The sequence below is a fragment of the Pseudoliparis swirei genome, chromosome 9 (assembly GCF_029220125.1).
Source record: "Pseudoliparis swirei isolate HS2019 ecotype Mariana Trench chromosome 9, NWPU_hadal_v1, whole genome shotgun sequence".
In the NCBI taxonomy this organism is placed as follows: domain Eukaryota; kingdom Metazoa; phylum Chordata; class Actinopteri; order Perciformes; family Liparidae; genus Pseudoliparis; species Pseudoliparis swirei.
This window is the reverse complement of record NC_079396.1, coordinates 16,647,701-16,719,789: the sequence shown is the minus strand read 5'-3', so window position 1 is coordinate 16,719,789 and position 72,089 is coordinate 16,647,701. Positions and strand designations below refer to the sequence as shown.

Sequence of the window (72,089 nt, the reverse complement as noted above, 5' to 3'; positions counted from 1 at the left end):
GCTGAAGGTTGAACCAGGAGTTATCGGAGTGCCTGCTTGTTGCTTGGGACCCGTGACAATACCACTTGGATAGCACCATGAACTACACATCACTTGCAACCGCCATCTGCTCTGTCTCAAGGCTGGAATCAAAATGGATTTCGCAGCACTCATATTCCAGCACAAACAGTCACAACGTTTTGCAGGAGTGCAATTTGCTATTTTTTAGCATGGGATTGCAATTATCCATGTGGCAAAATATGTTGCCTTTGCGCCAAGAATGGTAGAACAATGGAGAGAAAAAGAAATGTGCAGACGGGTCCTGAACGACGAGGAGCAGTGGCATTCCTCAACATCTTCAGGCAAGGAATTTAAATGTGACAGGGAGAATCATATTTGGGATTTAATTTCCCAGTCTGCCAGTGCTCCAGTTACCATGAACTCTGTGAAGATGCTAATAATTTCACTGGAACTGGATGTAGCTTAAACTTTTGTGAATTGGATGGATTTTGCAATGAGGCTCATTGGCAGAGAAAGAGGCAATTTTTTGCACTCTGAATACTAGTTCATTTAAATATGTGTAAATAGCACAGGAGCACCGTAATACTATTTACCTGGCAGAGCAGTACAATGTCACATTACTTTGAGGAATTACATGATTTTGTTTATTTGAGCAGGACTTCGATCTGTGGTGGATTTGCCCCTGAAAGTGGTATCACTACTCTCATCGAGTATTTCCCAAAATGCTGATCCTCTTTTTTTTATAAATAAAACAAACAAACAAACAGAGACAGACTGACTGAGTGGTGGACAGATGTGCAGACATTTTAAACTCCCATGAGTCCTATTGAGAGGAAATGAGGTGGATGTGTGAGGGACACAGGGACAGGAAGAAGAAGCAGGGAGCAAACACTTTCTCAGCTTCACACCACTGTGGAGCTTCTGCTATTCTTCTGTCTTTAGTCCCAGAGGAACACACACACACACACACACACACACACACACACACACACACACACACACACACACACACACACACACACACACACACACACACACGCTCACAGTAAAACAATACTTTATTCTATGCAGTTTTATTCAAATTAGTTTATTTTTAATAACATTAACATCACCAGTGCATCTCAATTCAACCCGGTCTCCTTAGAATAACGTCGAAATTAGAATATTTTTCAATGTCGTTTTTCAAAGATGAATTATTTTTAAAAGCAGGAGGTATTGTGATGTTCAAACCGAGCAGTGAAGGAACCTGAAACCGGGGGAGGCCTCATTCACCAATAGTTAGTGAGGTTTTGAATTTAAAAAATCATTCATGTTAGACATTACGATACATGTGCACAAATAAGACTAAAAACGTATCTGGATGCAGTATATTGTCATGAGTGTGTGTGAGGGTTGTGTGTGTGAGGTGTGTGTGTGTGTGTGTGTGTGTGTGCACTACGTATATGAGAGGTAGGTGGTATGAGAGGGAAGTCTGTGGGAGTTGGTCTGCGAATGCCTTCTCACACACACCATAAAACCCTCATAAAACATACACACACATAGCCTCACACACCCATCAGGCAAGACACACACCAAAGGCCCAGCAGCAGACCGGCAGACTTCAGTCCTGCTGTGACCTGGCCAAGAGGAAATCACACACACTCAGGCAGACACTGGACACAGCTCTGTCTTCATTTATGAGGACAAATCGATTCACAATAAAAGAGTGCAAGAGAAGGGGGAGTTATTCATTATTTGAACGTTAGTCGTGGCGAGTATTTGAGACACATGTCATGTTCTGTCCACTCGAATGGACATACGTTTTACAAAGTAACATTAAAGCCTTCATAGTGACACAACATAGGAAACCATTTCTATCTGACAACATATGCATTCTGATTGTAAAGGTCTCTACACACCGGGAGGGTGACAAGGAAACGATGCAGAAATGCTAAATATTCACTTAAAAATATAGGGCTAGGGCTTTTACTGTTCCAGAACTGGAGGAGTGGATCTGGTGTGCGTTGCCGTTGTCAAAGTTGAAACTAGTAATACAGTTTGCTTTCTAGCATAAGACGGTGCAGCCTGCATTTTTTTGTTTTATATTCTTTGTAAATATTCATATGCTTTTATTCGTGGTGCGAAAGCTCAGAATTATTAGCAGTTTCAAGAAATATATGACGAGGCAAATGTTTCCCTTTAAGTACATTTTGCTGGTACTCATACTTAATTATTTCAGTATAATTTTTAATGACGGACCTCTACTGGTCATGAAGGATGTTTACTTTTTGGTATTGGAACTATTGCTCAAATCAAGGATCAGAATATTTCTTCTACCACCGAAGAGAAGAAAATGCAAATGTACTTTTGAGTATTTGAAAGAGAGGTTGACATGTATTGAAGATCAAGTATACGAGTAGTAGTCTTTAGGCCTTATTGTCTTTATTGGATGGACTAACATGGATTGTTAATCCCTCACCTCGTCTTCAGCTGTATCTGGTTCTCTGGCTCGCCACATGTTGGCGCCTCTGCAGGGAGGAGAATGATTGGACGTGTGCCCAACCTGTGCAACACTGGACCGACGGCCTCATTCTCCATCCGGGGATGATGACTTCATCACCTTGTTCCCGGCTTCCTGTCTCCTGGTGTGGACGCCGGGCTGGAATGTTGGAAGCTGGCCGGGAAACAAACACATGCACACGTTTGCACACATGCACAAATACGAACATTCACACAGAGAAGGTGAGATGTTGACATTAGATGCATTAAGGGATGAATCTGCAACACGGGATAGCTGCATGGGTTTTAACAATTTAACTACAGGGAAGTCTTTTTTGGCACAAAACGAGTGGAAGAATAGAGACAATTAAAAACGACGAATACTGAACGAAGCCGAAGAAGAACTCCAAACAATCCCACATTACAGAATACTCTCAATAAACTTTTGTCATTTCCGATTTCAACAATGAGTACTGTTTTCTTCCTATTCTATTGCTCATCAGACTGTGAACCCATTATTGATAGTCATGTTTCAAGTAAGCAGGAACTATCATCATGAAATGATGCTGATGCTACTGGCAGTGTCTAAACCTGCAGTTATTCTAATAGTCAAGAGAAAGCAGACTGCATTGGAGTAAATGAAACATTAAGTCATTATTTTATTTAAGCTCTTACAGTTCACATACGTGTCCGATGTCCAACAGTCTTTCATTGATATTTTATTGATTAGCCCATTCTGTGTTTCCTCTCCCTGTTTCTTTAAAGCTTTAATAAATATGAGTGTATTGAAGTGGGAACTTCAAAACCACTTTTAAACATGTTTTTCACTGAAGCCAAAGATTTCATGTAGTTTGATTTCAATTTCATTTTATTGAGGACAATGTTTCAGCAATAAAACATCCAAGATAGAATCACTGAGTCATAAAAAGCAACAACTCTTCACTCTCAATTGACCAGAATGCAATGCAGTATTTTAGCACTGTGTTTTAGAATATACACTTTTATTAATCCCCAAGGGGAAATTAGTTCTCTGCATTTAACCCATCCTTAGTTATTAGGGAGCAGTGGGCTGCGGTGAAGCGCCCGGGAAGCAACTGGGGGTTCAGTGCCTTGCTCAAGGACACTTCGACTTGCAACTAATGGGGAGAGCGGGGATCAAACCCACACCCTGCGGTTGCAGGACGGCCCTCTTACCCCACTGAGCTAAAGCCGCCCCAGTGAGTAGGTGTTGAGCCGTTGCAAGTTGTTTGGGGGAGTCAGCGATGCTCGAGGGACCATATTTGTGAAGCAGGGCTCCCTCAGACGCTTTTCGTATTTCTTGTATTATGTAGATGTGTACAGGTTAGCATAGCATCAGTCAAGTTTTAAAAAACTAAAATGTTCTAAATATACATGAACTAGATGATTTTTATCATGTGTGAATTGAGGTTTGAGCTGTAGCTAAAGAGAAGTGTGTACTCGGTATTGTCCTGATGTACAAACCATAACGTAAGCCGTTGATTTGTAGACTAAAATTTGAAGCCTTAAGTTTGGCATTTTGACAGTCGCCATCAGTGACGGCTGGCCACAAAATATATATATATATATATATAAAAATATTATAATTATATTAATTATATTTATAAATTATACAAATTGTCAATATTCGTGTTTTTCGAGATATGGAATATACCCAGTAATATTTGTAAAATAGTATATCTGCGCAGCAAAATATATGCTTTTCCTGCACGTCCTCTCCGCCTGTCTGCATAGCTCAGCTGCTCTGGGGTCGAATCGTTCTGGCCCAGAAGAGACGGGTCTAAGAAGCACTTTAGACTATTACTGATTCAAGATATAAATGAGTGATATATAATTTAGCCAATCAGCGTCCTAAAATAAATTCAGCTTTGGGCCCAAATGCTGCGTGTTCTTGTCAGGCGCTTTTTCCTTTCTTCTTATTTTTCCCACGACATGACGGTCAGCGAGAGCGCTTCTCTTCCAAGAAGACTCAACTCTGTAAAATCAACGGGTCAGACCCAGAATGGACAGTGAGGGAGTAAGGAACATGAAGACTTAAGGCACACTCTGATTTATTGTCTATTTAACACTAAATGGGACTATAATTTACTAAATGAACATCTTCCTGAATTGAATAGTGTGTGATGCAAGTGATTGAGACCATAATCTCATGCTTTACAATGTTTATGATCAAATCAAGTGAGAAGTAATTTCCTCAAAGACTTTTACATAATCAACATTGGCTTTACTTTTCAGACCTGGAGGATGTCGTCTGGAACTGTTGGTGACATTGGAAATGAACATAACAATGTTTTTATGTAGAATAAACTGCTCTTGTAAGTGTTTGAATAGTACAAAATGTTTCTCCCTCTCTCTCTAATGTGAACCATATTTGATCAGACTTCTAGACCCCAAAGCAACATTCACTGTGCTGCATCTGCAGTTTGAATAGTCCCAGATTGTTACCATGGAAGAGCTAAGTGAAGCATCTGGCCGCCACTGGATATGATGAAGTTACCAGTTGTACATTTACCAACCAGTTCATCTTTGTCCTTCACGTACTTTCTCATAACTGAAAAAAAACTCTTACAAAATAAATGTCTCATTGATGTTGCTTGTCAAAGTCTGATTTGTTAGCAGGTCAATAAAACGCCACAATCAAAAACGGTTTATGATTTATTGAAATAGTTTCCCAAAAAACATTTATAAACATGGAACTTTTTTATAATTGGTTGATTTGGCAAATATACGTCTGTTTAACTGCCCCACGTCTCTGTGTGCAGTGTTCAGCCACATCAGAGCAATTTATGTTTTCAATCGAAGTTCAGCTACAGAGACACAGATCACCAATAATGAGCCGGCCCCTAGTTCTCATTCACTTTCCCTCCATCGCATCCAGTCGGCAGAGAAGACTCTACTCTCCGCATGGCAGACCAGTCAGTGTTACAGTCATGATGATGATGGTAAACTTCTCAAATGCGGTACCATTTTGTCCTGATTAAACCATTTGACTTTCTGATGGCAGCTTCATTAAAAAATAAAAACTGATATCCAACTTCCCAGCACTGGATATATAGATACGCCTAGTATCAATTACCAAATTGTAATGGGCACGTTACTCACAGCCTTAGTTCTGCCGACCATTCCGTAGACTCATTGACCATCACAGAGGAAGAAGGAGCAAACTCCACACAATACTTGGCCTGGTCTCTGAAGGAAATGAGGAAAAGCTCCATCCATCCAACAGAGAGGACACTTCCTGCCTGAGGTCATAGTTAGCAGTGACTCCATAGATCCAGTGCAAGTAGAACGCACACTTCCTGGTGCCGAGGGTCAGAATGAACAGCTACAGATAAAGGAGAGTGGGAACTTCCTGCTTTAGATGGTCAATAACTGAGACTCCAAAGTCCCACACTTCCTGGCGTCAGAGGTGACTTTGAATGAGTCCATAGATCACTGGAAGAGGACACTTCCTGAATTCAGCCGCTGATAGCCGGTTTCATTGATCTAATAAACACAGCACATGTATCTACTCCATGTAGAACGAAGAGTTGCAGCTGTCAAAGTTCATCAAAAGAACCATAGACCAAATTCAGAAGGCACGTTCTCGATGTGCTCATCTTAAGGAAGTTAACCAAGAATACTGTCGTTATTTTTACAACAACCAAAAAGCTGAGCAATTTTATAACAGTTTACTGGTTCAACTTTGAGTTCAGCCTCCGAGTTAGTGACGATGTTGAATTGGTGTCACGCAGGTGAAAGCAAGGCAACGAAGGAAGGAGATGCTGTAAATGCAGGCCGACAGCAACCATCCAGGATTGTATTGTGAAGGTGGACATCGATCCGCTGACCGGCGTCCAAACAGCGCAGTAACGAGTCCAGGGGACAGCAGCAGTGGGGCAGGAACAGACTTGCCCACGCATAGTTTTGCGGCATGTTAGGCATAACAGTAAGAGTGTCAGTGAGTCTGTCAAAAACTAATTAAATAAAACAAAAATGAATACATATTTAATAAAATATATGGAAAGAAACTGCCTGGAAATGTATTTTTAATTAGTGAAAACGAATCAAAAGAAGTGCATTTCCAAGATCAAGCAGACTTTGAAATGACACTACACCTCCTTGGAGTGCTCATATTAGTAGAATGATCATGTAGGTATGATCATATGCATTAATAAAGAGTTAAATCAAACTTTCATTTTCAAGAGAGTTTGTGTACTGCGGCATTGCCTTAAAATATTATGATATTTTATGAGCCATGTTGCCCCGCTCTATTTGAAATCATTCAATTATACGTTTTCTTATACCCTGCCTGGGAAAAAACAGCATATTGTATTTTTTGTAATGCTTTGTGAGATAAAACAATTTGAATATAATAAATGTAACTAATTTATGAAAATAAAAGTGACCTATGTCAGGAGGAGATGACAAAAACAAATTGAAAAAAGATAATAAAAAACTAAGACGGAGAGCGGGATATAAGAAGGAGACAATATAACATGTGAGGAGAGGAGGTGAATTTGAGGCATCGACATAAGAAGGCATGAGATGAAAAATGAGAAAAGGGGTGCTAAGAAAGAGCAGAGAAGAACAACTGAGGAAGACAGAGGAAAAGAAGATCGAAACAGAGAATGGATGAGGAAGAAATGAGAAAATAAGAGATGAGGGAGAAGAATGATGTCAAGAGCAAGAAGGAGATAAGGAAAAGACCAATGTAAAAATAGTAAAGGAAAGGAAAGGACAGAAGAAAAGGAGGGAGAGAGAGAAGATGAGAAAAGACCTAATTGAAGACGGTCAGAGGATTGGTGGAAGGAGAAAAGAGGAGGATGAAGCCGCTTTAGTTTCCCTTCGATCAGCTCTTGGATGAGATTTGCTCCTCTGCATCTTGTTCTGCCTCTCTGCAGACCTCCGAGCTCTTCAGGTCCTCTGTAGTAAACACACACACACACACACACACACACACACACACACACACACACACTTACTCAGCTATCTCACCCAGCAGCTGTTGATGTCACTGCGCTGCAGCTCCATGCTGGAGGAGGTTCTTGGCTGCACACATCAAGCAGCAGGAATTTATATGAAGAAAAAAATCAAAAGAAGTTTCTCCGAGAATAATTTATTCATCTGGAATGCAGAGTGAGACGGTTTTAATTTAAAGGATGAGAGAGAATGGACCACTATCTGTTGAGTTTTAGCTGACCGGCACTGTTGGGAACGTTTGTTGAGTGTAATTTGTTCCAGAATGTAGAATGTGTGATGTAATCTAGAATCTACATCACATGCTATGGGACATTCACCCTTTATGTTTCTGTTGAAGAGCCTATCCTTATTTTACTTCGACGTTGTTAAAGGTTCTCTATGTGACATTCATTGCATTAACATTGCAGCAAACGACTATTTGCTACATAAAAAAATGCAATCGAGTAATGTCTCCCAGAGCAGAGAATGAAGCGGCTCTCCTCTATGTGTGTGACAACAATCCGGGCTTCTCTGTGCTTTGTTCAAGTAAAGCTGTGCTTTCCGTGCCTTTCGATGCGTGTTAATGCATATGGAGCGTGCCCCATAGCTCATGACCCCCACTGGCTAGCTCATGACCCCTATTGGCTAGCTCATGACCCCCACTGGCAAGCTCATGACCCCCACTGGCTAGCTCATGATCCCTATTGGCTAGCTCATGACCCCCACTGGCTAGCTCATGACCCCTATTGGCTAGCTCATGACCCCTATTGGCTAGCTCATGACCCCCACTGGCTAGCTCATGACCCCTATTGGCTAGCTCATGACCCCTATTGGCTAGCTCATGACCCCCACTGGCTAGCTCATGACCCCTATTGGCTAGCTCATGACCCCCACTGGCTAGCTCATGACCCCCACTGGCTAGCTCATGACCCCCATTGGCTAGCTCATGACCCCCACTGGCTAGCTCATGACCCCCACTGGCTAGCTCATGACCCCTATTGGCTAGTTCATGACCCCTATTGGCTAGCTCATGACCCCCACTGGCTAGCTCATGACCCCCACTGGCTAGCTCTTGACCCCTATTGGCTAGCTCATGACCCCTATTGGCTAGCTCATGACCCCTATTGGCTAGTTCATGACCCCTATTGGCTAGTTCATGACCCCCACTGGCTAGCTCTTGACCCCTATTGGCTAGCTCATGACCCCTATTGGCTAGTTCATGACCCCTATTGGCTAGTTCATGACCCCTATTGGCTAGCTCTTGACCCCTATTGGCTAGCTCATGACCCCTATTGGCTAGTTCATGACCCCTATTGGCTAGCTCATGACCCCTATTGGCTAGTTCATGACCCCTATTGGCTAGCTCTTGACCCCTATTGGCTAGTTCATGACCCCTATTGGCTAGCTCATTCAATTCAATTCAATTCAGTTTATTTGTATAGCCCAATTTCACAAATTACAAATTTGTCTCGGAGTGCTTTACAATCTGTACACATAGACATCCCTGCCCCAAAACCTCACATCGGACCAGGAAAAACTCCCAAATAACCCTTCAGGGGGGAAAAAAAGGGAAGAAACCTGCAGGAGAGCAACAGAGGAGGATCCCTCTCCTAGGATGGACAGATGCAATAGATGTAATGTGTACAGAAGGACAGATTTAGAGTTAAAATACATTCAATGAATATGACAGAGTGTATGAATAGTTCATAGTAGGCATATTCCACGATGGAGACCTCCACAATCCATCAGGCAGATGGCGGTGGGGAGGAGGAGGGCGGAGTCTCAACAGGACAGTGGCGTAGTCATGAGCAGGAATTCCACGACCCAGACGATCCATCAGGCAGATAGGATCTATGCCGTCTCATAGGGTCCGATGACCCCATGAGACGAAAGTCAAAAGGACTTCCGGGAGAAAGCAGAGTTAGTAACGTGTGATTGAGAGATGAAAATTCATCCTTAAGGAGAGAAAAAGAGGAGATAGGTACTCAGTGCATCCTAAAACGTCCCCCGGCAGCTATAAGCCTATAGCAGCATATCAAGGGGCTGGACCAGGGCAAACCTGATTCAGCCCTAACTATAAGCTCTGTCAAAGAGGAAGGTCTTAAGTCTACTCTTAAACGAGGTGACTGTGTCTGCCTCCCGGACTGAAATTGGAAGCTGGTTCCATAAAAGAGGAGCTTGATAACTAAAGGCTCTGGCTCCCATTCTACTTTTTAAGACTCTAGGAACTACAAGTAGTCCCGCATTTAGTGAGCGATGCTCTCTAGTGGGGCAATATGGTACGACAAGCTCCTTAAGATATGATGGAGCATCACCAATCAAGGCTTTGTAGGTTAAGAGAAGAATTTTAAAAGTGATTCTTGATTTTACTGGGAGCCAGTGCAGAGCAGCTAGTGCAGGAGTGATGTGATCTCTTTTCTTAGTTTTAGTGAGAACACGAGCTGCAGCATTCTGGATCAACTGGAGGGACCTAAGAGATTTATTAGAGCAGCCTGCTAATAAGGAGTTGCAGTAATCCAGTCTCAAGTAACGAACGCGTGAACCAATTTTTCTGCATCTTTTGAGACAAGATGTGCCTGATTTTGAAATATTACGTAGATGAAAGAATGCAGTCCTTGAGATTTGCTTTACGTGGGAGTTAAAGGACAAGTCCCGATCAAAGATAACGCCAAGATTCTTTACAGTGGTGTTGGATGCCAGGGCAATGCCGTCTACAGAATCCACATCACCAGATAATTGATCTCTGAGGTGCTCAGGGCCGATTAAAATTACTTCGGTTTTGTCTGAGTTTAACATCAAGAAGTTGCAGGTCATCCATGTTTTTATGTCTTTAAGACATGCTTGAATTTTACAGAGTTGGTTGCTCTCCTCTGGTTTTATCGATAAATATAGTTGAGTGTCATCTGCATAACAATGAAAGTTTATGGAGTGTTTCCTGATAATATTGCCCAAAGGAAGCATGTATAAGGTAAATAAAATTGGTCCAAGCACAGAACCTTGTGGAACTCCGTGATTAACGTTGGTGGTTATCGAGGCGTCATCGTTTACAAATACAAACTGAGATCGATCTGATAAATAGGATTTAAACCAAATTAGTGCCGTGCCTGAAATGCCAATCGACTGCTCCAGTCTCTGTAACAGGATGTCATGGTCAATGGTGTCGAATGCAGCACTAAGGTCTAACAAGACCAGGACAGAGAGGAGTCCTTTATCTGCTGCCATTAAGAGGTCATTTGTAATTTTCACCAGTGCCGTCTCGGTGCTGTGGTGTTTTCTAAATCCTGATTGAAATTTCTCAAATAAACTATTATGATGTAGAAAGTCGCACAACTGATTTGCGACCACTTTCTCAAGGATCTTGGAGAGGAAGGGAGGTTAGAGATCGGTCTGTAGTTAGCCAATACCTCTGGATCCAGAGTGGGCTTCTTCAGGAGAGGTTTAATAACAGCCACCTTGAAGGAGTGTGGTACGTGGCCTGTTAGCAGAGACACATTGATAATATCTAATAGAGAGCCGCCAATTAAAGGCAAAACGTCTTTAAGCAGCCTCGTCGGGATGGGGTCCAAGAGACAGGTAGGCGTGTTCAAGTAGAAACCGTTGAAAATAATTGGTCACGGTTGATAGGAGAAAATCCCTCCAAATATACACCAGGGCATACAGCGGTTTCCAAGGCCATTCCACTTGAGGACAGATTGGCACTGGTTATGGGCAAGAGATTATTAATCTTGTCCCTAATAGTTAAAATCTTTTCATTAAAGAAGTTCATAAAGTCATTACCACTAAGGTTTATAGGAATGCTCGGCTCCACAGAGCTGTGACTCTCTGTCAGCCTGGCTACAGTGCTGAAGAGAAACCTGGGGTTGTTTTAATTTTTTTCTATTATTGATGAGTAATAGGCTGCTCTGGCATTACGGAGGGCCTTCTTATATGTTTTAAGACTATCTCGCCAAACTAAGCGGGATTCTTGAGATTAGTTGAACGCCATATGCGTTCAAGCTTTCGTGACGCTTGCTTCAGTTTGCGGGTCTGAGGTTATACCAGGAGCAAACCTCCTCTTCCTCACTGTCTTCTTCTTCAGAGGGCTATCGAGTCCAGTGTCATTCTCAGAGAGCCTATGGCACTGTCAACAAGATGATCAATCTGGGACGGACTAAAGTTAGACCAGGAGTCCTCTGTTATATTGAGACGTGGTATCGAATCAAATACAGAAGGAATCGCTTCTTTAAATTTAGCTACAGCACTATCAGTTAGACATCTAGTGTAGAAACTTTTGACTAACGGAGTACACTCCGGTAGTATAAATTCAAAAGTTATGAGGTTGTGGTCTGACAGAAGAGGATTCTGTGGGAAGACGTTCAAATGCTCAATGTCAACGCCATAAGTAAGAACAAGATCAAGCGTGTGGCCAAAGCTGTGAGTGGGTTTCTGTACTCTCTGACAGAAGCCAATCGAGTCCAACAAGGAGATGAATGCAGCACTAAGGCAATCATTATCAACATCCACATGGATATTAAAATCTCCAACAATAATAACTTTATCGGTTTTAAGAACCAAACTTGATATAAATTCTGAGAATTCAGATATAAACTCTGAATATGGACCTGGTGGCGGTACAGAATCACAAATCGAATTGGCTGTAGTGTTTTCCAGGTTGGATGTGAAAGACTAAGAACAAGGCTTTCAAATGAGGTGTAGTGTAATTTTGGTTGAGGATTAATTAATAGGCTCGATTCAAAGATGGCTGCTACTCCACCTCCTCGACCGGTGCCTCGAGGAATGTGAGTATTAATATGACTTGGAGGAGTCGATTCATTCAGGCAGACATATTCTTCATGGCTCAGCCAGGTTTCAGTTAGGCAACATAAATCAATGTGATTATCTGATATTAAATCATTCAGTAACACAGCTTTAGATGACAGAGATCGAATATTTAGGAGACCACATTTAATAGACCTATTTTGTTGCACTGCTGAAATAATTGTGTTAACTTGTATAAGGTTATTGTGTACGACTCCTCTTCTGCTTACTTTTGATTTATTTAATTGAAGTGGCCGTGGGACAGACACAGTCTCTACTCTAAAGTCAAGGGTGGGTAACTGCTCGAATGGAAGAGCAGAGAAGGGTGTTAAACTACAACTCTGCTCCCGGTTCCTGATCTGAACCCTGGGTTGTCATAGATTAAGTCCGGTGATCAACTTGGTCATATTCGCAGAAATGAGATGCGCTCCGTCCAACGTGGGATGAATGCCGTCTCTCCTCATCAGATCAGGTTTTCCCCAGAAAGTCTTCCAGTTGTCTACGTAGCCCACATTATTCGCTGGGCACCACCTATTGGCTAGTTCATGACCCCTATTGGCTAGCTCATGACCCCTATTGGCTAGCTCATGATCCATATTGGCTAGCTCATGACCCCTATTGGCTAGCTCATGACCCCCACTGGCTAGCTCATGACCCCCACTGGCTAGTTCTTGACCCCTATTGGCTAGTTCATGATCCATATTGGCTAGTTCATGACCCCTATTGGCTAGTTCATGACCCCTATTGGCTAGCTCATGATCCATATTGGCTAGCTCATGACCCCTATTGGCTAGCTCATGACCCCCACTGGCTAGCTCATGACCCCCACTGGCTAGTTCATGACCCCTATTGGCTAGCTCTTGACCCCCACTGCGCTCTAACAGCTGATGGCGTTGTCACAGAAGCGTAGCGCCCGCCCCCCGGTTCCCCTTCAAGTAAACACAGTTATCTCTCCGCAGTCGTAACCCGATGAGAACGGGTGAACCGGGACATTGAGGGTGGTCTGGGCCTCCTTCTCGTCAGCGATGTTTCATTTCCCTTCGTAGGCGTTTATCATTTCGCAAGATTTCTGTACACGGCAAAATAAAAACCAACAGCAGTCATAATTCATAATGTTTGATGGCAACACCAACATGATGCGTCACACCGATAAGTATTTCATGTTTTATCAGGCTGTGATGGTTTTGTCTAACTTTAAAAAACAAATATTTAGGATAGTTGCTCATAATTTGTGACTGGGCCACATTTTCAGGGCATCTGCTCACATTCATCAGCACTGTTGCCTTTGTCAACGCCGTTAGCTGTGAGCGGCCGGCTGAGATGTCGCTATATGCCGTGTGGAAACTATTCACAAGTCATAGATATGCTCTGAACTTCACATTAGACCGTTTATTGATTCGTTTTTGATCACTTGAATTGATTTGATCTGTTATTTAGAAAATAATTCACTTTGATCTTATTTTTTGTATTTGTTGATTAAAGTTGCTTCCTTGTGTGAACTACTTGTTGAACTTGGTTTTGAAAAGTGCTCAATAGACAAATGTTAAAATATTTACAGTTCTGAGGTAAAGGAAAGCCAACCAGCAAATCAAATAGAAGGAAAACATCCCTGCACTCAGAGGTCTCAGTTTAGCCTTCAGTCACTAGACGTAGGATCCCATGATGACGTATTACAGAGGAACAGACATAAAAACCTTCTTTTCACTAAAGGACTGAAACTGCAGTTACATCAACTTTGAGACGTCAAGTCAAATAGTTTCCTAATATTGTTGAGTTCACAGAATTTGGTCTCTTCACCCACAAAATAACTTAACACCGCCATCTAGAGGAAGGACACAGCAAGTACTCCCAGGCGAATAAACAGGTAGCTGGTGGGGTTTCAGTGTTTACCAAAAGAGGAATCTCCCTCTAGGAATTGGAACGATACCACCTGGCTTTCGAGCACCTTTGTACACATTTATCAGAAACAAAACACTGTACAGTTATTGCTTTAACTGCTCTGAAATCACATCTGTGTAGCTATATGTTATACGGCAATATATTTCCTTACTGCACCTCAATGTATAGTTAGGCTGTGCATTTAAACAAAACAAAAAAGTAAAAAAACATGTCAAAAAAGAAGAAGAAAAATTGTCGAAAAAGAAAAAAATTCAAATAAGTAAATAGAGCAAAGTACTACAAGCAACTCATCTGGTCCGATTCACTTGCTTTTTGTTTGTTGCGGGGTGTGTGTGTGTGTGTAGGGGGGGGGGCACGTATGGCAAATTCTAATATGATTGACATGTTATGTATACCCTTTATTATCATATCTATCAGAGTAATATGTGAACATGTGTGTGAACGTTGAGCGGTCCATGTCGGGTCCTGAGGAGAGTCCACGCAGACGAGATGCTGAGGCTGCAGCAGCAACGTCACGCCCAGACCTGAGAGGCGTCACGTGACAAATAGATCCCTTCACCGGCGGTATCTTTTGTTTCAATTCATGCAAGCAGCGCACGCATTGGAGTCGATACTATTGTATATCGAGACACGAGTCTCTCTACAATGAGTTTAACAATGGGCAACACACGGTGGCATGCATTCATACAAAAACACGTTGTATTGAAACTATGTTGTGAATCTACAGGTAAGCATATGGATCATGATGCAACAACCATACATGCTTCCTGGTCGAATTACGTCCAACACATAGTCTACGATAGACCATATAGGTCTACATATTTCCCATCATCGGGTTTATTTATGATTGATGAAGGGCCCATCTTGACAAGTCAGACGCCCGACGACGAGTGTAAAACAAGTTGTGTTCAAGATACTCCCGGCGGACTTCGTAAAAAGAAAACTACAACTCCCAGCATCCCTCAGCGACACACAACAACAAACGAGAGGGAGGCAGCAGCTGCGAGAGAAGGAGACAGACAGGCTGCGTAAAGTGGAGGAAATAGAGAGAGACTGGCAGACGTGTCCTTCCATAAATGGGGGTTTTCTCCGCCGCAGAGGAGGACAACTGACGGAGACGCATCTGCTCAAAATGGCCCAACACCAGGAGGTGGAGCACATCGCCAAAAACTTGGATAAAATGGTGCACAAGAAGAATACGGTGAGTGCAAAAAACAAAAACAAAAACAGTTGCAGCATCCGCAGAAACCCCGACCAGGTGATGAGCTCTACCTTTAACTGCGGGGAGGAACATTCTGGAAACAGTGCGATGAATCCGCGGCTGTGCGCGGGAGGATTTCTGCTAATAATTTCACTCAAGGTTGCTGCTTCTGTTAGTGATGATTAGGGGGGAAAGTTTGGTGATAATCACTGCAGCGATTGGTCACAAAGCTGCCAATTATATCACGCGCACCTTGAAGCAATTATCAATTATCTTGTCAACTCACTGCAGAGTTTATTAACCTAAAACAAAAAGTGAAATGCTTCAGGGATTATTTAAATCACACGTGGTCTATATTGGAGTGTCTAGTTAAAACGGAATCCTAGAAGAAGTATTCTTTTTTAAATTTGTATTTATTTATAGTATTTACATTCCACATACTAGCACATTGGATTGTCGGATACTTCACACATGCCTGTTTAGGATCTATATAGGTTTTACTTTTCTATTGGAAAACAACGGTCAGTTAATAAATACATGTCAGAAGAATATGTAGAATAAAAAATTAAAAAATCTATCTAACAATATACGCTTAGGGCAGTTCGCTCCATACGCTGATGGATGTCAGATTCATTTTTGTTGAATTTATAATCCCTAGCAAGAAAGTTATCGATATTTAAAAAAGGTTAACTAATTTAAATACCCCACCAAACGTATTAAAATCTGCAAAAGGTATTGATCACCATATAAATACGAAATGACTGGGTTCATACAAAACTAAAACTGATGATATTTGAGTCAAAGTTTCATGATCTGCATCACCACTTTGAGGCCACGTCCAGCATACAGGCCAAATCACATCAGGTATCATCCCGGTTAGAACATTTGGTAGAGGTGTTCACTCCAGAAGGAAAAGTGTCTTTGCAGATGCATATATTTAAGTGCATATTTTTTTGTTTGTCGGTATTCAGTTTCATCAAAGGATCTTGATATGCCCATATCTTAATGTATATTCAACAGCTAGCATTGGTTTTAGACGGGAGGTTTTTTGGCGTGGGTATTGCTACTAAATACGAAATAACCATATTACATGTGGTATCGTAACTCGTTTTCTTTTTGGCACTAACATCTATCCCTTTTGTTCCTAAAAACAAAATAATTAGTAATAATTAATAATTGCAGCCGATCATGTAATTGACCAACGGCCGTACACTGCACGCGGCTCTCAACGCGGTCATCGTTGAGCCGGCTGCTATCAGCTAACGGTGCTAAAAGCACAACCAGTGCTGACTAAGCTAATGGGGTCGACCTCATGGGAAAGCGGAGGGTCCCGCGAAAACAACGGCGTTCCGTCCTCGTGGTTCAGGACGACGTTATCAGCGCCATGCGCTATATGATGAACGGCAACCAGCGAGCCAGTGGGACACACAGACCACTCCTATTCACATAAATGGTATCAAATAAAAAAGGTATCAAGGGAAATACTCTATTTGTATCATTTTAAGGGTACTGGCCTTTCATTCTCAAATGAGCCCTCGCCGTACAATAAGCATTCAGCCAGAGGCTCAACAAGGAGGCTAAAAGCTATGCAGAGCTACTGAGGCGGTAATAACTCGAGGGGGGTTGAGAAAAAGCGAGCCCTCATCCATCTGCTTCGCAGAACGTCCCATCGTATTCAATTTGGCAGCTTTTGGATCATCTGAATTTACCCAAATATGGAATTCCTGGTGTCATGTACGAACGCCTATTCGTCCTAAATATGGGACAGATTAAAGTGAAACTCTCGAGCATGAGCTCCACACAGAACGCTCCACTCACTTAAATTCAGTCTTGTTGTTTCATCCTTCTCTTGGTGACCTTTAGTATGACCTTGAGTATACATTGAACAACTGTCGCGCGGAGTGTGGTTGACAACTGCTACGCTGTGGGAGGCAAGAACACATTTGTGATTATTTCTGTTGATTTTAAATGCTCGGACGGACGCCATTGGGTTCGGCCCAGATTCTTCCTCCAGGTCCCCTCACTGAGCCGTTAATGTTGGGAGTCGATCTCGCCACATGGACTGGCTAGGATGCTATTGTGAAGGTTTCCATTGGTTTGCATCTACAGGACGGAGCTCTCGACCTGCTGAGGGAACTAAAGAACATCAAGATGTCTCTGGAGACCCTGCAGGTAATTGACTCCGCCCCCCTGCCGTGTCACGGCCACCGCCTAGTGCACCCAAAGCCACGAAACAACTGACACAAGATTATTTACCGCACAAGTCTGTTTCAGTAAGTACGGTATGGACATCCACCACGGCTGGCCATCAGAAACGCTCTGCGAAGCGGAAGTTAGTAATTATTATTCAATTTAAGTTCGTAAGTGAAGTTCACGAGGAGCTCCGGGAGTTAACTTTGAGTCACGCTGAAGTGAAGTCGATGTTTACTGAAGGGCGTGTCCCGACAACTTTGAGGTCACTGTTGGGTGAGGTCACAGGAAGCATACTTCTGACCACAAGCAGTGGCACATCCTCTTCTCAGTCAAGTTGTTCTTTATAGACTTGTAACAATGTTAACATCTAAAATGTCACTGTTTTAAATCTGCACAATGGCACGAAAACTATGACTAAATGTCAGCCAACAACCTTTTTTTCTAAGACTAAGGGTATGCAAAGACGAGATGGCAATGACGTCATGGAACACTGCAACATGCAATATTGTCGATGTGACGAGAGGAGGCTGTGTTGTGGTTTGAAAATTAAAATCGTTCCCAAAATCTCGAAATTTTTACTGACAAAAAAGGAAACAAAACATTATATACTTTTCCTGTTTTTTTTGTTGTGTCGTGCATGTCGTAGCAGAACGACGCGGTGACAGCACACCAAGAACAGTCAGGAGGACTCGCAGTAACTAATTACCTTCGCATTGAAAATGCGGAAGGTTATGTTTTTATCGCCGTGTATTTATTTATTTATTTGTATGCGTGTTCCTCGCATAACAAAAAAAGTTTTAAACCGAATCGCATGAAATTTGGTGGGATGATTGGTTATTATCTGGGGACCATTTGATTAGATTTTGGGATCGATCGGGTCAAGGTCATGAAAAGGTCAAAATCTTCTTTAATCGCATTAAATTTGGTGGGATGATTGGTTATTATCCGGGGACCATTTGATTAGATTTTGGGATCAATCGGGTCAAAGGTCAAGGTCACGGAAAGGTAAAAATCTTCTTTTTACCATAGTGCGGTCAATTTTTATCCAATTGGCATGCAACTATGCCAAAATGTTTATAATTCAATGCCCAATCTTGTGATATGCGAAGGTATGCGCTCTACCGAGTGCCCGTTCTAGTTATACAATGTCGACAGCACGGCTCAGGAGGAAGAAACAGAGGGCGAGATTGACTGAAATGTTCACTATATATATGACATTTCATTCAATACATTAAGGGTGTTTTTTACAAGCCTACATATTGTCCATTTTAATCCGACTCGACGCAGTTCAATCCCTGATGCCGTTGGTTTTGGGCAGTAATCGTAAACTGGTGGACAAAAAACAATCGGTCCAGACTACGTCCTGGAGTCGAGTCGGAGTGCTCAGATCACAGATGGGACCGACTCTACAAGGCCATATTTGTGGAGCTGTAGTTTAGTGTCTGTCGACAGAGAGGCCAATCACATGACCACCGACTGGAGAAAACAAGTTTTTATTCAGCAACATAATCTTCACCGATCCACACATTTTTGGGGGGATTTTTGAAACGTAAATATAATTGGCAGAAGTAAAACATTTATTGTAAGGCTATTAAATAAATACACCACAGTCACATGACTTCATGTCACAACCACTAGGTTAACGGTGGTCTGTTGTGTCATTTAGCCAACTGACTTTTTAAAGGCATTCAAAACGAGAGGAGTATTTACTGACAAATGTTTATGTTACATAACAAAACGTTAAAATCTCCAAAGCTTGTGTTAACCACTGAACTTATTTCAGGCATTTAACCAAAAACTCATTGACGAATCATTCCTGCGTTTTAGGATTATTTCCTAAAGAAGTCCAGAGTAGCAGAAAAACTTAACGAAACACATTTTCTTCTTTTATCAATTACAATTTTTGAAAATAAATGTCTGTTTCAATCTCTGCAGTCCACTAGAGTTGGGATGTCTGTGAACGCGGTGAGGAAACACAGTTCAGATGAAGAAGTTCAGACTTTGGCCAAAGTTCTCATCAAGTCCTGGAAGAAGCTGCTGGGTAAGTGTGTCGTGTGTGTTCTTGATCTTCTGGCGTTGTGAGTCTAGGAGTGGACAGGCTTTGGCTGGTGGTTAGTAAGTCAAGAGCAAGTACTGATGGAAGAGACGTGTATTCCCAGAGTCCACGATGCAAATGTCTTGATTTGCCAGACCACCATTTTGTAGATCTTCCGTCGCATTCACATTCTTGCTTCTTTGCAACCAAGAAGCAACACAAGAGAGCCGAGCTGAAAACCCAACGCTGTAAACATGTTTAGGTGACCAAAATGGGAATGGGTAAAAGTTCTGAGGAAAGAACACGAACAGCTTCCAAATGCTGCGGTGGTAGCAACCTGTCAATCACCAAGTAGCCATCCTCAAAATGGGACAATAATTTACTGAACAAACATCAAGTTGTTTTAAAACTAAGAATTGAGACCAGAAACTTTTAAAGTTTACAATATTTACTGAGATAATAAATCAATCAAGAATTGGGGTCATTTTCTTCCCGACAATACAAACGGACGGCTTATGGCCACCAGAGGAGTCGCCCCCTGCTGGCCACGAGAAGGAATTCACCTTCAAGGCAGAAATGGACTTTGCGTAATAAAGAAGGAGAAGAGAGTGGCGTCAAGTGTGTGTGTGCTCCGACAGTGAGATGTTTGGACAGAGTGTGTGTGCTGCAGGTGTTTCTTCACCGCTTGTTCTCGCCGGTTTGTTGCGTGTCTCGTCCTGCAGACGGTGTAGAGGGGAAGTCGGAGGAAAAGGAGAAGAAGAAAGACGGCTCTCCCGTGAGGTCGCCGTCCACCTCCAAGGACTCCGGCAGCAGCGAGAAAAGGTCTGTGGCAAAGTGACGCTGTGATGTTTGGTCACACCTGCTGTTGGATGAGGTCCCTGTTGAACACAGACGTGACGGAACCGTTTTCATATCGCAGATATGATAGACAGAAGAGGATTTAAAGTGGAATGGTCCTCTAACCAGTCGCGACCTGTTTCTCTCAATCCAAACCCGACTACAATTTGTCTTCATATTTTCTCCTCCTGTTAATCAGCAGAAAGAAGTCAGGGGAGTCCCCCACCCCACCCTCCATGCCAACGACACCCACCCAACCCACCCCACCCACCTCCCACACGACCCCAACCCTACTCCCTCCGGCCCCCACCACCACCCACAGTGTGCGGAACAAGTGTCGAGAGCTGCTGGTGGCAGCGCTGCAGACTGATGGTGAGAGGATTATTACTTGATAGACGGCGTTTTTTACACTTCTTAAATCCTCACATTTGGTTAAGAATTCAGACTACAGGCTGAAAAAAAACTCCCCACTACGTCCATTTATTAGCTGTTTTCCGGAGCTTTACATCGGATCACATGATCTTCAAGAGCACATTCAAGTGTTATCATGCTCAGGAAATTAATATCTACATTACCATGACTTCATGTGCTGACCGAGGTCATGTGACCTGACCGGAAGCTGCATAGCAGTTACGGAACGAACCTTGAGGTCAATAGTGTCTGAGCTCAAATTGAATTTGTGTGTGTGTGTGTGTGTTCTCCAGATGACCACAAGACCATCGGAGTCCACTGTGAGAATCTTGCAGCACAGATTGAAGAGGATATCCTTTTGTGTCATCAGCAACTTTAAGGACACAAAGTTCCACATGAACAAACAGAAACCGGGTTTCACACCTGCATGAACGATCTTAATCTGAGATTACTGAGCGACGGGGCGTGATTCACTTTGATCACGCCGCTCAAGTGTTTCCCTGACAGTGCGACTCTGTCCGCTCAGCATTTTGTCCACCTCATTGACATGAATGAGAGCCGGCTCAATAGTTTGAACATCATTTGAATTCTTCTCTCCGTGTGTCAGTCCTTGACCGCTCCTCGTGCCCACAGATCTTCCAGGAGTTTAAAACCACAGATATAAAATATAAAACTCGTCTACGAAGCCGCATCTCCAACCTCAAGGACCAGAAGAATCCCGACCTGCGGCGTAACGTGCTGTGTGGGAACATCTCGGCGCAACGCATCGCCTCCATGACGGCTGAGGTCAGCCATGCAATCATTGGGTCTCATCCTCACTCATCAGTTGGTTTTAGGGCTTTGGTTAGAATGAGGTTTCAGGTTCGATGAGGGTCAGGGGCAAGGGGCGCTATTACATCGATGAAGGCTAGTACAGAACGTGTGTGTGTGTGTGTGTGTGTAGGAGATGGCAAGTGCAGAGCTGAAGCTGATGAGAGAGAGTCTGACTAAAGAGTCCATTAGAGAGCATCAGCTGACGAAGGTCGGGGGAACTGAGACGGACATGTTCATCTGCAGCAAGTGCCGTGGAAAGAACTGCTCGTACACACAGGTACACACACACACACACACACACACAATTGTGTTTGGACACAGTGTTAACCCTTGTGTTGCCTTCGGGTCAATTTGACCCGATTCAATGTTTCACCCTCCTGTCGCCTTCGGGTCAATATGACCCGATTCAATGTTTCACCCTCCTGTTACCTTTATATTTACTCACATATTTTACCCTTGAGGTCAATATGAACCCAGCTATTAAAATCTCCAGAAAATTATTAGAATTAATATTGTTTTCCAAGTTTAAGTGTGAGGTACTTTATGTTTGTTTGTTGACTCCCGAAAGAACACCGACATTAAACATTGAATCGGGTCAAAATGACCCGAAGGCAACACAAGGGTTAATGAAACGACTTCATTAAGATGTTTTGTGTTCAATTAAAGGTGCAGATCCGCAGTTCTGACGAGCCCATGACCACCTTCGTGTTGTGTAACGGTTGCGGTAACCGATGGAAGGTAAAAAAAAAGAAGAAGCATTTTGAAATGAAAAGAAGTATAAAAAAATAAATAGACAGCTGAATGTTTAAAGGTGCTAAATTCCAAATTCAGACTATATCTATGATTGAGAGCCTTAACATGGCGACGGCTGAGCTGGCGGCCAGCAGCTAGCGGCATGAATAGCACGAACAATGGCAAAAGTGCTGACCGAGCTAACGGGTCACTTGCAGGGGAGCCGAGGGGAGGCGCTCCGCTTCCTTGACAACGGCGTCCAGACCCAGCTGTGGCGGCCATGAACAAGCCAGTGGGCCACACACACACACATGCACTCGGACCAAAACAAAGCACCGATAGAAGCTTGGATTAAAGCACACAGACGGAGAGTGACTTCATGATCTGCTCAGGGAGACTTTTCTATATCCCTAAATGGCAAATAGTTAGCATATTAATGCTCTGAATTTGGAGGTTAGCATCTTTAAGGCTAAAGATACAAAAATCAATTGCGCATATGCTCCACATGAGACGGCAGGTCCCACATTGTTTGTGTATCCACACATAACATCGTAATATATGACATATGTGGACTTTCTTGTCACATATTGACGCTTAGATGTTGAAAGTCATTCGGTTGCATATAGGAGGTGAGTTCCTGAGGTTTGTAGGTTGAGTTAAGTCGCTTCACTAAATAGCTGAGTGTCGACACTCCGGTTGAAGGGTTGACGTGTGAGTAACATCTCACCACAAGGTGGCAGCAGAGGCCGGGCTCTGCTTGATTTTCCTTCTCTTCCCCTCTGCTCACCTTCAGTCAGGGTTGATTACGTTTACCTTTTTATGTCCTTCTTACTCTCTCTGCCACCTGTTTCTCTTCCCTCACAACGTTTGTACTTTACATTTATTCGTCTTACTTTTGTGAAATGTCTTTCTTTTCTTCTCTAATTCTTTCTTTCTCACTTTCCTCAGATTTCGTCCCTTCCCCCTCTTGTTTACATCTACTTCACCTTCCTCCCTCAATATCAGCTCTCTCCTTTCCTCATCACGTTGTCTCCTCCCTCTAAGTTTTTCCGGGCCCTCCCTTCCCCCCTTACTCCTGGCTCGAGGTCAAGGTGAAGTCACTACTTTCATGCGCTGATGATTTGTGGGAAGCGTCTGTTGTTAGTGGTTCAGTCCTTTGAGAATCTGAAATATGGCATGAGGCTCTGACATTTTTTATTTTTTATTATCTCCTTTAAAGATATATATTTATATTTCCTAAATATGCGATATCTATTTTAATATAACTTGTTTCAGCGGTGAAAATATTATTGTGTTTTGAAATCACTATCAGTGTAACTTTGTTTTAGCTTTTAATGAAGACATCAACATATGGTTTAAAAATAAAAATAAAAAATGTAATTGTTAATTGCAATCTGCTGCAATGTAAGCTTTAATTATAAGTAGAGAAGTGATGAATCTTGAAATAATCTTTAATCGCAATCTTTTTTCTTTTTTTACAGTTCTGTTGAAGAGTCTGTGTGTGTGTGTGTGTGTGTGTGTGTGTGTGTTATTCTATCATGAAGCAAACTGAATTGAATTTGGATGAAAAGAAATCATTTATTTTATTTTGTCTAAAAGTGAAAGCCGTTGAATATGATAGTTCATGTTGTGTATTTGGTTTCATTTGTTTTGTTTTGAGCACTTTCTTACGCTAGATAAAGCTTTAAGCCAGATATAAATCACATTTAGGCCTTATGGAAATAGCAGATGTGCCTTTCTTTGCCATGTTGTGCTGCCGCAATATTTTGCCCTTAACATTTTTATTAAAGTGGCTCTTGGATTAAGATCCCTTTCCTGCACTTTCTTCTTTCTGTCTGGCTTGTTTGGATTTCGTAGTCATCTCAATATTTCTACTGCTTGTCAACAGATTTAAATAAAAAGTATCCTCTACTCTTTATACTCTAAGTCTGGTTGACTTTACGGCCACCATCTGATAATAAAGCAACAACCAGCATCACTACTGGTTCTTGTCAGCATTGTGTTGCACCTGTAGCCACACCCACTGGGCAGACTGTAGCCACACCCACTCAGCAGACTGTAGCCACACCCGCTGGGCAGACTGTAGCCACACCCACTAGGCAGACTGTCAGACCATTCTTCAGTAAAATGAGAGGTTCTCCAAAGGGGCTGCTACATAGAACCTCTAAATTACCCTCTAGTCTAAAGCCTCTGCAGTTTATCGAAGTATTCCCTATTCTACTACAGAGAAGTCAGCTGTGTGTCTGACTTCAATTGTAGACATCTATTCTTTCCTAAAACCTTCACATTGAATCAGTGGTTGAAGACTGAAAATTGAGTCAAACTTACAGAAAAAATAAAACATGACGAAATACATTATCATGGCAACAGTCAAGGCCGCGTCACCTTTGTTCACTCTGACCTCAATACATTGAACCGGATGTACATGTAAAAAGAAATATAACAAGCATAAATCCAATCGACTAAAGTGTAAACTTGAGTCGTCGAGAGCATGTAGACTGAGGCGATGAAACGTGCTGAGAAAACACGGCACAGAAAGCTCTGTTTGTTGTGGAAACAGCGCAGCACGTTCCCTCCACGAGAGGGAGGGACGAAGGGGAACCGTTCTGTTGGGTTTCTTCTTCCTGGATGGAGAGCATGTGGTTTAGGCAGAACGTGGTTACTCAGGTGGCCGTGTCATTTATGTTTTTTTATTTTCACCGCATTTGGTTGACTGGGATGAAAGTCACAACCATATTGAAGCTAAAGGAACATTCTGGTACAAATATAAAATGGTAATAACTGCGTTATAATTCAACACGGGCCACATTTCCCCATGTATCTGTGTGACTAATAGGGACAACAATTGAGAAAAAAATGGTATTGAAGGAAAGGGCAGACGGCAGCTGCTAACCAGGCGTCAGTCGCTCGGGGCAACTCCTCATCGTCGGTGCACAACGACTAAAAGTGCTCAGCAGGATTAAAACATTTTGCCTTTCCTTCCGCTTGATCATGTTTATTTGTTAGTGTGTCACACTTGGAGACGTTGCGTTGAGAATTCTTGCGTTGCATCCACGTTGTCAATCATCTGAATATTCAGCCATGACATTGCACATCTCTTTGTCAACACGAAGCGACGCTTTCTTTTCTTTCTTTACTCTTCAAAATGACAACCCCGGCCCTCCTCTCTCCACCGTTGTTGCCCGTTGTCTTTGAAAGTTCACTCACCAGGTTGCAAAGCTCCCAGTCACTGTATTAGTGACATCACCGTGTTCTGAGATCTCAGCGAGATGTCGATACGATACGGGAGGCGACCGGAAGTAGTCGCGGTTGCTGGATGAGCTCAAATTAATTTGACCCACACTTAAACCAACAGTCGTTATTTCCAAATGCCCTGGACCGAGCTGTGTACTCGGCCCCTTATAGGATAGAAACAAGACTTGTCATTTTAGTAAACACTTGTTAAATGTATAAGCTGTTGTCGACTGCCAGTGAAATTTCCTTTATAAAAAATATATATATTTTATTATGAATGATTTATTTGGGAATTCATTTATCATGTGTTTGCCTGTTGTCTTTGTATTGTGGCACATTCACTGACCTGCTGTGCATCGGTCAAACGATTCTTCAGGTTCAATGAGGAGTTAAATGGCAGCGTTTAACAAGTAACTCAAACAACTGGGACTATTTGACTTAAAATTAGAAATTAATTGTATAGTTCTTTCCATGTAGTTCTGCCAGGACACTGACCTGAAAGACTGGTGGCAGATTTCATTACATTACATGTCATTTAGCAGACGCTTTTATCCAAAGCGACTTACAATAAGTGCATTTCAACCTAGAGTACAAACTAAGAACAACAAGAATACAGGAAGTAACATTACTTTTCACTAAAAGTAGTGTGAATAAAGACCCCATTATTCTGATTGCATGAATCATTATTTAACTAAAATGTAACGCGTATTTTGCTATGCTATTTTAATTTGTTCGAAAACCAGATCTTTTTACACAGTAAAATATTTTGACTCATCGTAATGTATTGAATGGTGACCCCTGTACCATGATTCATATCGCTGCGCCAGATTATTGCCAATACACAGGCAGAATTATTGCATATTATAGAAACTAAATACTAAAGTTCACAGGAGAGAAAGAAACATTTATCTGCACATTGATGAGAACACACATTTCTTAAAGTGAAGAGTATCAGTCTTCATCAACAGAAAACTAGAGAGGAATGCTGGAAGAAAAATATTGATGGCCAGATAAAGGTGCGTGTGTGTGTGTGTGTTTCATAGATTAATTACTGCCAAACACAAACACATCAAATTACTGTGGAAAAAGACCAGACGCCCATACACAACAAATCGACGTGTGTGTGTGTGGGTGTGTGTTTCTTTTAGGAACTGAGTGTTGGGAGTATCAACAGAGTCAACAGCTGTGTCTGTTTCTGCTCAGTTCATGTTCACTTTCAGTTCAAACCATCAAGTCAAAATGCATTTTTACTATTGAGAACCCTGGTCTCTTAAAAAAAAATCAAGATTGTTCGTTTGTCTTTTACTGCACATTTAAAACAAAAATACAAAAAGACTATCCGCTGGTATATCATTTATCAGATCTTCTAGGCTCCCAAATCAAAAATCCAGTATCGATCGGGTTGTAAAAATACGACCAGTCGGGAAAACAACATAATTATTCTTCCTCTAACATCATGCTGATCTGGGAAAAATACATTCTCAACCCCCAACATTTATTATGACTCATTTATCATCTCAAAGAAGAAAAAGGTGGCAAGATGAGGGCTCGATTCCCAGAGAATAAACTATTACTGATGTGGGGAAATACATCCACTGACTCACAAACACTGAACAAACGAAGCTGCTTCTCATTGGATGTTCAAGGGTTTCTGTTTATATATATATACACAATTAAAATGACAGTTTTAACAAAATATAAAATAAATAACATTAACAATACTTAGATGAATGCATTCTGAGTGACTTGTCTGGTTCAGACCTCCGCAGACAACTACAAACATTGTTTTTTAAACTACATTTCCCACAAAGCACTGGGTGTAAGCATCCCATCTCAAATAACATCGTTTTTTCCTATATATCATTTTTATAAATTGTTTTTCATTAAAATATCTAAATATTTTTTGCACCTGGGATTTTCTCCCACCCCCCTTCCTGAATCGACCAACCACAGTTCAGCCCAACAACCTCCTGCAGCCACTCAGGAGCAGGCGTCTGAGTGGCTGACCGACAGTGGTGAGGTCAAAGGGGAGAGGCAGAGGTCAGCAGCAGCAGGGCCCAGGTTGGCCACCCTGTTGTATGTGTGTGTGTGTGTGTGTGTTGTATTACTATACTTATTAGGACAACTATGATTTTTAGTGTTAAAACTTGATCTGAGACCATTTAATCTTTTTTGGTCCTGACCAATAAAACAGAAGTTTTCAATTTGGCACTTTGTTGACCCCCCACCCCATAATTGACCCCAACCTCTTCCCTGCGATGTTCTATGGGACTTCCTGGACTTAAACAACATAAATAAATCCCAGAAATTTTTTTGTCACGTCAATCGTAGAAAATCGCAAAGATATATTGAATCTAAAAACATAGAATAAGAAAAAGCCAATCAGCTTACCAATTATAAAAAAATAATGAACCAATTGTATAGTAACACAAATTGTGTAAATGTGTGTAAGTGTTTGTGTGTTTCAAACTCCAGTGTTTATTGCACCAGTGGTGTCCGTGGTGTGGGGTCAGGTGGAGGTCAGTACAGTCGCTTGCAAAAGAATCCAGCAAGGGGAGAGACTGGGATAAACCAAATAAACAAAACCAAGAATAATCAACATCATTAAAGTGTTCCATATAGTTTTCTCTTAAAAAATAGATGTCTTGTCTGTTTGTAAATCAGTAGTCGGAAGGAAGTGACTTCCATCCATTTGTCCGTTTGATTATCACAGGGGTGAAATGGTTTATCCACTAAACGAGTGAATAAGAACAGAAATATGAAACATGAAACTTGTTTCCGTGGTTTGTCGTTGGCGATGGAGGGAGCGGCCTGTGTGTTCCAGTTACAAGAGAGAGAAAGAGAAGAAATGTGACAACATCCATCTTTTTCCTTTGTCCTTTCCATCGCTCTCAGAGCAGAGAACTGCAGCGTTAAAAACAAGTTGACGAGGTCGGCGGATGTCAGGGACAGCCACCGTTTGGCTCTTCAATGAACATCTGAGGGGCAAATTAGTAAAAATCTAATAAGAATCTGCCATTGAAATGCATCAAAATCTCCCAAGTAAATAATATCCCATTCTTCAACATCCAGATAGCTTTCTTCTCTGTTGAGGAGTTGTTGAGATAAAAACAGGAAAAAGGAGAGGTGACGAGGGAGAAGGAGAGGTTCTAAGGCAGGACATTGGTTTAAAGGATAGAAGGGTTGAAGTGTTCAGCAGCTTTTGGAGTCGAGTAGAAATGATGGAAGCCTTAATGCTTTTAATTTCAAGCGTTAAATATTATTATCAGAGGCAAAAATCCAATATTTGTCAGGCCACTTAGCTTTTTCCAGACCTTTGGACCACATCCTTCCAGACAGTGTTTGTTCAAACCTTCAGGCTGTGCTGACTTCATCCACCGAGGAAGACTGAGATGAGGTTGAAAGGTCCAGAAAAGACAGAAAGTGGACCTAATCCAACATGTTTGTTTGTGAGGGAGTTTATTTAACAACAAAATCGGCCTAGAGTCAGACAGACTTTTCCATTCTGACAAAAAATAAATAAAATGTAAGTAAAAACAACAAATAATGAATTGCAACTATTACCTGGCATATATTTTTGCCATATTTTTATGCTGATGCGTTAACAGTGGAAACGAATGTAAGAAGATTTAGTCAGAACTAAGAGACCAACATAAATAAAGAAGAGAGGCGTCAACTGGAGACTGGAGCTGAGAGGAGGAGAGGACGTCTTGGCAACAATAATAAAAGTTGAGGAGATGGAAAAGAAGAAAAAAATGATCCGAGAGATTTGACATTCTCAGAAGTGATCTGAGGAGGCGAGGAGTTATCGGATCATTTTTGGAACGTGTTTTGCTCGAGAAGCAATGAAATGGTCTGGCGTCAATCCTGTAGTTGCAGGATCAGAAGTGTGTGTGGGGGGGGGGGGGGGGGGTGAGGGACTAGGATTCAGAAGAGGTACGCGAGCCGCCGTGAAGGAGCGACTTGTAGATGCTGGAGGAGAGGAATCGTGGGTAGGAGTCCCTGTGCATCAACGTGTAGATCTGGAGCTGGGCGTCCTCAAACGACTGAGTCGTCGGCTCTTGCATCTTCCTGTTGATCACCTCTCGAACCCGGGCATCCAGACTCACCTGGAGGGGACATCAGTCAGTTCAATGCAGAGAGAAGACAACACATTCAAGAACATGCCAATGTGCTTCTGTTGCTCCTCTTTGGTTCACAGTTTTCAGTTTGGACGTTCACAGGTGGCGAGGAAGGGCTTTTTAAAACGGGCAGATGAGGATTCTGTCCTTCCAACTCGTCATAATGCACCTTTACATGGGACTCGCCGGCTGATTAAAGTCTGAAGTTGTTTTGTGCGCTGTAGTTATGTTTATTATCTTCCATAGAGGCCTGAACTCATACAGTTATCAGCACTAGGACACACACTCTCTCTCTCTCTCTCTCTCACTCACACACACACACACCAGCAGATATTTATAGCACGACGAGCAAGCTGTCTCCTATGTGTTCTCTCTGCTCTTATTTAGGAAACACACACACACATACACACACACACACACACACACAGATAGACATCCTACCAAGGTCAGATATGCAGACAGTCTGGCATGCATCTTCTCTGCCAGACTGTGTGTGTGTGTGTGTGTGTGTGTGTGTGTCTATAAAAAGCCTCTACTGCCAGAAGTAGATGAGAGCAGCAATTTATAGCTTCCTATAAACAACTTTACACAAATAATAACACACATGCAGACAATTTTACACAAAAAACACACACACACACGCAATGCAGCATGACAAGCAATGCCTACAGCACTGCAACTAAATAAAGCAACCACACACACACACAAGGAGTCAGTCAGTTAAAAATAGCGGTACATCCAACAATGCTTCCCCCATTTCTCACCAGCAACAACACATCCATTGTGTGTGTTGGTACAGTGTGACACTGTGTGCACGTACATAACAGCTGACGAATGAAAACATCTAAATGTGCAGCATGAAACAAAACTCACTGTAAAGAAAGTGCACTTTGTAACATGTAGCCACGCGCTCCGAATAAATAGGAGTCAGCATTTCACCTCTCCTACTGGGTCCATGCAATCTAGCTTTTGTAACAGTTTAGCTCCATACCTTCCTTTTTACCTTCGCATTGAAAATGCGGAAGGTTATGTTTTGATCGCCGTGTATTTATTTATTTATTTATTTGTATGCGTGTTATTCGCATAACAAAAAAAGTTTTAAACCGAATCGCATGGCATTTGGTGGGATGATTGGTTATTATCCGGGGACCATTTGATTAGATTTTGGGATCAATCGGGTCAAAGGTCAAGGTCATGAAAAGGTCAACATCTTCTTGAATCGCATGAAATTTGGTGGGATGATTGGTTATTATCCGGGGACCATTTGATTAGATTTTGGGATCCATCGGGTCAAAGGTCAAGGTCATGGATAGGTCAAAATCTTCTTTTTACCATAGCACGGTCAATTTGTAATCAATTGGCATGCAACTAATGCCAAAATGTTCAGAATTCAATGCCCAATCTTGTGATATGCGAAGGTATGCGCTCTACCGAGTGCCCGTTCTAGTTTATTAGTTGTTTTCATCCTGTCTCACTAACTATCATGTCATTCCAGATCTTGCTTCCCATCTTGTCAGTCCAACTCCCTTCACCTGCCTCTGATCACTCCCTCGTTAGTCCCTCATTACCTTCACCTGGTCTTCATGCCCATCTCACCTGTTGCCCATTCCCTCATTAGTCCCCGTCTACTTAAGTTCCCTCACTTGTCTTCTGCCAGATTGTTTTGTGTTCTTCTTGACCAAGCCCTCCAGCGTTACAAAGTGTATTTATCTGTTCCCGTCTGTTTTGTTCCTGCCGGTACTTGGAGTAAAGTTAATTATTTTCCAGTTCTGTCTCCTGAGTCGTGCATTTGGATCCACCCTAATACTCCCGTGACAGATTTACAGTTGTCAGTGATAAAAAACAAAACAAATAACTGTTAAAACTCTGGTCAAAATACCACTGCTTCATAGCAGTAGTTCACGTAAGTCATATGTGAGTTTGTGGCACTAACCTAACCGGACTCACGGCCGTACGGTCCGGACGCTGTACGCCGTGACAGTTCCCTTATTGGACAAAATCCAAAGTGGCAGAAAGGGCCAAATATTGGAGTGGATCGTTTTCCCTTTTCTGCCACAAACTATCAATAATGTCCACGGACCCTGCAGCTTCAACATGATTGAGAAGCCTTCAGGTCTACTTCTCATGTTGGACTGAGGTCAGACTGGACGGGCACTCACTATCGCCTCTCAGGGTACAGGTGGCATCACAAGACAGGAAGGATGGGGGTATCTTTAATTTTTTTAAAGCCATGTTTTGTGAGGTCACAGTGATGTTTTACGACCAACTCCTGATAAGTGAATTCTTGAAGTGGACGTTTGTGCCAAATATGGAGAAGTTCCCTCGTCACGTTCTAGAGAAATTGCTTTCACAAGAAGGGGAGAAACTGCCAGAGGCGTGAAAAACCAACGGGTTCATGACACCATGATCAGGGACACCATGCTCCGTTTCATGGCCTGATGTCAATCCATTTCCCAAAGTGTGGTCCATATAAATCCATATAGATCGAGAGTTGTGATGCTGTGAATATAAATGTTGGACAGAATGACAGATTGATGAAGCAACAAACACACTGGAAAACAAAACGTTGTTCCATGAATAAAAGTCCATTCGGATCCTCCTGAAGTGATTCACTTAATCAATGATGCACACCTTTGATCTTTATACCTCTACACAGTCTAAAACTGTGCCAGGACCCCTTTCTTTCTCTGAGTTCATTCTAGATAGAAGGGTCTTGCTAGATCGAACCCAAAGGTTCCAGAGAGCACTGCATCCGTGAGCTCCGTCATGAAAACCAATCAAATCCACGCTAAGAAGCTTTTCTCTGAAGGAAGCCGTCTGAAGCAGCAGGATGGTCCTGCAAACCGTCTGGTGAGACATGGAGGCGTACCTCTTTTGGCGACAGTATGGAAATGTAGTCCTCGTAGATGGAGTGCGCTTTGTCCTCAATGGCGCCCTTGTTGATTTCCTCCTTGAGGTCTTCGCAGGCCAGCCAGAACAGCATGTTCTCCTCGCTGTACTCCGTCCGCAAGAACTCCCGAAAAACATTGCGACCCGCAGCGTTCCTCATCAGCTTGTCGAAAGACTGAGACCACAGACGGGTCTCTTCCGCTGAGGGTCTGGTGCTGAAGAACCAAGAGTGGGAACATGGTGTGTTAATTCTTTGTTAGTTAATTTGTTGTTTCATGACTGTGCTGTGGTCCAAAGCTCACGCCCTGAACACGGCTCGCTGATTAAAGCACAACTTATGGTAAAGAGGTACTCTCTCTCTCAGCTTTGCTTCATTGTTTTTGGTGCCATGACATAATCTACAAAACATGTTCAAGAAACTTTAAACCAAACAAAATGATTGTGTGGTAATGCTGCAGACGCACCAGGCTTCACAGTTTGGTATGGTTTCCATCTTGGTGTCCTGTGATATTCTCTTCCTCCTCCTCCGCCGCTCCTCTTCATTCCTGATAGTGAGACCGACATGATCAGAAGCTCTCAAGCAGGAAACACCCACGCGTAACCACAGCTGACAGGAGTAATTGCTCTCAGAACTATAAACACATGTACAATCACCTACAACGGTGTTAACCCATTTAATGACAACACTAGCCAACGCTGTGCTAACAGCAGGGTAACGCAGCAGCTACAGGTGTCAACAGCTTCAGTGTGTGTGTGTGTGTGTGTGTGACGCAAAGAGAGAGAAAGACAGCTATAAATAATGAGCTCCCATGTGAGAACTGGAGAGACCTCATCCCTGTGCAGCTAATGTCTGGAGACTCGGTGTGTTTCATGGTGAACAGTTCAGTCTGATGACTTCCTGTGCGTGTTGGTGTGTGTGTGTGTGTGTGTGTGTGTGTGTGCATGCAGCCACACTGGGTGACAACAAACAAATGGCTCAGAGTTCAAAACAGACTGGTCTCAGGTCTGGTGGAGGCCACAGATGGTCAAAGGTGAAGACAATATGTACCTACTTTATTTTGGAATGACTATCAACATGACGTATTATGATTCTTATTAAGAGTCTCTTACAAGCTTATTTCATAACAGAGGTAAAGCTTTCATGAAGTCATCTTAGTATTATTATTATTATTATTTCAAAGTAGCCCAGCCAATAGTAAACGGCCTCATCGGCTCTTTGAATGTGTGAGCGATATGACAAAAACAAATACTTTCACAGGTTTAGTTACAGGTTGAAAGGTTATCTATAATATTATTACAATGTATAATACTGAGACAGTATTATTCAACATAAAAAAGCTCAGAAAGAAAGTACAATTACAAAAAAAACTAAAAACATCACACCAACTCTGTAAGGACCCATGCTACTTCCTGTCCACTCAGATTAAAACCTATTAATAAATGGGTGTGGTCTGCCATGACAGGGATTGCCCAACACCTTGTAGTTTGTTCTGGAGATGATGTGATGCAAGATAAGGACCGAAATGTAAAGCTTCGTTCAAAAGCCCCAATAAAGGAAAGTAAAAAACATCTTTCGGTAAAGCCCTGCGGGACAATAGTAATTGAGCCAGTGAGTATGTGTGTGTGTGTGTGTGTGCGTGTGTGTGTGTGTGTGTGTGTGTGTTCTTGCCTCCTACCATGAGCAGCTGCAGCAGCAGCACCAGCAGAAGCAGCAGGCGTTGGGCCGTTGGGAATTCTGCGTCGTGGTCATGCCCCGCCCCCCTCCCGTCCCGCTCAGTGCCGAGGTCTCGCTGCGACCTCCCCCCATGGCCAGCTCGCCCCCTCGCTCGGCCGGGATTGGACCTGTGTACTGCAGAATCACAGAGATGGGATTTATTCTAAACTGTTATGTAGAGTGGTGACAGAAACCAATATCGCAATCAAAAAAATACCCCCAGAAAAAAAAAAATGCATAAATGCATCCTGTATAAACGAACTAGTGTGCATTATTGTTGTAGCAGGTCACGGTGGAGGTGAGTAGCTCCATATCCTCCAGCAGGGTCCGCACCACCCTGCTGGAGGACCCGGACCAGGACTGCTCAGGGTAGACTCTCACGCCTCGCTGCAGTTGAAACCCACAGGGACCACCAGTACATACTTACTTCTAACTATTCGTATATGAGTTTCTATGGAGGATCTTAAAAGGAAAAGTAACTAGTAAATATAGATTCAAGCAAACATCATGGAGTAAACAATATTTGTCGCATACTTCTTCTAGAAGGGAAGTAGAATGAAGTAGCAATAAAGGGGAATACTCGAAAAAAATGACTGAAGATGTGGCATTTACATGGAAATCAATCAATGGCCAGTTCCTTTTGAGGCTTTAAAGACATTCCAAAGATCTCTTGCTGCATTATTTCATCTGTGCAGCTTGAACCAGAACGCTGTCGCTGACAGTCGATCACGATCAGGTTGCATCAAAGTGAACCAGTTTCTAATGTTCCAACATATAGCAATGCGTCTGCATATGGAGAGACTTGAGCTCCAACAACACCACTCATGTTAGAGAGAAGATAAACATGGTCTAAAAATGATCATCTTTGTTTCCAGTATCATGCCGAGTTTGCCCAGTGTGTGGATGTGTGTGCGTGTCCGTGTTTTCAAATGCTACACATAGCATGTTTGCTTGAGAGATGATTGAGGAGTGAGTTCACAGTGAAGGATCTGAAGTCAAATAATAACAGAATCCATGTAGTTTTTATTACATTGGTCTCTATTCTGCCAGACAGTCTCTACCACACGGCTGTCTCTGTGACTGACATGCTAATGCGAGTCATAATTACATTTTAAATGAAGGTGGAAGAGAGAGGAAAAGAAGGAGTTTTGTCAGTTCACTGAAGAAGCACATTGCAGTGACTTGAAGGCATGAGCACTGCCTTTACATGAACCTGCTGGTTTAGATTAAGTTGAACAATACACACTCTTTTCTTTTCAAAACGAGAGTCAGATGGACAGAGGAGGGGATTCAAGAAGAAAAAAGACAAAGATGTTCCGATGTGAGACAGCGAGACAAGGAGGAATACATACATGTCTCTGACCACTTCTTCATCTCTTACTCTCTCTCGCTCTCTGGTACTGACAACCCACCCATATCTACAGACTCTGCACCTGTACGCCGCAACATTCGCACCCTCTGCCCCTCCTCTCTGGCCTCCTCTGTCCTATCTGCTCTCCCCTCAACTGACTGCTTCTCACTCATGCATCCTAACTCTGCCGCAGACACTCTCCTCTCTTCCCTGTCTTCATCTCTTGATTCTCTTTGTCCTTTTAAGACACGACCGGTTCGGAAATCCTCTCCGGCCCGTGGTTGTCGGACTCGGTGCGCCGAGAGAGCCACCGCGCAGCGACGGAAAGAAAATGGCGCAAATCGAATCAAGCGGAAGACTTGCTCTTCTATCAATCTCTCTCTCCTCCTTCTCTTCCTCTATCTCTGCAGCCAAAAGCTCGTTCTACCTGACCAAAATTCAGTCTTCCTTCTCTAACCCCAAAAACTCTTCTCTATCTTTTCCAACCTCCTTGATCCCCTGTCCCCTCCTCCTTCCACCCTTTTGTCGAGCCACTTTGTCGACTACTTTACAAACAAGATAGACGACATACGCCCTCCTTTACAAATCCATCTTCTATCACCTCACCAACACTAACTTCTTCATCTCCTCTTTTCCTCTTTCACCCCTGTCTCCCAATCAAGTTCTTAGCTTGGTGACCTCCGCCGACCGACCACCTGCGCCTTGACCCCGTCCGCCTCCCATTCTCCAGGCTATTGCTCCTGACCTTCTGACCTTCCTCACCCATCTTATTAACAGCTCCTCTCAACTGGCTGTTTCTAACTCTCTGAAGGAGGCGAGAGTCAACCCTCTCCTGAAGAAACCCACGCCGACCCGCCTGAAGTCAGCAACTACAGACCGGTCTCTTCTACCTTTTCTCTCCAAAACTCTGGAGCGAGCTATCTTGAGCCAAGTGTCCTCCTATCTCCACAGTAACAACCTTCTTGACCTCACCAGTCTGGATTCAAGGCCGCCACTGACAGAGACTGCCCTCCTGGCTGTCTCTGAGCAGCTTCACACTGCTAGAGCAGCCTCTCTCCTCTGTCCTTATCCTTCTCGACCTTTCTGCAGCATTTGACACCGTGAACCACCAGATCCTGATCTCTTCTCTTCAGGACCTGGGGATCTCAGGCACTGCACTCGCTCTTTTCTCTTCCTACCTTAAAGACCGCACCTACCGGGTAACTTGGAGAGGATCTGTGTCTGATCCTTGTCCTCTCACTACTGGGGTTCCTCAAGGCTCCGTCCTGGGTCCCTCCTCTTCTCTCTGTACACAAATTCTCTCGGCTCTGTCATTCGTTCGCATGGCTTCTCCTACCATAGCTATGCTGATGACACCCAACTGATCTTCTCGCCACCGTCCGAAACACAGGTGGCGGCACGAATCTCTGCCTGTCTGACTGACATCTCTCAGTGGATGTCTGCTCACCACCTGAAGATCAACCCTGACAAGACTGAGCTACTATTCCTTCCAGGGAAAGGCTCCCCCACCCATGACCTGACGACCACCTTCAACGGCTCTGTGTTGGCCCCTACCCTGACTGCCAGGAACCTCGGGGTGACACTCGACAGTCAACTCTCCCTGACGGCCAACATCGCGACAACGCTGCCCTGTAGGTACATGCTGCACAACATCAGGAGAATACGTCCTCTTCTTACTCAGAAGGCGGTGCAGGTTCTGATCCAGGCTCTGGTCATTTCACGCCTTGACTACTGCAACTCCCTCCTGGCTGGTCTACCTGCTAAGGCCATCCGACCCCTGCAGCTCATCCAGAATGCAGCAGCTCGACTGGTCTTCAGCCTCCCGAAATTCACCCACACCACTCCGCCTCCGCCTTCCACTGGTTACCGTGGCTGCTCGCATCCGCTTCAAAACACTGGTCCTGGCGCATGCTCTAGACGGATCGGGCCCCGCCTACATCCGGGATATGGTCACACCGCACACCCCGGCACGTTCGCTCCGCCGGCAACAGCCAATCGACTTGTGACTACTGCACCTCGAGCTAATCACTCGAAATCCAGACTGTTTGCTGTCCTGGCTCCTCAGTGGTGGAACGAGCTCCCCACTGACATCAGGACAGCAGAAAGTCTCTACATCTTCCGTCGGAGACTGAAAACACACCTTTTCCGACTATATCTGGATTAAAACACAGATTAGCACTTCAGTGGCACTTAGATAGCACTTACTTATGGTACTTTTGTAGTTCGACTATGTTGAGGAAATGTTACTTCCTGTATTCTTGTTGTTCTTAGTTTGTACTCTAGGTTGAAATGCACTTATTGTAAGTCGCTTTGGATAAAAGCGTCAGCTAAATGACATGTAATGTAATGTAATGTAATACATGTGGGTCCGCAGAGGGAGTTAGAGAGAAATAAAACAGGGGTGAGAGATGTTAAAAGGGCAGCCAGATTATAGATGAAGTATACATGAGGGAGAGAGAAAGAGAAACAAGACATGAACAAATGTACAGAAGGTATGGAGGAAGAGAGAGACACCGTGAGGAATAGAGGAAGTGAAAGAGAGCGGGTACGGAGAGCGGGCAATGTGATGCATCATGTGATTGAGCTGTGAACACACACACACACACACACACACATGTTTTAGACTAAGAACAATGAGCTACATTTATACCAAACATGTTAAACTACAGTTCCTTTTACACACACTCTTTAAGGCTCCTCCATTATCGAGTCAGAAGAATGTGTCACTACTTCTTGGGCCGAATGGACCAGAACGAGTTAAGGAACACAGCCGTGTGGGCGAATATGTGCACACTGTCCAGCACAGTGGCCATCATGTGCTCACATGCACAAAAAGACAGCAAGTATACATATGCAGAAGGAAAAGGCACACAAGTGACATCCATACGCAAACATAAAAGGTGCATTCAGACGTAAAGGAGAAGTAAGGCAATGGACACAATGTGTGTGTGTAGATAATTTCTTCTAGATGCCATCATCATCAGATCGGGTGCTTTTGTTATTTTTCTAAAATGATCAAACTACAGCTCAGCTAACATTAGCCTACAGCTGTCCCTCTGTGTGTGTGTGTGTGTGTGTGTGTCTGCCAGCACAGGGACAGAAGTAGGCAGCTGATCTGTCTCTGTCTCTATGTGTCTGTGTGTCTGTGTCGTGTGTGTGTGTGTGTGTGTGTGTGTGTGTGTGTGTGTGTGTGTGCTTGATGCCAACACTGAGCGGATGAATGTGGCAGAATGGTGATGCCGGTCGTACAGTGGACTCGTGAATGAGAGCGGTCACCTGCAACACGCTCGCTGACTGATCGATTGCTGACGGGAGCAATGAAAAACTAGTGACAGACACAAACAGGACCAATCAGGACGATGATGTAAACTAGTAAAGTATTTATCTTGGTTTGACACAGTTAAAAAAGTTAAGATAAACCCGTCACGATAAAACCGTGGATGTATCGTCAGACCTGGATACCATTCTTCATTTATTCTAGTGAAAGTTTCTCACTCGTACGGGGGCCTTTTCTCGAGGCTTTGGAAAAGTTTGACAAACGTTTGAATCCAGTTTCAGTTTGAGGTATTCTTTCAATAATTTGAGACCTGTTTCTTTTATGATGGTGGTTTCGGGGCAACTGTGGGTCAGTGGTTACCAGGTCCCTCCTCCAATCAAGGGGTTGGCATTAAACCTGACTTAAACATATTTCATACATATTTCAGTTAACTGGTATTTCTCTCTGTTAGTGTGTTTGAGTAAGGCCGCCAGCTGTGGTGCTGCTAGCAGGGTGTGCTCACTGATGAAAAACACACACAACATACATCACACACATTTAGAAACACAAACATACACACACACACACACACACACACACACTAGCGTTGGTGTCACAGATTACCTGCACTGTCAAGAGCAAAGAACACTCCTTTCCTCTCTTCTTATCACCGCCACATCTTTTAGAACGCAGAGCGATCACGTTTATGCCCGTCTGTGTGTGTGTGTGTGTGTGTGCAAAAAGGCAAGTCTGTACAAAAAGTGTGTGCGTGCTTCATTTTTTTCCGCAGGTAATAACTGAACATGAGAAAGTTAATAACCAATTTAGTTTAGAAAGAAGAAAGCGAGAACAAAGGAAAAGAAAAGAAAGAGACCAGTGAGAAAAGGACATGAAGTAAGAAAAGAAAGATGCTCATGGGAACAGTTCCTATTGAGCAGAAGTCTCACTTCCTCTTGCTCCACGGGAATGTCAGTGTGTGTGTGTTTAACAGGATTTGGGTCGGAGTGTTTATCTGATTAAATAAGATGACATTAGAATGCAGAGAACCTGCCCCCCCCCCCCCCCCCCCCCCCACACACAACTATTCATCAAGATTACAATTTTGGCTTTCCACAAGTAAATGAAGATGATCGATGTCGACGATGACATCTGAAATGTGTGCTCTGCTCTTAGAAAACTCCTTCCTAAATTGAGATGTTGTGTAAAACCATCCAGAATGCTGAGGCTGCAGTTTAGAGTAGAACAGCACATTGTATCTTACACATTCATCCCCATTTTATACAACCGGGACGGTCAAAATGCCCTGAATTTGGAAGTCTCATTTTCATGCAAAGATGTGTTAATAAGTAGAAATGTAGCACAACGTGAAAGTGAAAGCAGAGCTCTGTTGATTTTATTTGAGATTAAAAGTTTTTTAGTGCAATTTGCTTTGGTTTCATGGAAATGCACCGTGAAGGAGCGCCAGTCTTCTTTTAGTTTTGACGCAGTTCTACATTAGCAGGAATGTAGCACAACAGTACTCATTTGTATCATGAAAGTGCACACTAATAGTTTGTCACTAAAATCAAAGAATGCATACAGTTCTGTGCACGTCCATCACACATGTACAGGCCAGCTGGGGGTGATCTCCTCCTGGGTACCGGTGTGTGTCGCTGCATGCTGTGGCAGCGCGCGCACACACACACACACACACACACACACACACACACACACACACACACACACACACACACACACACACACACACACACACACACACACACACACACACACACACACACACACACACACACACACACACACACACACACACACACACACACACACACACACACACACACACACACACACACACACACACACACACACACACACAATGCCAGGAACGCAAGATGGCATTTAAATTCAGAGAGAGGCACGGCCGGGCATTTATGTAATGTATGCTTGTCTACCAACACACACTCAAATACACACACACACACACACACACACACACACACACACACACACATCTGCACCTGTCAGCAGGGTTTAAGTAATTACACATTAATTGTAAGCATTAATCCGAGAGATTACTGCGCCGTAATCTCAACACCTGTTCGCCAACAGCCGTCTGTGAGTTTGTGTGTGTGTGTGTGTGTGACACAGTGTTGGGGGTCACTGTGATAGATCAAGAGGAAAAAAGATTAAATGAAAATTATTACTCAAACTATTGTTGTGATTTAAAGAAACTGACTGATGGCGGCCATCGTCAGTCAGTCTGTCCAACACTTCTTTCTCTGGACAAATGGCAGTGGGAGTGATGGTTCAGTAAAACACAAACATCTAATGAACTGGTTGCTCTGGTTTTAATGGACTCTGAGCACAACATGTGAGCCTCTCAGATGAACAGAGCCGCAGCAGTTTGACTTCAATTGTAAATATTGTCACTAAGTGGCACAAGCGAATGACAAGAAGGGGAAGCCAATACAAATTAAACATGAAACTAACACAATATTAACTGGGATGAGCCTCGGCGTATTGAACGAGTGCTTGGATGTGTGACATGTGTCTGGTTGCAGGGTGGATGTTAGCCGCAGGAAGGGCGTGAGAGGGATTGACCACATGGCGCTGCTTGTATAGCCTGAAGCCCCAGGTGAGTCTAATCAGCCGACGACCCTCCCTGGTCAGCCTCCTGCTTGTGGGAGGGGCTTCACAAAATGATAACAGGCGCCACCTACAGGCAATGGAAATAAGGCCGTCTACATTTTAAACACGTGACCTTCTTTTTTGTTTTGTTTACTGCTGCCGCTTGTCTGCGATTAATGTTTTACAGAATGCTCAAATGTAAGAGTTTTGTTAACTAAAGCATATTTTTTGCTGAATACTGAGAGTGCAGAGTTCACTCTGTACTGTGTCATTGAGGACACAGGACGCACTGGTGAGGAAAGGAGGGGACGCGCCACACGTTTTAGAAAGGAGTCAAACTAAACGAAGAACTGTTTTATTTGTATTTATTTATTCTGCATACTTGAGTGCGACATTAGGGAGAGTCTGTGTCTAAAATGAGAATCCCTGGATAGTATCTTTAGCAGAATTTGTGCCTGTGTAGTGAAGGGACATGTTACATGACATGGTTAAGCTATGTTTGAGAATGAAAGTATATAATATACTGTCTTGGAAAACAATGGTTTCACGCATTTAACCCTCCTGTTACCTTTAGGGTCAATTTGACCCCATTCAATGTTTAATGTCGGTGTTCCTTGGGGTCAATTTGACCCCAGGCTGTTTTTCACTGTGTCAAACATATAAGAAATATCAACTTTTTTATATATTTAAAGGGCTATTTAGGTAGTCAACAAACAAACATAAAGTACCTCACACATAAACTTGGGAAACAATATTAATTCTAATAATTTTCTGGAGGTTTTAATTGCTGGGGTCAAATTGACCCCGAGGGTAAAATATGTTAGTAAATGTTAAGGTAACAGGAGGGTTAAGTGATAAAGTACAAAATACGTTTTTTTCCCCGATTGTATAGTATAGGGTTAAAATAATCTTTGAGTATTTTACAAAGCATTTTTGTCGACACTATCCCTTTAAACGTGATGAATAGCATCCCATGGGCCTTCTTGAGTTATTTTATATCCATAACTGAGGCGAATGAAATATGACAGCTCCTTTGGCATTCTTCTCCTGCAGAAGTTCCTCCGAGACATCAACTCGGAGGTCTGAGTTTATTTCTTTTTCAACGGTTGCTGCGAACACAAGCTTTTTTGATCAGTTTAATAGCTTGCAGCCATAGACGCTGCCCGTCTCTCGGCATAAGGAGTGACCGTGTTAACTGGTGACTCTCAGCTGAAAGCGTATGGTTGCTCAATGTGATAAAATACAAACAGAACATATAGATGTCTAATTACAAGGCTTCAATAAATTATAAATACATACTGATCTGTGTTTATAATCTATGACAATCCTTTAAGTAAATTACTACTTGGAATTACTATTCAGCTGAAAAGTCACAAGTTCACTCGCTCACTCTTTAAACTGTAACACCTCGTGCTCTCAAACAAATTCTGTCCAACGTTCAGGAGAGAGACGGTCTCTCAATGCCCTCCTACCCAACACAGAGTTATGGATGAAGAGCTTTTCTTTAGTACACACTTCTTGACTTATGCAACACTGCTTCCGTGGAATGTTAACAGGAAACATACTACACTATATATATATATATCTATACATACACTACCGTTCAAAAGTTTGGGGTCACCCAGACAATTTTGTGTCTTCCATGAAAACTCACTTTTATTTATCAAATGAATTGAACATTTCATAGAACATATAGTCAAGACATTGACAAGGTTAGAAATAATGATTAATATTTGAAGTATTAATTTTGTTCTACAAACTTCAAGCTCAAAGGAAGGCCAGTTATAGCTTATATCACCAGCATAACTGTTTTCAGCTGTGCTAACATAATTGCACAAGGGTTTTCTAATCAGACATTAGTCTTCTAAGGCGATTAGCAAACACAATGTACCATTAGAACACTGGAGTGATAGTTGATGGAAATGGGCCTCTATACACCGATGGAGATATTTCATTAGAAACCAGACACTTCCACCTTGAATATTAATTTACCACATTAACAATGTATAGAGTGCATTTTCGATTAATTTAATGTTATCTTTATTGTAAAAACAGTGCTTTTCTTTGAAAAATAAAGACATTTCTAAGTGACCCCAAACTTTTGACCGGTAGTGTATATATCACACCCCTTTACACCTTTCGGCATTATTACCTCACAGCTTGAAGTTAGACGCACATTTTCTACAACAAAAATGTTCTACGCGTATATCGCTTCACTCAGTTGACACTATGTTGTCTGGAAGTCTATCACCTTTGCAGTATCTTATGTTCAGCACTCGAATGACATCACTTGAAATAACTGTATAAAATGACCTGCAGGACACATACCGCACACGATGCCTCAGGAAGACTGGCAGGATCCTAAAGGACTGCCATCATCCAGCCTTCAGCCTGTTCACCCCGTTGCCTTCTGGAAGGCGGTACCGTAGCATCCGGTCTCGCACACAGAGACTGGAGAACAGTTTCTTCCCGAGAGCCATCAGGCTGCTAAATGGACACTGACACACGATCGACACTTTTGCACTCGACACTTTACACTCGTCACTTTACATACACTGTCACTTTCAGCCTTGTACTTACACTTACACTTTCTATTGCACTACCTGCTTTCACTTCCTGCTACTCCCATTTGTCTGTAGTCTAGTTATTATGTGTATTATATGTATATATGTTAGTATTATGTTCAGAGTTCTTGTACAGTGTGTATGTCATGTTATGTTATATTATGTTAGGCTATGGTAGTTGTTGTGTGGTGCCTTGTCCTAAGAATTTCAGTGCCCAGTCTGACCCTGTGTCATTCTGTGTATCTGACAATAAAAAAAGACTTGAGACTTGACTTGACTTGTTGTGACCTTCAGGATAATTACAGCCGCATAATTTGACAACCAGACTAGAGACCTATGGGCAATCAGAGTGTGTATCAGAGAGTGTATCAGAGTGTGTATCAGAGTGTGTATGGCTGTCCACAAAAAGAAGCGTGTATATGTTTCTTAAAGGTTTCTTCTACTAATTCCCAGCATTTCTTGGTGTTCCTCGAGGTCTTGATGTCTCGACCCAGATCTGCTGCAGGAAGTCAGACGTGTGTCTGGAGGAGAGGAGCTTTGCCCAGACATGACATGTTAAACAGTGTAAAAGCGTTGCTAATGCACACGCGTGCTCCTCTCTTCTTGCTCTTGATCTGTCTCTCTTAATTTACTCATTTACATAATCACACAAACACACGTATGCTTTCGCACTACTACCTCTACTGACAACAAACACACACTGTGAGTGGGTCTATAGATCCGGCCGAACAGCGCTCTGTGGAGACCGATTCAAGGAGAGCTGCACCGACAACCTCCAAACATCATCTCCTTTCCTCACCTTCTATGGACATGCCTGGAGACACACAATCAAGCTACAACCGCTCACATGTGCATTCAAGTTACAATACACAAACACACTGCGTCCACACACGCACACACACAATTGCAACAACAACACACACATACACTCACACGTGTGTCCACTTATAATCACACACACACACACACGTTACTTTCTTTATGTTTTAGCTTGCTGATTGTACAAGAAATGTAATGCAATCACCTTAGTTTAAAAAAATAGTGGAACGTTTTTTAATTAATGTAATTATCAGCTGCAGCCTTACAAAAAGTTAAAATAAACATTAAAACAATCATGTGACTTTGAGCTGCCAAATCTGACTCTTCAATCGCAGATGTTGGAGCATCCAAACATCCCTGCTGACATCCGCATGTCAAGTTTCATTGCATACTGAAAATAACAGATAAAAAAAAAATACTAGTGTGTTTAACTGAAATGTGAAATTGTATTATTTCCTAGTTGTACTGTGTAAGTGTAACAAATTAAATTCCAGCTTCATTTTTTTAATAAAGCAGTTGCCAAGGCATCAAGATAAACAATAAACTACAGAAAGATAAAAAGATGAAACATATGAAACTGTCTGATTTGGAAAATATGCAGGTTATTACCAAAACCAAAAAACTGCAAAAATCCCCAAGATATCCCCTTTTCAGGAACTGAGACAAACAGTCTTGTTTAAAGACTGATGACTGTGCATTTTCAAGTTGATCTAACGGGGTGTTGAAAGAGTTTCATCAAAGAGACAACAGAGAATGTTCTCAACAACCCTCAGAGAGGCGTCGTTCAACCACAATCATCCACTTTGGCAGACACTCTGACCAAGTGCATGGGCCGCCAGAGGGAATCAAACCGCGAACGCCGGCGCTGCCTTGCTCCATCTGTTGAGCTGTAAAGTCACGACTTTCAAGAGTGTACGAAATAACCAAACCCTGTTTAATAACCGGCGCATTAACCTGGCAGCACAGACACCACAGCAGCAGCAGAGCTCACCAGGGACGCGTCGATTCAATGGCGGCTCGAGGAGAGATGACTGAATGAAAGAACGGACAGGTTCTTCTTTCTATTTTCTCTTTCGCTTATAGCTCAGTGTTTCCATCAATCAACACGCATTCACTCCAGTGAAGGAGGAAGGGAGACGAAAGCCAGTCCAATGCAACAGGAAAAGAGAGAGAGAGAGAGCGGCAGGAAGCAGAGTCAGAGGTATTGTGACACGCAGGGCTTCTTGGTTTCTTTCTGAAACTTGATGAATCAGACCTGGTGTCTGCACACGCACACCCACACACATCCACCCAACCCGTCATGACTGCATGGGCCCATTCATGCCAAGATGGCTGAAAGGGAAAAAATGCTGCTAAAACCCAACATTTACATTCCTTCTCCTCCTAACCTTGGACACCCCTGGAGTCCAGTCTGGACTTGTCACCGCCTCTCTCTGACGAGAACACCACCTTTTACTAATCTGACTATGTATCCCTAAAGCTGCATAAATGGCCCAGGCATCAACGCAGGAGATAGGAATGTGTCTTCACAGCTCAGCTGTGTCTTTAGATGTTACTCTTGGATAAAACTAGGATGAAAGTATCTGCTAAATGACATGTAATACAATGTATTCCTTAAAAAGGAAGTAGACAAGAAAAGAGGCCAGAAAAGCATTCCCGTCGTTCTGCTTTTCCCTTGAAGGGAGACATAGCATGTCCCAAAGTCAACATCCCTGTGGGGATCTGGTTATCAGATTTGGGAAGCCACATTTAAAAGACTGTAATGCTACACAGAAGTCACGGGACCTTGTATACCCCGGTTTAGGAACAGTGGGAAAAAACATAGATGTAAAAAAAAGATCTGTTGCAGATTTAAATGTGAGGCGGTCTCATAATTAACCTTGATATTAACCTTAATGTTGAATGACCCATTGATATGTATATTAACAACCAATATTTAAAAAAAATGCTTTTCATATCAAAAAGGTGGCATATACCTAGTTTAGGTTATTTGTCTGTGCAGTACCAACTGAGTCATAGATACAGATCGGGTAGCGCGTGATATGTGTCGTTGTTTTTTGTTCCTGTTGATATATTGTGATATCAGATCAGTGCATAGACTCACATACTCGCCGTTACTCGATTAAGCTTTTTTAGGCTGAGTATTACTATCGGTACAGGAACAACTCAAGAGGAGAACACCAATATCGCCATTAGCCTGGTCATTTGCAAGAAGATCGATGTTTTGGTTACAAAAACATTTGCCAGTCAGTGAAACAAAGAATTGTATTCAGACTTAAAGAGATGAACAAAAAGAGGACAAGCAAGAAAAGGAATCTGGGAGACAAAGGGAGGAAGAGATGCAGTTGTTTTACCAGCACGTCCGTCATATGGCGAGGGCGGGCTGTCGGTTAGTGTGGGAGTCGTCAGCGATGTTAGCAGGCCGGACACATGCATGGCATCCCCCCTTCTGCCTCGGACCTCTCCTTTATATATCCACAGACGCACACACACACACACACACACACACAAACACATACATAAACACACACACATGCACGTGCGGAATGCACACGTATACGTGCAAGTACATGTGAATATGCCACACGAGGCACAAACAAGCCCAAAACAAATGCATCACAAGAACATGAACATGCGGTCATGAACCAAAAAACAAATGTACACAAGGCATGGCATTTACCACCCACAAAATGCACCCACAATACATGCAATCAACCACAAAAACATGAATAATGAACACAGGCAATAGAACGCACACATACAACACACACACACACACACACAAGAAAAAGAGAAAAGAAGCCTTAGTGAGTGTGCGGGTACCGATCACTTTCAGGGATCTCTTTTAGGTGGATCCTCAATCAATCACAGTTTCACAAATATGAACCAAGTTTTCATTTCAAATGAGCTCAATGAGAGAAAAAGTTAACCAGTTTTTTATTCCATGAACTTCTCTTATGCAAACATTCTGAGGATGTCCTAACAAGATGATTTAATGAAGAGCGACAGAAAGTCTCGGTCGGTCACTGCTACTAACATCAAAGATGGCGTGCGTTGCAGTCACACAAGTCTGTTGGGCGCATGATGAGGAGAATACGAGCAGTAAATCAGGTGCCTCCCTGTTAGGTGACAATCCACCAGATCGCTCGAGTGCTGATGCTGACTTCATGAAGCGGATTGGGTCTCAGCCAGGACTCGACACCAATGTCATTATGAAGTTCTTTGTTTGAAATTCATGAACTCACGTTTGGCTGCCTGCTCATTTTTTCCGGCCCTCGCGTCACGTTACGCACAATGAGTCCAATGAGTTCCAGTGAGGGATGCAGATTTGGGAAAGAGAAAGCACCGGTATTGGATCACTCCTCAGTACTGGCAGATAAACTGGGTGGAGGTTTCCTATCGGGAAGGAGAAGTAGCCTCTGTGCATCCTTGGCTAACTGGACCAACACATGGCTAAACATCTTGAATAATAATTGAATATTTCAATGAATAAGAAAACTAAGTTTTAAAAGTCACTCAATGACTCTTAGCTGTCAACTTGAGGTTCTTTAAGTCAAAATTCAAACTGTTACTGTTGCAAATATAGTAAGACTGAGCTCTTATATTTTACCTAGTGAACAGTTGTTCACATTTTTTTAATCAATGTTTATTTTCCTAACTTTTCTATTATTTCAGAACTCTGTCAGAGCGGATCCACGGCGCCGCCCTCTGGCGATCAGATTCACCTGCTGCCGATTTTGAGTAACAACTGGACGACATGAAAATATAAATATGAACCCGTGGTCGACATTAACTGGTGAGAGGATGGAGAGGACAAAACTATTTGATCACATTGGGCTTCTGATTATGTTGCTGGACCCTTTATAGGCCAAATGGTTCAAAGAGAAGCTAATTAACAAGCCAACAAATAGTAAAAGTAATTGTTAGTTTGAGCTCGAGATTTAGAAATAAAGAAATTGTAGCTTAAATTATTCTCAGCCTTTTTTCAAATGGACTACAGCCTCAGGAATAGCATATCACTTCTTACTCCAATTTTGGTGCCTTTTTGTAGAGTGATTTTACATTATTAAAGGAACAATATGGTCCTCGACGAGCTGAGAAAACTCTCCAACATCTTGATTCGACCCTTTCAAAATCCCATTGGATGACCTCAAAAATGTGTGGTGGTCAAACTAAAAGAAAGGATTCCCGACAATCATTTGACATTCAGAAGATCTAAAGTTGTCATTGGATATCGGTGAAACGTATGAAGTTTGTGAGTCTTTATCGAATTGAAACATCAAACAGCTAAAAGGAGTAACCATCAGTCACTCGTGGCACAAGATGCAGATGAAGACGTACAGACATCAGATGATTGCAACAACACACACACACACACACACATTAGAGGTGGAAATAAACAAAGAATCAGAGACTAATTGAATTGGATGGGATAGAAAATGTGAGAGAGACGAAGAAAGAGAAGCCAACTTAAAAAAACAACTAAATCAAAAAAGAGGAAGTAGGCAACAGACACAATGAAGAAAGACGCAGAAAGAGGAAGTGTGTACCAACTGGCAACAAAAGAACGACAAAACCTCCAGACTGGGTACAAGTCAGTATCTGAGAGGTGGTGTGTTTCTTAATCTCAGGGTTGGGACCCCCAAATTAGCCAGATATTTCTTTTTTTGAGAGTCATTACTGTTGATCCAGTTGACATGGTGAAGTAGAAAAGGAAAACACAAGGATTCAGGAGGTGTCATAGCCAGCAGTTCCACATACTCGGACACACCAAATAGAAAACATAAGGAATGCAAAAAGACTTTTGCTTTTTTTTTAAAAGTCTGCCACGCACCTTCTTGTGCAATACTTTCATCTGAAGTTGTCCAGTACGATTCATGAAAACACATTTACTACAAAGTAACAATACATGAACACAACACACTCATTTGTGTCTTTCTGTGTCTCCATCTAAAAGCGCCGACCAGAGGCCTTATATATGATCTTAAATAAGAGTCATGAGTCACAATGGGAATATTGCTGTCCTACAGTTGTGATATAAAGGATAATGTATACAACAAGACTACTACTGGCCTGCTGTAGGAGTTGCATGTAGGAACTTGTCAGTTTATACATAAACATCAAGTACAGCAAGGTCACGATGAACTCACAAACCACAAAGACACTGAGGGAAAGGTAAAGGAGTCTCAGTGACTTCTTGGTCTTAACTGTCCCAAATGTCAGCTGATTGGGCTGTAATTAAAATACTCAAATGTATCTTGGATTGTGAAAAAAACAGCACAATAGATTTCCTTATTCTGTTAAAGCAACAGGCTCACCACATCCGATGGGAACTCGCTGTTCTGAATATAATAATATTGAGTACATATAATCTGCTGCGCTCTACAGTGTCATATGATGCAACATTATGGGATGCATCCAGTGAGTTTTGCATACAACACTTGCATTTTGACTGGAGAAAATTGAGGCATTAGGGAACGTGTCGAGCCAAAAGTGTTTTTTGTATTTCGACTTTTGACTGGGACCAGTGGCGGTGCGTCCACAGAGGGCGCTAGGGCGCCGCCCCTCTTAAGATGTTAAGATGAAAAAAAAGAAGAAGAAAAAAACTGCCAAAAAACATTATATATCAAATCATTTAAATAGCAAATATACCGTGTTGACGTGCTAAATGTGTGTGGGAGACCGTCAGCCTGTCAACAACCACTTAAGTTAATGTGACATAAATAATATATCGCCACTCATCCTCACGGAGAGAAGCCCCGCCCCATTTTCGGGGCACCGGCCCAACGTGTGTGCGCGGCAGCGAGCAAACATTTCACGGTCGTTTCGGCAACGACGGCTTCTCATTGGCGGATGAAACGTGAATCTTGGGGCGCAAACATGTGCGCCCTGGCCAATGACATTGTTTCTTATTTCACGTGACTGGACTATTCGGCCAATCAGAGACCGGTATCGTTCCCTCAGCCAGAGAGCTCCACGGAGCTACGCGAGCAGGTAGCTAACGGAGCTGGTTAGTTGGAGCTCAGTGAGTAATGCTGTTTAGTTTCCCCTGTCTGTTGTTCCAAAGTCCTGGGACTGAAACTCTCTGGACTACAACGGGGTGAGGGATCTAAAGAGCTGCAGACAAGTGTAAAGCATGAATCTTGCCGCAGTTATCTAGCTAAGAGCATGGAGCTAACTCGCTAACAGCCTGAAGCTAACCCTGTTTACAGTCAGAAGAAGGAGACCGAACTGGCATCGAAAACACAACGAAGAAGTTCTGAAAAACAGACACATTCCCTCCAGAATAATGGAAACAGGCTGGTTACAGACATGATTGACTTTAACCAGAGAGTTATTGAGAAGTTTGCCAACTTTAAAGAGAGGAGGGCTACTTTTTAAATTTTTGTTTACATGTAGTGGGGTCTACTCTGTCAAACAGTTAGAAATGCACTCTGTCATTTCTTGTTTTCAATGTATTGTATTTTATTTTTGTTTGTTGTTCAACGATATTGTTGAGTGTTTGTGAATTTTATTTTAATGAGCTATTTTTACTTAGCGTTATTTCTAAAAATCTGTTTCCTGCGGAAATTGCTTTCCATCTGTTGCATTTCCTGCTCCTGAGTCCCGTCTTTCCCTCACAATGGTTTTATATTGCTGAGGGTGAGTTGAGTGAAAAACAATGTTGCACTATTTTGGCTATATTCTTTGATAAAAATTAACCGTTTATGTTACATACAGTAATGGAATGCTAATACGATCACGGCGTCCAGCTGTCGTGTCATTTAGACCGTCAAAATATACGTTTGGTGGCGGTTTCATTGAGCCACTTTGGCACCGTTTGTTTAGCTACATCCGGTCGCCCCGATATATATTTTCCTTGTGTAAATTGTGTTGTTTTGCGTGTATAGGAAGTGGAAGTGCAGAGACAGATCAGAAGGCAAATGTGTGTGTTCTGTTGTCTTCTGCAGGTATGCGTTTCCCTTTTGTTCAAAGTTAGAATTTTCGCTGTTTCTGCTGAAATGACTCTAGCTCATGTAGTTATTTATTTTGTCCATTAGGGGTCTCTGTTTTCCCCTTGTATGTTACATGTCATGGTTTTTGATGAGAATTGTTATTATTTAGATTTAATGTGGTCCTGTCTTCCATGGACAATGGTTTTATATTGCTGAGGGAAGTGGAAGTGCAGAGACAGATCAGAAGGAAAATGTGTGTGTTCTGTTGTCTTCTGCAGAATAAATATGTGCTGGGAAAATCCACCATCTGAGCCGACTTCTTCCATGCCCGTTCCACATCTGTTACATCTGCTCTGAACCTCTTTCATGTGAGGGTGAAACTCTTTTATTTTGCAAACCTCTGAAACCCAACCCAATGTTTCTTAAAGCTGCTCTGAACCTCTCATGCCCAAAGTTACAGTGTGTTGATAGTTGTTATTGGACAGTGTTGAGCACGCTGTGTTCTTGAAATAAAGCTTTGTTTTTTACAATATTCTTCTCAAAACCTCTTTTCTTCTCATTGTTGAGTGCTATTTAAACCGCGTCGCCCAACTGCGCCCCCCCCCCCAAAAAAATCACCAGCCGCCACTGGCTGGGACTGCTTTAGAGAGCTTTGGACGCACAGGAGTTTTTTGTTTTAGCCAAGCCACTTTGGTTGCATCGGGTTGCTAGGACCATCTTTACTAAATGTGTCATGCTGAGCCCATGGGTGCTGTTTTTTTACGATTGGAGGGACTGTCTGCGCTCAGCGTCTCCTCTCCTCATCTCCCTGTGATTGCGACTGTTGACGTACCTCAAAGTCACGTTTGCTGGGCCCTCACCCCCTAAACGGCTGCGCTTTGAGTCTGCTATGTGCTATCTTTACACACCGCCTCTCCAGCAGCAAGCCTGTGCGATAATGCAGCCTTTCCAGACCGCCCTTTGGGCCCGAGCCCCCCATGGGTTCCTTTACGCTCCGTCATTAGTTGCGGCTGCGATGGCTCTGGGGAAGGACTCAGCCAGACGTTCCTCCGTTCTCACCTGAGATGGATGGCATAGGGCCGCAAATCGTATCTTTTGGATTAATTTAATGCATTAATTTCCAAAGGAATCTCTTAGTCTACAGTACTGTTGTCTGTATTATCATTTGTCATCGAGTAATATGCATATTCCAAAAGGTTTGGTGTGTTTTGGAATGTACGTAATTTCCAGAAGTTAACGAAAATTAAATACTGAAATTGAAAACGGAATAGCTACCAAGCAAACAATAAACAAATATGTGTGTTCTGCCCTAGTTGTTCTGGAGGACGCCCGAAGGTGCAGAGACAAACCTGATCATGTGCGCCTAATGAGATATTGTAGGGTGAGGAAACACCTCAGAGAGTAACTAACCATTGTTTTGTTCAGATCTACTTTATTATGCCACAGCGAGGACATTTGTTTGATCGAGAAGTAACAATAAAAACAATAGCATATACACAATAAGCCCATCCATAATCTATTCAGAAGCCGCAGAAAGACCACAGCATACCATTAACACAACACATTTGTTTACGTATTTGTGGCAGGCTATTTGAGATGGTAAATATGCATCGCATTGCAAATAATAAAACAAATAATATGCTGGGCTCAGTAAAAAGAGGCTTTTGGTAGACACAACCTCTAAAAGTAATTCAATCCAAGAATCAACAGAACCAGGATGCATGTTGTGGAGGTTGGAGCCCAGCACAAGGCGGTACCGGGCAATCTATCAACTGCATGTACAGCAGCCCCAGAACCTCCAGCACAACTCCGTAACCTGCAGTCTCCAGTGGGCCGGACAACAAGTTCCCAAACAGAATGAGCTAAACAAAAGTAATAGTTGAGATAGCTTGCATACTTTGTAAATGTACGCACAGTAAAGACAACTTGCTCATGGCTGGACAGAAGAAAGAAAGTCATGGGCCAGAGTAAATCAAAGTGGAAATGGAAACGAGATTGAATTCCAATGAATGAAGTTTGATGAAACGCAGAGCTACAGGCCGGTTCGCCATGGCGGCCCCGTGGAGCCACCGAACCCGCAGAACCAGCGGAGGTTCCTCGGCTCGCCAGCAGAGACGTGCAGTGAACAGGCTGCCGGCTGCTTTGCAAACTTACTTACAGGACATGAACTGAAACAAAGACATGAAAACCTAAATAAAGTCGTAAGACTCCTTTTTTTCCATGTATCCTCAGTTTTCAACTGATACGTTTTGTGTTTAACCCGTTTTTATGTTCGAGGACAACATAATAACGACTAAAGACGGCGACTGAAACACCTCCACTCGTGTCATTAAGAGACCAAAGAATCCACACCTTCTTCTCCCCCCCCCCCAAAAAAAGGTTGTCTCTCTGCTTCCCGTTCTTGCGAGAAGGAATCAAGGAGGTATGGCAAGGAAGGAGTAAGGAATCACCGAGACAGACCTTTTCCTCAACACGGAGCGAGGAAAAGCCCCGCCGCCGACTGGAGACGAGGGGAAGGGGAAGGGGAAATTAAACGGGAACCAGCACCCCTCCCTCCCTCCCTCCCGGTGTTCGAGCTCGTTTCTGCAGCCGATCAGATACTCACAATCTTGGCATTAATAAGGTCCGGAGGGCGGTATCCGCTGCTCTTTCGGAGGCACATCCGTGTGTTTTTTCTTTTCTTTCTTGCTCTGCAGCTCCGCACCGGGGTGGGGGGGGGGGTGGGGGGTTGGTGCGTGGATTTCTTTTTTCTTATTTTTCTAAATATCCTGCCGCCGCTGTATCGGAAGAAGAAGGAGTCCGCCTCCTCCCCCTTCTGCTGCTCTCCTCCTGCTCCGGTTTTTCCCACAGAGAGAGAGAGTGAGAGAGTGCTAGAGAGACAGAACGTGTATGTGTGTGCGTGTGTGTGTGCGTGCGTGTGTGTGTAAGAGGGTGGGAGAGAGATCACCGCCCTGGCGGACAGAGGCGACACAGCGCATGCGCTGATTCACGTCCACCGAAGCAGCAGATCTGGTGTTCTCTATCAAACAACTTGATATTCTTCAGGTAGGCTATATACAATCTTTTATTTAATCTACAGGTTATTATGAATCATACATGATCGTTTAAAGTGATATTTCATGCACTATTTTACCACGAGTTTATTTTACTTCACTTGTTTGTATACATGCTTGGATGCCTATTGAAATACGTAGTTAGTTTATTGTTTCTTAACATGAGTATTTTGGGGTTTACCATTGTGTTTGTTTGAATGGGTAATTTGTTTTCTACATTCAGGGAACCTTTTGTGTGTTTAGTCAATGATGCTTTAGAGTCTAAAGTTTAGACTCTAAAGTTTAGACTCTAAACTTTAGAGGATATGAGCAACCGAGAGCAACAGGAGGGGGCGCCACACACCAAGCAGAGAGGAAGGGAGACAGAAAGAGAGAAAATAGGAGAACTATGGTAATGGGGGGGATTTGAGAATAGCATTTGCATTTGAATTTCAAATAAAAGTCATATCATAATTCTGGTATTGTAAATGTCCATTTCCTGCTGTATATTAGCACACACAATATGTCTTCAATCATTCTTTTTCAATCTCTGTCAAGTCTGCGCTGGTTCCATAAAGGGCTCCTTAAGATATGATGGAGGAATTTTAAAAGTGATTCTTGATTTTACTGGGAGCCTTTTGAGACAAGATGTGTTTTGAAATAAAAGATCGGCGTATCTCTCTTAAATCATTGTCCCAGGGGTACAGGAATAGTCAGAGCGCTGTAACCAGTCTGCTGCCTGCAATATTGATGATCAGGATCTTGAAGTTTAAAGAAACAGGAGCTTGCTTTAAACATTGGATGTATTTTCTTTCTTTTCAGTCGAGGGCCCCCTGCAGGAACACTGTCGCGGACACCGTAGTTTGCTTTAGTCTCCACCACTGTGTGTTATCAGAGGTTAACCTTTGATCGGTTATACAATTCTGAATCATATCTGGTGGCGCAAATCTCTTCTGATATGTGAACGGGGTGTGACGTCTTATCAAATGCATTCCCGCTGACGAAAGCATGTCAGCTGCCTGGTGTGTGGGTGACATGGAAACATTTAGAAATACCTTGATGTATTGTGAATCTCATTAATACCACAACACAATGAAAAAAACACAACATAGTGGGACATGTTGACAAATTGTGAATGTTTTGCCTATTAGTTTATCTATAATAGGCCTTAATGATGCTAAACAGGGATACAGCGTAGCACATGAGGCTGCCCTTGCTGTTTCCATGGGGTGGACTAAACCTGCCACTTGTTGAATGTCCTGTGTAGTGATGTCTGTCACCACAAGGGAGCACTAAAGCTGCATAGCATGTCATTGATATATACACAGCATTTTGAGGTTATGCATAAGAACTGCATTGACCAACAGTTGCATGCAAGATGTTCCTCTGCCTCAGACATGTGGATTTGTCCTCAAAGAACTTAAACTAAGAGCAGTTTCAAATGTTTTTCTAACTATGTGATTGAAGTACGGTTGACTGAGCCTGTGATTCACTTTTCACGTTCATATTACCCGCCCTTAACACCTTGTTGCTGCCTAAGAAACTATGCTCTAATAGTGATTAGTTGCACTTAGAGGATTTAGGCATTAATTACTTTACTTCAGGGGAGGTCTAGTCATTCTTAAGGGGACCTTTAATGTATTTCATTAAGTTTCATGTCAAGTTAATTTCTCTCTTGTCTCATAAGGTCATCATAGAAAAACAGCCTTCCAGAGATCTGCTGGCAAGTCAAAAGAATAAAACAAGGTGATGCAGATGATTCTAAAATGTAATAAAGGGGGATTCAAACTTCCCGAAAAAACATATTACGTAAAGTAAAATTAAATAACACCCCAACACAGCAATCCAATTCAAAGATGTATTGCAAACAAGTATTCAGTATAGGTGTAGAATAAAATAAACATGCTTTGTATTGGGACATTGTATTTAATTCTCTTTGTAAAGAAAGGGATAAGTAAGTAAGTAAGTAAGTAAGTAATTTATTTTCCATAGGTACATACATAACGTGTACATACTGACACGAGGTAGAAAGAATGAGCTATTGGCAGCAATTCATCACTACTTTAGTTTACATGTAAACAAAGTTCTAATGGTCTGTGAATGACATAACTAATATTGGTGTTATTTCCCCTCAGTCTCTCTCACTGGATTAGCAAGTCCATCCATCCATTATCTTTAACCGCTTATCTTGTTCAGCGTCATGCGGGGGCTGGAGCCGATCCCAACTGACTTTGGCGAAGGCAGGGTTCCCCCTGAAGAGGCTGCCCGGCTATCGCAGGGCTGACACATAGAGACAAACAACCATTCACACTCACACCTATGGGCGATTTAGGAGGAATCAATGAACCCCACGCTGACACAGGTAGAGCATACACACGCCACACGGGAGGGCCGTCAAACCCCAGTCCCCTCTTTCTGGATTGGTAATTCAGTGGAGCAAAAGACAACAGACATGAGGAACTTTATTTTGTTTTTCAAGAAATACTGTAAATGTTTGGATCCAAGAAAGTTACATAAGTTATAAAGAAAAGAGGAGGAAAGGAAAATATTCTATCCAATTTTGAAAACCACATTTACTTTGGCCTTGGCATTTTGATTCCAAAGTCATTCAGAAAAAGAAAACAAATGTACAATCAGTAGGCGCATGTTGGTTATGCTGAATTCCTATTCTTCCATTGTTATGTACCTTACAACTTGTATTATCAGATGCCGTTTGCCTCGTCACGTGGCAGGAGTAAAAAAAAAAAGTATTCCGCAATTTACATTGTGTTATATTTTCAGAATGATGAAGACAGTTAAAGGACAATTAGATGCACAATTTCAAATTAACTCTCCAGGATTTTCTTACATTTCACTGACGCTGTTATTCAAAGCGATTTACAATCATGTTACATTCATACACCGTAGGCACAGCTACAGGGAGCCATTCAGGGTTAATTTTCTTGCTCAAGGACACAATCCCCTGCTGGAAAGACAGACCTGCTAACCACCAAACAGTCGCTACAAAGCATTATTCTTTTTTTTGGCAACATGTTTTTCCCAAATGATAAACAGATTTCTAGCCACATTTTTATCAAACGGCTTGAAAAAACATTGCATGTAGTATTCATACATGGGAAACAGATCTTCTGAGGAAAGATTACCACAATCACCCCTGGGGCCGGTTTTTCAAAAGTTTTAATCTGGATCAAACTGATCCAGATTTGGAAATCTCTTTTTCTGCTATCCAGGATCACGTAATCCATCATATTTGTATGATGGTTTTTCAAAGCAATGTGGGATTGGATTACTCTTCTCCCGATTCAAGGTGTTCAGGATTACCAAATCTGGATTACTTGTGATCTAAATGGGATCACAATGTAGCTATGTAAAGAACAACAGGTAGAATAGTGTGGGGTCACTCCAATATGCTTTATTTAAACAGAAAATAGGACTGAACGGAACAGCAAACAAACAATATAAACATCCCCCTCCATTGTCCATCTCTTGGAAACAGGCAGTCTGCTCATCTGAGACATACAACAAGTAAATATATACTTTACTCACAAATATATTATGGATATATCCGGCATTCTGTCAGAATGAGGGCCCGACTGGACGACTAATAAGAAATGCAATTGTTAGACACTATTTTTGATAAATCCATGACTGATGATTGTGTCAGTCTGATTAATGTTTAATGAGCAAAGACAGTTTGAGGGATTAATTTATGGGGCCCAAATATTTAGAATTTAGAATTTGCTGTAGTGACAGGTTGCTAGCCTACATAGCCTACCTACTTTATGTACTTCCTGTTAAACAATTCAAGTGAAATTGATGAATAAATATAAATAAATATAAATACTGTAAAATGCATGATATAAATGTTGTATTATTTAACTAACCAATTTTAGTTACCTAGTTTTATTACTGATATCCACCATGAATCCACCCTCCTGCTGGGATCAGTTTAATCCTGATTTTTGGGATCAAAAAGATAAAAAAAGTTTTGAAAAACCCGAACTCAAGGTTTGATCCGGATCAAGAACAAGATTGGATTACGTGATCCAATCCAATTTCTGAATACTTTTTAACTTTTGAAAACCCCTTTTTCAATATTTTATCCAATCCGATCGCCGTAATCCGATCAGATTACTTTGGAAAAACCGGCCCCTGGATTTGGGCTAAACATGTACAACATCTGGTTCCTGCATTGGGGATGGGACACAAGGATGCAATTAGTTACAGAAAAATATTCTCCACGTACGGTTCAGGTCCGGCCAGGAATCAATATTTTTAGTGACATTGATTAAAATGGATCTAACAGTAAAGGTGTCACTAGCTAGCATCCCACATGAGATTACCACAAACTGTGCAGCTCTTTTTGCCTTTTCAAGCTCATAGTATTTGTTGTTTTTTGTAAATTAGCTCTGGTAAAACCACTGAACACTTCCTGCCCAGCACCAAACAACAGAGAAACAAAGTTAGCAAGTAGCTGGTGAAGAAAGTGAAAAAGAGCCACATCTTTTTTTCAAAATTGGTGGGGACCAAACTAGAACTAAAAAGAAGTCTGAATATGTTACTTTCACAAGCTGGAACACAAAGGCAAATCAATGTCTTCCTGTTCAATTTTCCTATCCTCAACGTTCACTCAACATCTGTCAGCCTGTTATGGAGTTATGCTGCCCCCTAGTGGCAAAACATTTAATGAATGCAGTTTTGCGCATTTAACATATTTCCTTTAAAGGAGACATATAAAGACAAACTCACGTTTTCAATGATGTGCACATACATTTTGAGTATCGAAAGTACCTAAACACAAACTACGAAACGTTTTATGGGCTGCCTTGATTAGAAAACATGTAATTCAACAAGCTTATGATATTTGGCTCCCCGTCCGAGGCTCAGTAGCATCGGCGTTCCTCCACCCACAGTTTGAACACTACGTTTGCAAAGATGCAGTATATTGTTCTGGCAAGCCAGTCCAAGCAGACTGGGCTTGTTCAAGAGCAGGGCATCAAGAGACATGCGCTGAAATGGAGAATTCATGGAATCGGACAGTATGATCATTGAAATCTTTTTTGTAAACATGTCTTCCGAGAAACCAACCTGCAAGTATGAACTTGCAAACATGAATGATATGTCCCATTTAAAACAGCTACCATTTTGACTAAAATTACAATAATCTCTTTGGTGAGAATTGGCACATCGTTGTCATCTGTTTAAACATAATGAACTAGAAGAGTAAATGCTGCTGTATATTCATGGTTTGCATTTGGTTTAAAGAGAGAGAGAGCAGCTTTGTTATGTACATACAGCTGCTTGACTTCATAGGCAATTAAATGATAGACATTAAAAACACAAACAGACAAGATACATACTTGTTGTAATGTCTCACTATCACCAGGCTTGGACCCCCAACAAACCTGTGTTTCACCAGAAAGAAGCAAAAGTCAATACCAGACAATTATGTCTTAATACTTATTAATTAACTTTGAGTTATGGATCAGGCAAATGGACAAATGTTCAAAAAGCAGGCAGGAATCATGATGGCTTGGATGCTAAATTGACAGCACATCAGACAGTCTAGCGCATGAGAGTACACACACACACACACACACACACACACACACACACACACACACACACACACACACACACAGTGTGGTACGCACAGAAGCACAAATACTCACAAACATTCATTTGAAATGCAGGTTTTCATAAGATGTCTTTTAAACAAGCAGATAAAAGAGCTGTAGCATGAACTCTCCTTACGACTGAAACTCTTTGATTCTCAGTTTAAATTAATGTCAACTTTGAAAATGTACAAGAAAACTAAGTGCGTGTCTGATTCCATTAAGACAGGATCAGGTTCTCTGGGTAATATGGGGGATCATATTAATTGTATGAATCGTCAGTGAGCATCCATCAACATCTTACATAATGGAGCGAATATTCAGGTCAGCAAGAAGGAAGATACTTCTACCAGTTACTCTACTCAGAGTTGGCCTATCCATACAACCAATGAGAAAGGCCAATCTCTAAATCTGACATTAGTCCACTCCACCATCATTGTCCCAATCCATTCCATATAACCATTTCCTAATCCTCCCACAGCCAGCTCAGAATCGTCGAGAAGAGTATCTAGGTGTGTTTGTGGCAATGCTGCATGGATACTGTCTGAGGACCAGATTATGGTCCTTGTTCCTGTTGATAAACAAAAATAATCAGAGAAATAAAGAAGGTGATGCGACAGCTGCAAAATCTTCATCTTCATCCACCCTGCAGACAAACACATTTTACAGACTAAAACATGTCCACATTGACAAATGGCAGACCAACAAATGGTAGCTCATTCTGTAGATAGGGTGCTCAGTTAGAATCCAGCAAAGGCCACACACTTTGAAAGACCTCTGGATTCTGCCTTTTGGCCATTTCACTCAGCTGTTTAAAAAATATCTTTAATCACTGCAGCATTTTACTTTGTCTGCACAAAGCAGGGATTTGGGTCTGAAGTGTCTTGAAGGTTGAAGGTGAAATGGACAATCTGTATACGGGTATCGCATCAACACCGTTGAAATTAAATTACCTGTAAATTACCAATTATTAATTGATCCTAAAAATAACTAAAATATCAAGGCACATTTTGTAGCACGTTGTTTGTGCTTAATTTGATGGTGCTCACTTTAGCTGAATATTGTCTAATTTACATGAAATTTAGTATTCAAAGGCTCATGTTTAAAATAAATCCAAGCATGGCTTCTGGATGCCGTTTATTCTCCTGTCTGTCAGAGCTGAACATGTATTTCTCAGAACAACTTTACCTTGGAGAGAACAACTAAGCTCTAAGTGCTGTCAGCGTGACTCATTCAGACCAAGTCACTGTGTGCTTGCGTGTGTGTACATGTTCATCACCAAGATTCAGAATAAATCAATGTCAGTCCTTTGTGGTGATCCTCCATTATCTCCTCCAGTTTCTGCCTGAGAGAGAGAGAGAGAGAGAGAGTAAACTGGACTCTTATTGACAGACAATGCAGACTGCTATACCTTAAGTGTAATAACTTAATACGCATGACAAAGTCTCAGTTTAACATGGTTCTAGGTTTGTACATACACTGTATATACACTGGATTCACACATTTCCCTCGCTGGACCTTTTACCCTAATGATGAAACTCATAATGCAAAACATTCAGTTCCTTCAGGCTTTAGCTAGCTACAACAACTCGATTCTGACATCGTCCTCGTGTAGAGGCGCATCAGATGTGTGTGTATTGTATTTGGGTATAAACACTAATCTCAGTTATGGACAGCTTCTTCAGTCAGGCCATCAGGCTGCTGAACAAGGACTGAGACCCTCATTAACACTACACACCAGAACATATTCTGTGAATATCTATGGCCATGGTGTATATTTTATTACATTGTTTATATATATATATATTGTATATATATATTGTATGTTTATACATATATATATATATAGTCTCAAAAAAAGTGTATATTTTATTACATTGTTTTATATATATATATTGCCATGATGTATATTCTATTACATTGTTTTATATATATTGTTAATACTTTCTTCTTTTTTTTGTGTGGATATTGTATAGTTTATTCTCATTCTTATTCTTTTTTTTTTTAGTTGCTACTCTGCTGTCGGGTGTTTTGCACATAAGAATTTCACGAACCGATTATACTTGTATAAAAGGGGATGTGACAATAAAAACTTGAAACTTGAAACTTGAAAACCTCAAACATCAGGAAATAAGACCATCTGCATGATTCCCCAGTAGAAGGGCAAAGTGTGTCGTTTAGAGCATCCGGAACACTTGAATGACAGGAAGCCGACAACTGACAGTCGGGTTTGTGACAACGCGTAATCTGGCTCTGATCCGCTTGTGTCATATCACACGTCAAGGGGTCCCACATACGATTAGTCCGTCTCGGGAGAGTGCTCCTTTTATGGAGTCGTGGGTGACAAGAGAATGATATGTATGACACAAGCAGCTGCCTCTCACAATAAATGCAAATACGGACACGTGGTCCGTGGTCCTCGGCATCTGATGCGGACGCACAGCGGCATCCTTTAGCGTCTGTTTACGATGCACAAGGCTTTCAATTAACTCCAATGTAAACCCATGTTTTATGGTTAGAGCAACGGACATACTGGCGTTCTTTGCACTGAGTGATAGTCCTCTTTATCGTCCACCTTCATTGGGAGGGGATTGCAGATGTGCGGCTGTGCGGATGTGTAATTTATGTGATCATTACTAAAGAAAAACTTGATGAAGAAAAATACAACAATGTCAGTCAAATTCATCTTTATTAACTTTGTAAACTGTATGTTTTGTCTCTTATTGGTCAAACAAATTACACTCAAAAGACGAGTGCAGGGAGATGGAGAGTCTTTAACCAAAACGATATTATCATGCTATTATGTATATAATTAACATATCAATCAATCAATCTCAAATCCTGCGTGGCAGATATATTTAATTGTACTACACTTTTTTTGTTTTTTGTTGCCCAAACCTAAGCCTTATTTTCTGAGAACATAAAACGTTTATTTATTTTGATACACCGTCCCTGACACGTCCCAAACTGACACTAAAGGGTAGCTAAAGCGCCATCGTTACGCAGGGTCACTGGCGTATCTTACCATCAGCATTTGACGAGTCAGAAGGGAACATGTCTATGGTTCTGAAATAGGAGAGAAACAAACCTATACCTTATATTAAATGTATTAAGTATTGAAAGTAAAGTAAGTAAATGCTGTTTATTTGTTTGGGTGTGGCACGCCATGAACCAAGGAGTATGAGATGAATACTATGAAATTACTAAAATATAAAAACACGTTTAACACAGAAAAAGCAGAACCAAAAGTAACAACCAGAATCATCCAAATTCTTGTTATTGATTTTCAAAATGGACAGATGTCAGTGTCGGCTCTTCTGGGGCTGACGAGTCTGCGATGCTGAAGAGCAGTTCATGGTGCAGGTAGAGTGTGTCTAGCTCCACGCCCTGGTGCAGGTAGAGTGTGTTCTAGCTTCTCACCCTGGTGCAGGTGTGTCTAGGCCCTGATGCAGTGTCTAACTTCACAGACAGCCAGCCAAGTCAACGTGATCCACGTCTCCATCCAGCTGTTTGCTGCTGTCACGCCCTGAGATAGTCCTCTTCATCAGATGAACTGGACCTGGGTGGCATCACACCTGCAGGAGGTTCTTCATGTGCTGCTATGTAGTCCATTCCACAAATAAAGTGAGAGTATACAGACATGATAGAATTAATAACACTTCCTAATGATGTCTTGACCCCAACCTAAAGTTTTGTACAAAATAGTTTGTTTTAATTTGAGAGTTTATTACATTTAGTTTCGACTGCTGTCCGTGCATCCAGAGTTGATTTGTGAATATGTATTGTATCTCTGAAGTTAAACACAACAACAGTCCCAAATCAATATATTACTGGACCGTCACTTATAATAATACAAATAATTATAATAATGCTGTAATGATTAGCATTATATTTTAGCTAAGAATGACTCAAATCAACATTCTCACAACTGTCAACTTTCTTCAGCTCATTAACTCGCTAGAATCCGTCTACTCCACTCACGCTAATTGTCTCATTTAATTGACGATAGCTATGACGTTAGCCCTTCAACGACCACAACAGGCGAGAGACAATCAGACACCTGTTTCCCCCCTCTCCTGCCAAAGATATACGTACTCAATCCTGAGGACAACACTGCTAGATATCTTCAAGGTTTATGATGACTAAACATTAACGTTGCTTAACTCATGAGGTTAATCTTAATTTACCTCAATGTGTTTCCTGAGGTTGGTGTGTTTTGAAGGCCAGTATCTCCGTAGCTTTGGGTCGGCTAAGAGGCACTTCATCCGGGAGGAAGAAACTCACTCCACAGAGCAAAAGAAAAGAGTTAAGCAATATGGCACACGGACGTTGATCTTGGTCCCGGCGCGTTGTTCGGTAGCTTCCATTGCTGCTCACATGAAATGTCTGTAGGCTAAGCGCTAGCATCCTGGGCATCACTGGAAGAGAAAACACGCGGCAAGGACCACTGATCCCCAACCTGGTGTTAGTGCTGCGTTCAGGTGCGCTGCGGTGTGTTCCTAACAGTCCCGATGTGCTGCGTTCAGGTCGCGCTGGGTGTGTTCCACAACAGTCGATGTTTCTCATGATTATTTTTTCCGTAGTAATGATAACGATACTGTTTCAGGAAATGTATCGGAGTAAAGTACAAGTTTAAAATGTAGTGAAGTAAAGTAAAAGTAAACAGAAATATAAGTAGTAAATAAAGTACAGATACCCAAAAAAACTACTTAAGTAAAGTAACGAAGTACTTCTACTTCGTTACTATACACCACTGGTTCTAGGTTTGTACATACACTCTATATACACTGAAATCACACATTTCCCTCGCTGGACCTTTTACCCTAATGATGAAACTCATAATGCAAAACATTCCGTTCCTCCAGGCTTTAGCGAGCTACAACAACTCGATTCTGACATTGTCCTCGTGTAGAGGCGCATCAGATGTGTGTGTATTGTATTTGGGTATAAACACTAATCTCAGTTATGAAAACCTCCAACATCAGGAAATAAGACCATCTGCATGATTCCCCAGTAGAAGGGCAAAGTGTGTCGTTTAGAGCATCCGGAAGACTTGAATGACAGGAAGCCGACAACTGACAGTCGGGTTTGTGACAACGCACACGTCTGGCTGATCCGTTGTGTCGGGACATCACACCGTCAAGGTCCTGTCATACGATCAGTCCGTCTCGGCAGGAGGCTCTCGCTTGTATGAGTCGTGCGACAAGAGAATGATATGGCATGACACACCAAGCTGCTCTCACTCACAATAAATGCAAATACGGACACGTGGTCCGTGGTCCTCGGCATCTGATGCGGACGCACAGCGGCATCCTTTAGCGTCTGTTTACGGCTTTCAATTAACTCCAATGTAAACCCATGTTTTATGGTTAGAGCAACTGACATACTGGCGTTCTTTGCACTGAGTGATAGTCCTCTTTATCGTCCACCTTCATTGGGAGGGGATTGCAGATGTGCGGCTGTGCGGATGTGTAATTTATGTGATCATTACTAAAGAAAAACTTGATGAAGAAAAATATAACAATGTCAGTCAAATTCATCTTTATTAACTTTGTAAACTGTATGTTTTGTCTCTTATTGGTCAAACAAATTACACTCAAAAGACGAGTGCAGGGAGATGGAGAGTCTTTAACCAAAACGATATTATCATGCTATTGACCTGTAGTGATGGTGAGATGAAGCCTCATGAGGCATCGAACCACTTCAGCCAATTGGTTCGAGAAAGGGTTCATTTCTCGAAGCTTCATGTGCTCACGAAACCACCTACTGGCCAAGTGTACAATCACAGGCAGCTGTATCTGAACCACATAATGTGATGCATTGAATGTGTGTGTGTCTGTTATGGCTGTTGGGAATGACTATGAATTACAAAAATGTATGACCAAATAATTTCTGTACATAAATTATCACATATGTGCATAATAAAATATTGTTTTAATGTATTCTGTGTGTGTTAATGTTTCCAAAATGGTAGTATCATATGATATGGCAGGTTGTGTAATAATGTTATGTCCCTTTAGGAAAATGGCATGGGCTTAAGCAGGCAGAGGACAGTGAAAGTGCTCGTGGAACTAGGAAGAGGGGACTGAATATGCTTGTGTAACTTGGACAGTGATGTACAGGACAAGGGACATTTTATTCATTTTTATTCAGAAATAACAGTTTCTCAACAGTTCCATCTTATCACCTCTCCTTCTCTCCTCACTCTCCTAACTATTTCTCTCTCTAAACTCTCCAAACTCTCAACCAACAACCCACATGTTGAATGGAGCCTGAGGGGTTTATATTGCTGTCAAACCTCCCGGCAATATCTGAACCACTTCCCAAAGCAGTCACGTGGTACAGCCGGGCATAATTTTTGGCTCCTCCCCTAAATGAAGCAAGCCTCGATACGCGCTTCGAGGAAACGCCCCCTCCATTACTCTACACACGCTTCGAAGCGTCGGCACATCTCGTAACAACACTACTGACCTGCCTGTTCTGACCCTGCCTGCCTGCCCTGACCTCTGATTCTCTGCCCTGCCCCTTTTTGGACTTGTTTGCTTCTTGGACTGATCTCCCGGTTTTGACCCAGCCTGTTTCCAACCAAAGACAGTATTCTTTGTTACTCCTGTCTGAGTCGTGCTTTTGGGTCCACTCTAATAGCGCCGTGACAACTTGCTCAAATCGGTTAAAGAAGCAATGCATCTGATTTCTGCCCTCTTCTTCTTCTCTGTTGGTTCAACATGTTATCCATCAATATGGGACAGAGGAGAAGGCAGAGACCAAGTCATAAAAGTTAAGCCAACAGAAAGCAAAGAGAGGTAAAGAGAGATAACTTCCTAACTTATAGATGCACTGTATTATTCAAAATCCTGTCCCAGTACACACACAGCTGCCCCCAGTGTTGCCAGGTCCGCGGTTTTCCCGCGGAATTGGGCTACTTTTGAAGTGTTGCCGCGGGTTGAATTTGTTGTCCGATGGTTCGGGTAGACCTATTTTGCATGCAAATTACATGAATATCTTTAAATAAAAATCCATATTTTAAATGAAATAATTTATTTATACCCAAATCCTACCAAACTGACTCCAGATCAGCACGTACACACATGGACACATGGGACACGCCCACATACACACACTTTAAAAGCAGTGGCACGGGCATACTTTGAGTTCTGATATTGGGCTGGTTTTGGGCTGGTTTTGTCACACAGACCTGGCAACCCTGGAGACGACCCGCAGCAGCACACACACACCTGAGCCTCGCGCAGCGTCTTTTCGCGGCTCTTTTCCGGACAAAGTACGCCGCATTTTGTCAATGAAGTTACTTAATGAACGGTTCTCAGTTGTATATGTTGGTCAAATGCTTCTATAGTTTACTTTACTTGTGTTGGTTAGCATTGTAACACTGTGTGTTGTTAGCACCGTAATGTTAATATTGAATGGGACGTATTTAATGTATATTGTTGTGTAACGTGGTCAACATCAACAGGAACTCATTGGCTTGTCTTTATGAATAATATTAGTTTGAATGGGTAATTACTACAGTATCCGTTTGTCTGTCAACATTTAGCGAAAGAAACAACCAATGAACACTCAGTAAATCACAAAGGACCTCCCACCTCACAGGTAAGGCTCATTAGCAACCTGTCAGTCGCGATTAATGAATTTCAAAATGTGCGATTAATTAGTTAATTTTTTTTAATCGATTGACAGCCCTAATATATATGTATATATATATCATTATAATTCAGAGATGGATATTGTATTTTTACCTTTGTCTAAAAGTTACTAGTTCTTTGAGGATTTTTAATTTAACATACTAAATGTGTGATCATTCTATAAAATTACGGAACTAATATTGTATACTTATACAATCATATATAATATTACATTAACAATATTAATGCTACAATATTAATGATACAATAATATATTATATTAATGATACAATAATATATAATATTACAAAATGGGGAAGGAGACGTTCTGCTGCTGTTAAAGATCAGAAACAAACAAATGTTCCAGCTTTATAAACCAAAGTGTATAAACCTGCACAGACCGGTCCACGAGGGATTTATTGATCACGTCACAGAGAAGATATTCCTTCCATTCCTTTATCCAAACTGCAGCCGATCCGAGGCCTGCAGGGTTTATCACAGACGTATATAAATGAGGCGTATTTATATTTAGACACAGAGGCGGACTAACAGTCACTCACACATTCCTACCTGAGTCCAATTCACCTGAGCTGCATGTCTGGGCTGAGGGAGGAAACCAGAGAACCGGAGGGAACCACACCGCCACGGGGAGAACGTGCAAACACTGCCTGGTGGATCGTGGAGGTCTCCATCGTGGAATATGCCGACTACCAACTATTCATACACTCTGTCATATCTATGAATGTGTTTTAACTCTAAATCTGTCCTTCTGGTCACATGACATCTATTGTTCTGTCCATCCTGGAGAGGGATCCTCCTCTGTTCTCTCCTGAAGGGTTGTTTGGGAGTTTTTCCTGATCCGATGTGAGGTCAAAGGTCAGGGATGTCTATGTCTACAGATTGTAAAGCCCTCTGAGACAAATTAGTAATTTGTGAAATTGGGCTATACAAATAAACTGAATTGAACTCCACACAGACGGCCTGGGATGGAAGCCTGGCCCGCCGTGCCGTGAGGTGACAGTTTCTCGCCACCACGCCACCGGAAGGCCCGAGAACACATTCCTGGATTTCTTTATTACACTTTCTAGGACATCCACGGCTAGTGACAATTAAAACAAGTATATAGTACATGTACAATAGCTTTATGAATACGTATGTATTCATAGTTTATGTTTCAATGCACATTGCACTGTGTGGTCCCAGATGAAGCTGAAGGGTCCTGCTGGTCCGTGCGGAGGCCACGATGCAGCTTATACACAGGGAACAGATCAGAGGTCGTCAATCAAATCCTTTCACAATAAACCAAACAACGAAGACAACAACCGCTGCAGAGCGAACATGACAACAAGGTGCATCATGGCCGCCGGAGCTGAGAAGCAGTTGTGTCCAAAAATGAAGTGCAGCACATTAGTCCCTTTAGTGGAAGCTGTTATTACAAGTGAATAAGTAAATGCCTTTTCTTCCTCAGTCATAGGAACGACTCAGTAGAAGTTAACGCTCTTGTCCTTCATTCACGATGGCTAAAAGATATTATACTGATATTATCACACGGATAATGGACAAGCATTTTAATATGCATCTGTAAGAGGTCGGTAGGAGCAGACAGAGCTCGCCGTGGCCGAAGCCGACTGAGGGGATCGATGCAAATGATGGAAAGTGAATGATTTAAAAAAAACGTTTCTTTTAATCAGCGAACCACATCCCACACTTTGTTCTCCCGTCCGAAACAATGTCAAGAAACCAGCGAGTAGGCAGAATCAACCCATGCTTTTAATTAATCCATTGCATATAAAACTTTTTTTTTTCATTCTTTTTATTGTTTTTTCTACATAAAGTTGTATGATCTACAGTGCTATCCAATAGACTGCAAAGAACAAGGAATCCATTAAAATAACATTTGACTTGTCTTGTGAAACTTACAGACAAGTTGGCATTCTAAAAACATAACCCCAAAAACTAATTGTCTTGAAGACCCTTTTTTAAGTTAGTTTGTGTTTTCCTTTCATACCATAAAAAATATAACACGTAATGAGAAAAGAACCCACTGTTTCCGTTGGTCCAGGGCTGTTTAGAATCTACAGTATGTGTCAAAATAAGAGTCCCGAGTCGGGACAGTGACCCGCCCAGAACCCCCGATCCGCCCTCCACGACAGAAATATACGAAACCTTCTCCCGGCCAGGCAGAAAGATGTCAGTGGTTTTGGATATTGCGAGTAATGCGAGTGGAAGTGTGGGCGGGTCTTAGATCAGCGACACACCGCCAGTGTTCCAACCGTAATTAATGCAGCAGTGGCTGAACATGCAGATGTGCCTCCACGCCTCGGTGCTCCGTCGGCTGCGGTCCGGCTGCGCGCTCCCGCCGCGCCCCATTTCAGTTTGTGCGTGTAGCTGTGGCTCGACCCGCGTGCACGCGGACGACGCGGCGGACATGCTGTGCGCGGACACAAAGTCGCCGCCGTGTCGTGGGCGGAGTCACATCAGTGGGCGGGGCGCGAGGGAGGCTCCGACCGGGCCACGCGGAGGCACCTGAGCTAAATTTTGAGTGTCATGGCAAAGGCTGTGAATACTTATGTACATGTTATGTTTTAATTCTTTATTTTTAACAGATTTGCACAAATTAGCAAAAAACAGTTTTCACTTTGACATTATGGGTTGTTGTGTGTAGAATGTTGAGGAAAATTATGAATTTAATCCATTTTGGAATAAGGCTGTAACATAACAAAATGTGGAAAAAGTGAAGCGCTGTGAATACTTTCCGGATGCACTGTATGTGTGTATATATATATATGTGTGTGTATATATATATGTGTATATATATATGTGTGTATATATATATATATGTGTATATATATGTGTGTGTATATATATGTGTATATATATACAGTATAATATATATATGCATATATATACTGTATTTAATTCGTTTTTTATTAATTTCATTTGTTTTAGATTATTTCTTTTTTTCATTTTAGAATTAAGCCATTCTGTGAATCTCGCCAAACCTCCCTTCCCAGGGGGGGGGTGTGAGGGATTCTTATGGCAGAGACACGAGGTGACTCAAACCGAACCCCCACACCTGCAGAAGGTGTAGGCGATTCTACACCCGGGAAAGTTTAGGAAATTTGCCTACAAACCCCCCCCATGTGGCGGCAATGGCCGACACTCAGGGGAGGGCAGGCAAATCCCTAGAACTTTCGCCAACTGCCTTCTACGGGACTCACAGATCCGCCCCACTCCTTCCAAAGAAGGAGCAGTGCCGCCTGCTAGAAATCACTAGTATTACATACTCTGGTTCGCTGCTCCGTGAAGTCACAGGTGACTTCAAAGCACAGAACCAGTTTGAACTGGTGGGTTGAGTGACGTCACAATGCTCGCTTCAAAGACGTCTCTATGGTAGTTCTGATGCGATATATCTTTGGCTACAAGTCTTTGGGGGCGCTGTTTCCCCCCTGGACACGAGGCAAAGAGACCCCGTATGTTCCCCTTTGAGTGAGAGACGACCAGTGTTGCCAGGTCGCGGTTTTCCATGAATTGGGCTACTTTTGAAGTGTTGCCGCGGGTTGAATTTGTTGTCCGCTGGTTCGGGTAGACCTATTTTGCATGCAAATTACATGAATATCTTTAAATAAAAATCCATATTTTAAATGAAATAATTTATTTCTACCCAAATCCTACCAACTGACTCCAGATCAGCACGTACACACATGGACCAGTGGCGGTTCGTCCATAGGGGGCGCTAGTGCGCCGCCCCTCTTAAAATTTGGAGATGAAAAAAAAGAAGAAGAAAAAAAATCCTGTCAAAAAACATTATATGCCAAATCATTTAAATAGTAAATATACCGTGTTGACGCGCTAAATGTGTGTGGGAGACCGTAAGCCCCTGTCAACAACCACTTAAGTTAATGTGAAAAAATATAATATATCGCCATTATCACG

The 72,089-nt window shown here is 42.3% G+C and overlaps 2 protein-coding genes across 4 annotated transcripts; one reads left to right on the top strand and one right to left on the bottom strand.

Annotated features, from left to right (window-relative positions):
• Window positions 1–15,221: 15,221 nt before the first annotated feature.
• On the top strand, window positions 15,222–24,271 carry tcea2 (transcription elongation factor A (SII), 2). Its single transcript, XM_056423316.1, has 10 exons — window positions 15,222–15,334; window positions 17,444–17,506; window positions 19,463–19,568; window positions 20,285–20,384; window positions 20,602–20,771; window positions 21,104–21,160; window positions 21,442–21,596; window positions 21,754–21,900; window positions 22,290–22,361; window positions 23,304–24,271. Exons 1-10 carry the CDS (start codon window positions 15,266–15,268, stop codon window positions 23,448–23,450), a joined length of 1,086 nt encoding a protein of 361 aa, XP_056279291.1. The 5' UTR covers window positions 15,222–15,265; the 3' UTR covers window positions 23,451–24,271.
• A 2,951-nt stretch (window positions 24,272–27,222) lies between these two features.
• rgs19 (regulator of G protein signaling 19) lies at window positions 27,223–54,902 on the bottom strand. Of its 3 annotated transcripts, XM_056423611.1 has the most exons (6): window positions 54,472–54,555; window positions 47,286–47,396; window positions 34,276–34,448; window positions 33,064–33,144; window positions 32,580–32,814; window positions 27,223–29,698 (listed from the first exon to the last, which is right to left on the bottom strand). In XM_056423611.1, the coding sequence occupies exons 2-6, from the start codon at window positions 47,298–47,300 to the stop codon at window positions 29,510–29,512; spliced, it is 693 nt and encodes a 230-aa protein (XP_056279586.1). In that variant the 5' UTR covers window positions 47,301–47,396; window positions 54,472–54,555; the 3' UTR covers window positions 27,223–29,509. The 3 variants fall into 3 exon arrangements, with proteins under 3 accessions (XP_056279586.1, XP_056279585.1, XP_056279587.1); XM_056423610.1 differs by lacking the exon at window positions 47,286–47,396 and having other exon boundaries at window positions 54,472–54,902; XM_056423612.1 differs by lacking the exons at window positions 47,286–47,396; window positions 54,472–54,555 and adding an exon at window positions 45,923–46,008.
• Window positions 54,903–72,089: the final 17,187 nt, after the last annotated feature.

Excerpts from the sequence above, each read along its gene's own strand:
- tcea2 (XM_056423316.1), top strand. The coding sequence starts at position 15,266 with ATGGCCCAACACCAGGAGGTGGAGCACATCGCCAAAAACTTGGATAAA. Across the intron at positions 17,507-19,462 it reads TGTCTCTGGAGACCCTGCAG|TCCACTAGAGTTGGGATGTC; the intron begins GTAATTGACTCC and ends CAATCTCTGCAG. Across the intron at positions 20,772-21,103 it reads GGCAGCGCTGCAGACTGATG|ATGACCACAAGACCATCGGA; the intron begins GTGAGAGGATTA and ends TGTGTTCTCCAG.
- rgs19 (XM_056423610.1), bottom strand. The coding sequence starts at position 54,528 with ATGTGCCTCCGAAAGAGCAGCGGATACCGCCCTCCGGACCTTATTAAT. Across the intron at positions 34,449-54,471 it reads ACCTTATTAATGCCAAGATT|TACACAGGTCCAATCCCGGC; the intron begins GTGAGTATCTGA and ends GTGATTCTGCAG. Across the intron at positions 33,145-34,275 it reads TGCTGCTGCAGCTGCTCATG|GAATGAAGAGGAGCGGCGGA; the intron begins GTAGGAGGCAAG and ends TCTCACTATCAG.